Source organism: Meles meles, chromosome 3 (assembly GCF_922984935.1).
Source record: "Meles meles chromosome 3, mMelMel3.1 paternal haplotype, whole genome shotgun sequence".
In the NCBI taxonomy this organism is placed as follows: domain Eukaryota; kingdom Metazoa; phylum Chordata; class Mammalia; order Carnivora; family Mustelidae; genus Meles; species Meles meles.
The window spans coordinates 7,340,721-7,412,809 of NC_060068.1; the positions used below are offsets into that span (position 1 = coordinate 7,340,721).

The window sequence follows — 72,089 nt, forward strand, 5'->3', positions numbered from 1 at the left end:
GGACCAAGCATTGTAGATTACTGACTGGATTGAAATTATTCCAAATTTAAATATGTCTGTTTAGGAAATTAATTATGTAAGAATTGGTCATGTTTGGAAATAGAAGATTTTAACTGGAGTTTGAGTGAGCAGAGCTGCCCTGTTTGTAATAGAAAACAGTTTAGGAGCTAGTTCACAAATGCACTCTCTGGATGGGAAATGAAGGTCTTTGTAAAAGACATGGTTGTGTCATACTTAGTAAGCTTTTGATGGGCTCACGTGAAATTTAATGAAAAAAAAAAACTAGCATGTAGGAGTCCAAATCATTAATAGTGATTGTAGAAAAAAAAAAAAAAAAGCATTTCCTCTTTCCTGAATTTGGGGAGGGGGATATCTTGCCAATGAATGTAAAGTGGTTAAATGTTTTCCAGGATAAATATATTATTGCTTATGCAGTGTTTTTCCTTATATGGATCAGCCACTTCTAATTACATGATTTCTTGCCTAGACTTTATTCAAAACTCTAAGATGGAATTTATAATAAAGGTCAAATAGCAATGACTAAATATATTTCTCTAAGGAGGCTCTATGATATATTCTCAATGTAAATGACACCTTCTAGAAATAATGCAGGCATTCATATGAATGATAGTGTTGTGATTATTTTAACAGAAATTTGTCTAATTGTACTGCTTTATCTCTTTAACTCCAGCATTTCCTTAAAAATTATTTGCATGTAATTAACTTTCCAGTACAATAATAATTATATCTGGGTGCCTGGGTGGCTCAGTTGGTTGAGCAACTACCTTCAGCTCGAGATATGACGCTGGAGTCTCAGGATCAAGTCCCACATCAGGCTCTCTGCTCAGCGGGGGTCTGCTTCTCCCACTGGCATTGCCACACTCATTCTCTCTTGCTCTCATTCTCTCTCTCTCCCTCTCTTAAATAAATAAGTAAATAAAATCTTTAAAAACTAATAATAAAAAAAAAAACTAATAATAATTATTATATTGGTGTTATCAACATAAGATGATTTGTGAAAATCAAATAGTGCATTGAAATAATTTGGGAGCAATGTCACTGAGTAATCTAAGAATGAGAGGTGTGTGGATAAAAATATGATGATAACTATGCTGATCTTAGTAGCAATGACAATGATGAAGATGATAAAAAATATCCCCTTTACTGTACATTGGTCACTCATGCAAATTCAAATTTGACATCCAGTGAAATTATCCCATTCAATCTTGTAATAACTCTTGATTTTTTTTCAGATATATTGAGGTATAATTGACATAAATTCTACATATTTACAGTGCATAAATTCATTTAAGACACTTACACATTAAAATAAGCACTACAAACTAGCATATCCACTAACTCACCATTTGTGTGTGTGTGTGTGTGTGTGTGTGCACGCACGTGTGCGTATGTATGTGTGTGTGTGAGAATAGTACCAACTGGGGAGATCTACTCTAACAGAAAATTTCAAATAAACGATGTTGTTAATTATATATAAATTGCTGTAATATAGACCTGCAGAGACCTGCAGAATTTATTCATCCATCTGACCCATTTATTCCCATTTCTCCCTCATTTACCCACCAACATCCACTATTCTACTCCCTACTTCTAAAGGTTGACTATTTTAGATTGCACACATAATTGTAATTATGAAGTGTTTGTATTTCTGTGTCTGGTTTATTTCACTTAGTTGAATGTCCTCCAGGTTCATCCATGTTGTTGTTCTTGTGTAATGTACATATTACAAATGCCATTTACCATTTATTTGTCAATGTACAAGAAGATTAATTTCCATATTTTAGCTATTATAAATAACACTGAAATAATTACTATAGGAATGTAAGTGTCTCTTCAAATAATTGATTTCATTTCATTTGGGTATATACCCAGAAGTGGGGTTGTTGGATTATATGGTAGTTTCAAGTTTAACTTGCTCATTCCATAACTAGATGCCTGTATCTCTTTTCCCTTACTTCCTTCACTCATTTGCCCAACCCCCACTCACCTCCTGTCTGGCAACCAGTTTGTTTTCTGTATTTATAGTTTTGATTATATATACATTTTGTGTTTTATTGCTAGTTTTCTTGCCAATGGGCGGCACTAAAATTCTCCATTTTTCATCTATTTTTAAAAATTAATGAAATAATTATGTATATGTATTATTTGTTTCAGGGGTACAGGTCTGTGATTCATAAGTCTTACACAAAACAGAGCTCATCACAACACATACCCTCCCCAATGCCCATCATTCAGCCACCCCAGCAGCCCACCCTCTCCCCTCTAGCAACGCTCAGTTTGTTTCCTAAGAATTAGGGTCTCTAACGTTTAACTTTTTGAAGAACTTCTATACTACTTTCCTTAATGAGTGTACTAATTTCTATTCTCATCAATAGGGTTCAATGTGTTTTCTCCACATTCTCTCCAACACTCATTTTTTTTTTTTTTGATAATAGCCATTCCAAAAACTGTGAGGTCATATCCCATGATTTTGGTCTGCTCTACTTATGAGATACAGGCTCAGAGAGTTGAATTTACTAATCCAAGTTTGCATAGTTTAAATTTGTAGTAAGTGACAGAATTAGAATTAGTTCTACTGTTGGCATCAAACAATCTGCAGAGTGCTCTTTAAATAAAGCAAAATAAACATATCTACAATTGAATACAAGCTCAAAGTATGTACTGATAAATCAGATATCTCTTGAAATATCTACCTATTTTCCTATTCCTATTTATTTATCAATGCTGATTCACCTTTGTTGTATTTCATGAAGCTATATATAGAAGTACACAGATATAGGCACATACAAATACTGTAAATTTACACCATGTATACAATAAAATCACTATGGATCACAAGCTCTATAAACTTCTAAACATTGAAAAATAAACATTGCTTAAATATTTAATAAGATTATTATCTCATAAGTCACTGAGGGATTATGAATTATATTACTTTGTCCTTTTTTAGTAGAATCTGCTTTGGAAACTATAAGGCATAGAAAATTTCAAGTAGGACTCCAGAGATACTGAAGAGAATTATGCTTGGCTAGACTGTAGAGAATTCTTCTCTTGGTCCTCTGATCATTCAATAAACACCATTTCACAATGCTGTAAAATCTAGATAACTGGTAGCAATGCAAAATATTTATTATCTATGGTCCTGTAATGTGGATACAAATATAACCAAACATTTCAAAAAACTAAGGTAGACTTTGTAGAGATTAAAGTTTGCCCTTGGGAAAAAATGATCTGATAGGGTTTTTATAGAAGACTTCCCTTATGGGAAAGGTAAGGATGTTCCCTTTTGATGCAGCTCAACACTCAAAACATTATTAGCGTTCTTGAAAAGAGATGAAAGAAGCAACTGAAATTTATACCAAAATTCTGAAGATATTTTAAATTTACATTCTGATATTTTTGAAAGTTAAGTCTGATTTTAAAAAAAATTAGCAAAGCAATGGAAAGCTTTTTTGGTAAAGGCACAGTCTTGCTGCAAATATGAAAAATAACTGGACCAAATCTAATGTGACCAGATTTACTTAGCGATCTGCAAGTTCTTTCTTTGAGATTCACTTGCTTCAGAAGAAAAATTCTACATTGTCTAGGATCTAGAGTATACCTTTCTGATTTCGCCACTGAATCACTATGTAGTTTTAAATAATTATTTTCTTATCACTTGGAATCCACTTCTCATCATTATAAAAATGAATCTATATTTGAAAAATATATTTATTCTGTAAATATGTGAATCAGTAAAGTGAGAAGTTTTTCAAACTTTTATTGGAATTGAATAGGAACATGTGAAACATAGGAAGAATAATAAACACATGAAAACTAATGCTTATTAAATGTTATTAGAATAAAAATGGTAATCTCCAATTTATTTTTAACCTGGGCATTAATTACACAAATTTCCTCATTACAGTGTATGAATGAGCTGAAGGTGTACATTTACAACCTGAATTACGGAGGAGATAATAAAGAGGAAGGTGCTTCTTTGTGACCTAGGAATACTTTGGTATTGGGGCAAGACACAGATTAGAGTTCATTTAGAGGATCTGAGAGTGATGTGTGTATTATCTACACCATTAGGTAAATTTGCATTGTTGCAGGGAACAAGTAAAAAATTTATTAAGACTCCAAATAAAAGGAAACAAGAACTATATTAAAATGAACAAAATACGAACACTAAACCAATTTATTTAGGTATAAAGCAACTTATATACATTCTTGATTCTCACTTATACTGAATTATTAATTAATAGCTTTTATATATTTTCATTTTTTAGTTTTAAGCAGTTAAACATAAAAACTTTTATTCTCTTGTTATTTTATTTTGTATTTTTATTACATTATTTTATATATTTTTATAATATTTATTTTTATTTGTTTATTTACAGCATAACAGTGTTCATTGTTTTGGCATCACACCCAGTGCTCCATGCAGTACGTGCCCTCCCTATTACCGACCACCTGGTTCCTCAACCTCCCACCCCGCCCACCCCCCTGCCGCCCCTTCATAACCCTCTGGTTGTTTTTCAGAGTCCATAGTCTCTCATGGTTCATCTCCCCTTCCAGTTTCCCTCAACTCCCTCTCCTCTCCATCTCCCCATGTCCTCCATGTTATTTGTTATGCTCCACAAATAAGTGAGACCATATGATCCTTGACTCTCTCTGCTTGACTTATTTCGCTCAGCATAATTTCTTCCAGTCCCGTCCATGTTGCTACAAAAGTTGGGTACTTTCTGATGGAGGCATAATACTCCATTGTGTATATGGACCACATCTTCCTTATCCATTCATCCGTTGAAGGGCATCTTGGTTCTTCCCACAGTTTGGCGACCGTAGCCATTGCTGCAATAAACATTGGGGTACAAATGGCCCTTCTTTTCACTACATCTGTATCTTTGGGGTAAATACCCAGCAGTGCAATTGCAGGGTCGTAGGGAAGCTCTATTTTTAATTTCTTCAGGAATCTCCACACTGTTCTCCAAAGTGGCTGCACTAAATTGCATTCCCACCAACAGTGTAAGAGGGTTCCCCTTTCTCCACATCCTCTCCCACACACGTTGTTTCCTGTCTTGCTAATTTTGGCCATTCTAACTGGTGTTAGGTGGTATCTCAATGTGATTTTAATTTGAATCTCCCTGATGGCTAGTGATAATGTACATTTTTTCATGTGTCTGATAGCCATTTGTATGTCTTCATTGGAGAAGTGTCTGTTAATATCTTCTGCCCATTTTTTGATACGATTATCTGTTTTGTGTGTGTTGAGTTTGAGAAGTTCTTTATAGATCCTGGATATCAACCTTTTGTCTGTACTGTCATTTGCAAATATCTTCTCCCATTCCGTGGGTTGCCTCTTTGTTTTGTTGACTGTTTCTTTTGCTGTGCAGAAGCTTTTGATCTTGATGAAGTCCCAAAAGTTCATTTTTGCTTTTGTTTCCTTGGCCTTTGGAGACATATCTTGAAAGAAGTTGCTGTGGCTGATATCGAAGAGGTTACTGCCTATGTTCTCCTCTAGGATTCTGATAGATTCCTGTCTCACATTGAGGTCTTTTATCCATTTCGAGTTTATCTTTGTGTACGGTGTAAGAGAATGGTCGAGTTTCATTCTTCTACATATCACTGTCCAGTTTTCCCAGCACCATTTATTGAAGAGACTGTCTTTTTTCCATTGAATATTTTTTCCTGTTTTGTCGAAGATTATTTGACCATAGAGTTGAGGGTCCATATCTGGGCTCTCCACTCTGTTCCACTGGTCTATGTGTCTGTTTTTATGCCAGTACCACGCTGTCTTGGTGATCACAGCTTTGTAGTAAAGCTTGAAATCGGGGTAACATGATGCCGCCGGTTTTGTTTTTGTTTTTCAACATTTCCTTAGCAGTTCGGGGTCTCTTCTGGCTCCATACAAATTTTAGGATTATTTGCTCCAGCTCTTTGAAAAATACTGGTGGAATTTTGATCGGAATGGCATTAAAAGTATAGATTGCTCTAGGCAGTATAGACATTTTAACAATGTTTATTCTTCCAATCCAAGAGCATGGAACAGTCTTCCATCTTTTTGTGTCTTCTTCAGTTTCTTTCATGAGTGTTCTGTAGTTCCTCGAGTACAGGTCCTTTACTTCTTTGGTTAGGTTTATGCCCAGGTATCTTATGGTTCTTGGTGCTTTAGTAAATGGAATCGATTCTCTAATTTCCCTTTCTGTATTTTCATTGTTGGTGTATAAGAAAGCCACTGATTTCTGTACATTGACTTTGTATCCTGCCACGTTACTGAATTGCTGTATGAGTTCTAGTAGTTTGGGGGTGGAGTCTTTGGGGTTTTCCATATAAAGAATCATGTCATCTGCGAAGAGAGAGAGTTTGACTTCTTCCTTGCCAATTTGGATACCTTTTATTTCTCTTTGTTGTCTGATTGTCATTGCTAGGACTTGTAATACTATGTTGAACAAGAGTGGTGAGAGTGGGCATCCTTGTCGTGTTCCTGATCTCAACGGGAAGGCTGCAAGCTCTTTCCCATTGAAGATGATATTTGCTGTGGGTCTTTCATAGATAGATTTTATGAAGTTCAGGTATGTTCCCTCTATCCCTATACTTTGAAGCGTTTTCATCAGGAACGGATGCTGGATTTTGTCAAATGCTTTTTCTGCATCAATTGAGAGGACCATGTGGTTCTTCTCTCTTCTCTTATTGATCTGTTCTATCACACTGATTGATTTGCGAATGTTGAACCAACCTTGCAACCCAGGGATGAATCCCACCTGGTCATGGTGGATAATGTTTTTAATGTGCTGCTGGATCCTGTTTGCTAGGATCTTGTTGAGAATCTTTGCATCCATATTCATCAGTGATATTGGTCTGAAATTCTCCTTTTTGGTAGGGTCTTTGCCTGGTTTGGGGATCAGGGTAATGCTGGCTTCATAAAGAGTCTGGAAGTTTTCCTTCTGCTTCAATTTTTTGGAACAGCTTCAGGAGAATTGGTGTGATTTCTTCTTTGAAAGTTTGGTAGAATTCCCCAGGGAATCCGTCAGGTCCTGGGCTCTTGTTTTTTGGGAGGTTTTTGATCACTGCTTCAATCTCATTACTAGATATCGGTCTATTCAGGTTGTCAATTTCTTCCTGGTTCAATTTTGGGAGTTTGTAGCTTTCCAGGAATGCATCCATTTCATCTAGGTTGCTTAGCTTATTGGCATATAACTGTTGGTAATAATTTCTGATGATTGTTTCTATTTCCTTGGTGTTAGTTGTGATCTCTCCCTTTTCATTCATAATTTTATTAATTTGGGCTTTCTCTCTTTTCTTTTGGATTCGTGTGGCCAATGGTTTATCGATCTTATTGATTCTTTCAAAAAACCAGCTTCTAATTTCATTGATACGTTCTACTGTATCTCTCGTTTCTACCTCATTGATCTCTGCTCTAATCTTGATTATTTCCCTTCTTGCATGTGGAGTTGGTTTGATTTGTTGTTGATTCTCCAGTTCTTTAAGGTGTAGAGACAGCTGGTGTATTCTGGATTTTTCAATGTTTTTGAGGGAGGCTTGGATGGCTATGTATTCCCCCCTTAGAACCGCCTTTGCTGTATCCCATAGGTTTTGGACCGAGGTGTCTTCATTCTCATTGGTTTCCATGAATTGTTTAAGTTCGTCTTTGATCTCCTGGTTGATCCAAGCATTCTTAAGCAAGGTGGTCTTTAGCTTCCAGGTGTTTGAGTTCCTTCTGAACTTTTCCTTGTGATTGAGCTCCAGTTTCAAAGCATTGTGATCGGAGAATATGCAGGGAATAATGTCAGTCTTTTGGTATCGGTTGAGTCCTGCTTTGTGACCCAGTATGTGGTCTATTCTGGAGAAGGTTCCATGTGTACTTGAGAAGAATGAATATTCTGTTGTTTTAGGGTGGAATGTTCTGTATACGTCGATGAGGTCCATCTGGTCCAATGTTTCATTCAATGCTCTTATTTCTTTATTAATTTTCTGCTTCGATGATCTGTCTATTTCTGAGAGAGGCGTATTAAGATCTCCTACTATTATTGTATTCATATCAATATGACTCTTTATCTTGATTAATAGTTTTCTTATATAATTGGGTGCTCCCATATTGGGGGCATAGATATTCACAATTGTTAGATCGTCTTGGTGGATAGTCCCTTTAAGAATTATGTAGTATCCTTCTGTATCTCTGACTACAGTCTTTAGTTTAAAATCTAATTTATCTGATATGAGAATCGCTACTCCGGCCTTCTTTTGAGGCCCATTGGCATGAAAGATGCCTCTCCATCCCTTCACTTTCTGTCTGGGTGTATCCTTAGGTTCAAAATGGGTCTCTTGTAGACAGCATATGGATGGGTCCTGTCGTGTTATCCAATCTGCAACCCTGTGTCGTTTTATGGGCGCATTTAGGCCATTCACCTTGAGAGTGATTATTGAGAGATAGGTTTTTATTGACATCGTGTTGCCTTTGAAGTCTTTCTGTCAATAAATTGTTTCTGTATTTCTGTTCAATGATATTCTTAGGATTTTTCCTCTCTTATAGGACCCCCCTTAATATTTCCTGCAGTGTCGGCTTGGTGGTTGCATAGTCTTTTAAGCCTTGCCGGTCTTGGAAACTCTTTATCTCTCCATCCATTTTAAATGTCAGTCTTGCTGGATAGAGTATTCTTGGTTGCATGTTCTTCTCATTTAGTACTCTGAATATATTTTGCCAGCCCTTCCTGGCTTTCCAGGTCTCTGTGGAAAGGACTGATGTTATTCTAATGGGCTTTCCTCTGTATGTAAGAAGCTTCTTTGTCCTAGCTGCTTTTAAGAGGGTCTCTCTTGAAACATAATTCCCCATTTAACGATAAGGTGCCATGAGGACTTTTGAGAATCTAAAATCTTGGGAGGAAATCTTTCTGCCTCTAGTACATGAACGTTGTTTCGATTCGTGAGATTGGGAAAATTTTCATAGACAACTTCTTCCACTATATCTTCTAGACTTCTTTCTTTTTCTTCCCCTTCAGGGATTCCAATAATTCTGACGTTGGAACGTTCCATGGCATCGTTTATTTCCCTGATTCTGTTTTCGTGCCTTCTGAGCTGTTTGTTCCGGGCTTCCTCCTGATCCTTTCTCTCTATCTGTTTGTCCTCCAGATCACCAATTCTATCTTCTGTCTCAGTTACCCTAGCTTTTAGAGAATTTTGATTGGATTGGAACTCATTGAGAGCATTTTGAACATCATCCCTGGTGGCTTTCAGTTCTGCCCTAACATTGTGAACATCATCCCTGGTGGCTTTCAGTTCTGCCCTAATCAATTCTGTTTGGTCATCCATGGCTTTCTCCAACCTAGCTATTGCCTGGATAATTGTTAGTCTGAATTCCTTTTCTGACATATTGTCTATGTCGACAGCCATTAGCTCTGTTGCAGAAGGCCCATCCTCTGTATTTTTCTTCTGTTGGGTATTCCTCCTCCTAGTCATTTTGGTAAGAGATGACTAAACAGATGCAGCTGGACTTATCGATTGTGGTGCAGTCAATGTGCACCCTGGAACGCTTCTGTGCAATCAGTATTCCACACCCAAATGAGAGAAAAACGAGAAGAAAAAGAAATAGAGAAGAAGAAAGAAAAAAAAAAAGGGGAAAGAAAAAAGGAAAAAAAAGAGAGAGAGAGAGATAGGAAAAAAAGGGAAGATAAAAGAGAAGGCTCAGCCCAAATGGGCCACAAGGTAAGATTTGTGGAGTATACAAACAAAAACAGACAGACAAAAAGAGTGATAAAAGTATATAACAAGAGGAAAAAAAATGTATATATAAGCAAAAAAAAAAAAAAAAAAAACAACGGAAGAACCTCATCAGAAAGAACCCCAAGTATAAGGTTTATATATTATCAGGACAAATACAAATTCACAGAAACACTGACAGAAGGAAAAATTGGGAGAATGGTTATAGATTCTCAGTGTGGGTGCGGAAGGTTATTTGATTCTTCCTGAAGGTATCTTGATGTTTTTGTTAAGGGACTCAACTTTCCTAAGTTACAGGGGGATTAGAAACTGGTTTGCCTATAGGGGTAGCATTGATTGGGGAAAGGGGATTACCTTGGAGTTTAACTCTATATGTATAGTAGAAAATAAAAATTAAAAAAGAATAAACTAGACTAAACTAAGTTAAAATTAAAAAAGAATTTAAAAAATAGAAAAACAAAAGAAAAACACGGGTGTATGTATCAAAAAGTTCAGGTTAGAAGGTTATTAAAGAATTTGATGTACTGGACATCTCGGTGTGATGGTAAATAGGTTAAAAAATTATCTGTATGTATAAAAAAAAAAGAACCAGAATATTGGTAAAGAGTTTAAAATAAAAGTTGTATTTATGAAGTAGTGGTGATTGTTCTCTTGTAGTCTTTTTTTTTTTTTTCTTCCTTCCTGGTTGGTTTTCTGGGGGAGGGGCCTGCCACGTGGGTTTTCAGACAATGATGTTCCCTGAGTTAGGTCCTCCCGCTCCCCTCAAGGGGGTGAGCTCTTTTTTTTTTTTCAGAAAACTGTTTTTTTCAGCCTTTTGTTCTCTGGGGTTTTTATATTCTTTCATCTGCTTTCTCTCGCCTTGACAGCTTTTGATGGTTTTTGGAGGTTTAGAGGAGAGCAAACAGCACCCCGACCTCCCTCTCAGAGAGAAGCCTCAGACTCTTTTGCAAAAGCTGCTGGCAGAGTCGGTTCTGAGTCACTGTCCCTGGGGATGCAGGAGCTCCTCCTTGTACCCAAAACCAGGGCAGCGGTGGCTGTCTGGGCAGCTCCAGACCACCAGAGAGGTTCGAGCAGAGATCGCACACTGAGATTTTCCTGCTGTCCCGGGCTAGGAATGTCTGGTTTTTCCGGCTGCCAGAGCTCCAGGCTAGCGCCTATGAGCACCTTTCCCAAGGGAGGGTGTGGGACGCGCGCGTTTCAGGATTGCCTTCTGGCCAGGCTCCCAGCCCCTCCCGGGAGCCAGACCCCACTTGTTCTCGGGCGCGCTGGCGTTCAGGTGCACTGGCCGCTCAGGGACAGAGACCTGATTTCTCTGCCGCACTCTCTCTGGCTCCGCACCAGGGGAGGCTGTCCTGGGTCCGTGGACTTAGGTCCCTGACCCTAACTGCCCAGGTTCCCACTATTACCCCCGCGATCCTTTGCTCTTTGTTTTTTGAGTGCTTTCAACCAGACTCCAAGTTAATGCTGGTCCCCAGACGCAGAGCACTCTCGTGTTGGGGTGTTACTTTCTGATCGGTCACCTCTGGTGGCTCCCTCCCCCTTTTGTTTATCTTCCGATATCAGTCGGACGTTCCCAGTCTGCTTTACCTGCCACTGGCGTCTTCTGCTCCTGTAGAGATCCAGACGTGTATAATTCTGATCTCAGGCTGATTTCATGGGTGGTCGGAGTTCTTTGGTAGGTAATCAGCTCACTTTAGGGTACAGGTTGAAATGGTGCCTCCTCCTACTTCCCCGCCATCTTGACTCCCCCGCATTGAACAACTTTTGATGGTTTTTGGAGGTTTAAACATAAAAACTTTTATTCTCTTGTTATTTTATTTTGTATTTTTATTACATTATTTTATATTTTTATTATTTTATTTTATTTTTTAATTATTTTGTTTTATATTTTTATTATTTTAATTTATATTTTCAGTGTTCCAAGATTCATTGATTATACACCACACCCAGTACTCCGTGCAATATGTGCCCTCTTTAACACCCACCACCAGACTCACCTAACCCCCTACCCCCTCCCCTCCAAAACCCTCAGTTTGTTTCTCAGAGTCCACAGTCTCTCATGGTTCATCTCCCCATCCAATTTCCCCCAATTCACTTATCCTTTACTTTTCCTAATGTCTTCCATGATATTCCTAATGCTCCACAAGTAAGAGAAACCATATAATTGACTTTCTCTGCTTCACTTATTTCACTCAGCATAATCTCCTCCAGTCCCAACCATGTTAATACAAAAGTTGGATATTCATCCTTTCTGATGGAGGCACAATACTCCTTTGTATATATGGACAGTATCTTCTTTATTCATTCGTCTGTTGAAGGGAATCTTGGTTCTTTCCACAGTTTGGTGACTGTGGCCATTGCTGCTATGAACATTGGCACAGATGGCCCTTCTTTTCAGTATATCTGTATGTTTGGTGTAAATACCCAGTAGTGCAATTGCACAGTCATAAGATAGCCCTATTTTTAATTTATTAAGGAATTTCCACACTGTTTTCCAAAGTGGTTGCACCAATTTTTATTCCCACCAACAGTTTAAGAGGGTTCCCATTTCTCCATATTCTCTCCAGCACTTGTTGTTCCATGTCTTGTTGATTTGGGCCATTCTAACTGGTGTAATGTGCTACTTCAATGTGGTTTTGACTTGAATCTCCTTGATGGCTACTGATGATGAACATTTTTTCATGTGTTTGTTAGCCATTTGTATGTCTTCATTGGAGAAGTGTCTGTTCATGTCTGCCCATTTTTGACATGATTATCTGTTATGTGTGTGCTGAGTTTTAGGAGTTCTTTATAGATCTTGGATATCAGCCTTTTGTCTACGGTGTCAGTTGCAAATATCTTCTCCCATTCTGTGGGTTGTCTCTTTGTTTTGTTGACTGTTTTCTTTGCTGTGCAGAATCTTTTGGTGTGGAAGAAGTCCCAAAAGTTAATATTCACTTTTGTTTCCTTTGCCTTTGGAGACATAACTTAAGAGAAGTTGCTGTGGCTGATGTTGAAGAGGTTACTGCCTATGTTCTCCTCTATGATTTTGATGGATTCCTGCTTCACGTTTTACCCATTTTGAGTTTATCATTGTGTATCGTGTCTGAGAATGGTTAAGTTTCATTATTCTACACATAGCTATCCAATTTTCCCAGCACCACTTACTGAAGAGACTGTCCTTTTTCCACAAGATATTTTCCCCTGCTTTGTCAAAGATTATTTGACCATCGATTTGCGGGCCCATATCTGGGTTCTCTCCTCTGTTCCACTGGTCTATGTGCCTGTTTTTGTTTGTTTGTTTTGTTTTTGTTTTTCCAATACCATGCTGTCTTGGTTATCAGAGCTTCGTATTAAAGCTTTAAATCAGGCAACATGATGCCCCCAGTCTTATTTTTCTTTTTCAACATTTCCTTAGCAATTTGGAGTCTCTTCTGGTTCCACACAAACTTTAGGATTGTTTGTTTCAGCTCTTTGAAAAATGCCAGTGGAATTTTGATTGAAAGTATAGATTTATTAGGGCAGGATAGACATTTTAACAATGTTTATTCTTCTGATCCATGAGCATGGAATGGTCTTCCATCTGTTTGTGTCTTCTTCAGTTTCCTTCACAAGTGTTCTGTAGTTCCTCAAGTACAGATCTGTTATCTCTTTGATTAAGTTTATTCCTAGGTATCTTATGGTTTTTGGTGCTATAGTAAATGTAATAGAGTCTCTAATTTCCCTTTCTGTATTTTCATTTGTAGTGTATAAGAAAGCAACTGATTTCTGTACATTGATTTTATATCCAGCCACATTACTGAACTGTTGTATGAGTTCTAGTAGTTTGGCGTGGAGTCTTTTTTTTTTTTTAAGATTTTATTTATTTATTTGACAGACAGAGTTCACAAGTAGGCAGAGAGACAGGCAGAGAGAGGTGTAAGGAAGCACGCTCCCTGCGGAGCAGAGATCCCCATGTGGGGTTCGATCCCAGGCCTCTGGGATCATGACCTAAGCCAAAGGCAGAGGCTTTAACCCACTGAGCCACCCAGGCGCCCCTCTTTTGGGTTTTTGTTATGAAGTATCATGCCTGTGAAAAGAGAGAGCTTGATTCCTTCATTGGCAATTTTAATACTTTTATTTATCTTTGTTGTCTGATTGCTGTTGCTAAGACTTCTAGGGCAAGGTTAAACAACACTGGCGAGAATGGGCATCTTGTCGCATTCCTTATCTCAAAGGGAAAGCTGCTAGCTTTTCGCCATTGAGGATGAAATTCACTGTGGGTTCTTCATAGATCGATATTATGAAGTTGAGGAATGTTTCTGATATATTTATGCTTCGAAGCATTTTCATAAGGAACGGATGCTGTATCTTGTCAAATTTTATTTCTACATCAATTGAGGGGACCAGGTGGTTCTTCTCTCTTCTCTTATTGATTTATTCTATCACATTGATTGATTTCTGAATGTTGAACCACCCTTGCAACCCAAGGAAAAATCCTACCTGATTATGGAGGATAATCATTTTAACATCCTTTTGGATCCCATTAGCTAGGATCTTGTTGATAATCTTAGCATCCATGTTCATCAGGGATATTGGTGGGAAATCTCCTATTTGGATCTTTACCTGCTTTGGGAATCAGGGTAACGCTGGCTTCATAAAAAGAGTCTGGAAGTTTTTCTTCTGCTTCAATTTTTTGGAACAGCTTCAGGAGAATAGGTATTATTTCTTCCATGTAAGTTTGATAGGATTCCCCAGGGAATCCATCAGGTCCCAGTCTCTTATTTTCATCAATGCTTCAATCTCGTTACTAGATATTGGTCTACTCAGGTTGTCAATTTCTTCCTGATTCAGTTTTGGAAGCTTACAGGTCTCCAGGATTGCATCCATTTCGTCTAGGTTGCTGAACTTACTGGCATATCACGGCTGATAATAATTTCGGATGATAGTCTCTATTTCCTTTGTGTTAGTTGTGATTTCTCCCTTTTTGTTCATAATTTTATTAATTTGGGCCTTATATTTTTTCTTTTGGATTAGTTTGGCCAATGGTTTATTGATCTTATTCTTTCAAAAACCAGCTTCTAGTTTTGTTTATGTGTTCTACTGTATCTCTAGTTTCTATCTCATTAGTCTCTGCTCTAATCTTGATTATTTCCCTTCTTGTGTCGGGTTGGCTTAATTTGCTGTTGATTCTCCAGTTCTTTACATTGTAAAGAGAGCTGGTGTATTCTGGATTTTTCAATTTTTTTGAGGGAGGCTTGGATGGGCTATGTATTTCCCCCTTAGGACGGACTTTGCTGTATCCCATAGGTTTTGGACTGAAGTGCCTTCAGTGTCATTGGTTTCCATGAATTGTTTAGGTTCTTCTTTGATTTTCTGGTTGATCCAAACATTCTTGAGTAGGTTGTACTTTAGCTTCCAAGTGTTTGAATTCCTTTCAAACTTTTTCTTGTGGTTGAGTTCCCATTTCAAAGCATTGTAATCTGAAAATATGCAGGAAATAATCTCAATCTTTTGGTATCAGTTGAGCCCTGATTTATCACCTAGTATGTGGTCTATCCAGGAGAAAGTTCCATGTGCACTCAAGAAGAATGAGTATTCTGTTGTTTCAGAGGGGAATGTTCTGTATATATCAATAAGGTCCATCTGGTCCACTGTGTAATTCAATGCTCTTCTTTCTTTATTGATTTTCTGCTTGGATGATGTCTATTACCGAAAGTGGTGTGTTAAGATCCCCTACAGTTAATGTATAAATATCAATATTATTCTTTATTTTGTTTAACACTTGGCTTATGTAGTTGGTACTCCCGAACTGGGGGCAAAATATTTACAATTGATCTTTTTGGTGTATAGACCCCTTAAGAATGATGAAATGTCCTTCTCTATCTCTGACTATAGTCTTTTGCTTAAAATCTGATATGAGGATTGCTACCCCATCTTTCCTTTGAGAACCATTCGTATGAAAGATGTTTCCCCTTCTCTTCACTTTCAGTCTGGATGTAATTTTAGGTTCCAAATGTATCTCTTGTAGACAGCACAGGGACAGCTCCTGTCATCTTATCCAAACTGCAACCTTGTGCCTTTTCATGGGAGCATTTAGTCAGTTCATGTTGAGAGTGATTATGGAAACATATGTATTTTCTTTTTGTTTGTTTTTTTTTTAAGATTTTATTTATTTATTTGACAGAGATCACAGGTAGGCAGAGAGGCAGGCAGAGAGAAAGGAAGGGAAGCAGGCTCTCTGCTGAGCAGAGATCCCGATGCAGGGCTTGATCCCAGGACCCTGAGATCATGACCTGAGCCAAAGGCAGAGGCTTGAACCTACTGAGCCACCCAGGTGCCCCGGAAAAATATGTTTTAATTGACATCATTTTTCTTGTGAAGTCCTTGTTTCTATACCTTGTCTCTATAAATTTCTGTTTTATGTCACTCTTGTGTTCTTCCATCTTTTTTAGAAACCCCCCCTCATTTATTTATTTATTTTCAGCATGACAGTTTTCATTGTTTTTGCACAACACCCAGTGCTCCATTCAATATGTGCCCTCTCTATTACCCTCCAACTGGTTCCCCAACCTCCCACCCCCCACCCCTTCAAAGCCTTCAGGCTGTTTTTCAGAGTCCATAGTCTCTCATAGTTCATCACTCCTTCCAATTTCCCTCAACTTCCTTCTCCTCTCCATCTCCCCATGTCCTCCATGTTGTTATGCTCCAGAAATTAGTGAGACCATATGATACTTGACTCTCTCTGCTTGACTTATTTCATTCAGCATAATCTCTTCCAGTCCCATCCATGTTGCTACAAAAGTTGGGTATTCATGATTTCTGATGAATACTCCATCGTGTATATGGACCACATCTTCCTTATCCATTCGTCCATTGAAGGACATCTTGGATACTTCCACAGTTTGGCGACTGTGGCCATTGCTGCTATAAACACTGGAGTACAGATGGCCCTTCTTTTCACTACATCTGTATCTTTGGGGTAAATACCCAGCAGTGCAATTGCAGGGTCATAGGGAAGCTCTATTTTTAATTTCTTCAGGAATCTCCACAGTGTTTTCCAGAGTGGCTGCACCAACTTGCATTCCCACCAACAGTGGAAGAGGGTTCCCCTTTCTCCACAACCTCTCCAACACACGTTGTTTCCTGTCTTGCTAATTTTGGCCATTCTAACTGGTGTCAGGTGGTATCTCAATGTAGTTTTAATTTGAATCTCCCTGATGGCTAGTGATGATGAGCATTTTTTTATGTGTCTGAGAGCCATTTGTATGTCTTCTTTGGAGAAGTGTCTGTTCATATCTTCTGCCCATTTTTTGATATGCTTATCTGTTTTTGTGTTTTAAGTTTGAGAGTTCTTTATAGATCCTGGATATCAACCTATTGTCTGTACTGTCATTTGAAAATATCTTCTGCCATTCCGTAGGATGCCTTTTTGTTTTGTTGACTATTCCTTTGCTGTGCAGAAGCTTTTGATCTTGATGAAGTCCCAAAAGTTCATTTTCGCTTTTGTTTCCTTGGCCTTTGGAGACATACCTTGAAAGAAGTGGCTGTGGCTGATATCAAAGAGGTTACTGCCAATGCTCTCCTCTAGGATTCTGATGGATTCCTGTCTCACATTGAGGTCTTTTATCCATTTCGAGTTTATCTTTGTTGACAGTGTAAGAAAATGGTCTAGTTTCATTCTTCTACAGATAGCTGTCCAGTTTTCCCAGCACCATTTCTTGAAGAGACTGTCCTTTTTTCCATTGTATATTTTTCCTGTTTTGTCGAAGATTATTTGACCATAGAGTTGAGGTTCCATATCTGGGCTCTCCACTCTGTTCCACTGGTCTATGTGTCTATTTTTATGCCAGTACCACGCTGTCTTGGTGATCACAGCTTTATAGTACAGCTTGAAATCAGGTAACGTGATGTCGCCAGTTTTGTTTTTGTTTTTCAACATTTTCTTAGCAATTCGGGGTCTCTTCTGATTCCATACAAATTTTAGGATTATTTGCTCCAGCTCTTTGAAAAATACTGGTGGAATTTTGATCGGAATGGCATTAAAAGTATAGGTTGCTCTAGGCAGTATAGACATTTTAACAATGTTTATTCTTCCGATCCAAAAGCATGGAATGGTCTTCCATCTTTTTGTGTCTTCTTCAATTTCTTTCATGAGTGTTCTGTAGTTCCTCGAGTACAGATCCTTTACCTCTTCAGTGAGGTTTATTCCCAGGTATCTTATGGTTCTTGGTGCTAGAGTAAATGGAATCGATTCTCTCATTTCCCTTTCTGTGTTTTCACTGTTAGTGTATAAGAAAGCCACTGATTTCTGTACATTGATTTTGTATCCTGCCACGTTACTGAATTGTTGTATGAGTTCTAGTAGTTTGGGGGTGGAGTCTTTGGGGTTTTCCATATAAAGAATCATGTCCTCTGTGAAGAGAGAGAGTTTGACTTCTTCCTTGCCAATTTGGATACCTTTTATTTCTCTTTGTTGTCTGATTGTCGTTGCTAGGACTTGTAATACTATGTTGAACAAGAGTGGTGAGAGTGGGCATCCTTGTCGTGTTCCTGATCTCAATGGGAAAGCTGCAAGCTTTTTCACATTGAGGATGAAATTTGCTATGGGTCTTTCATAGATCGATGTTATGAAGTTCAGGAATGTTCCCTCTATCCCTATACTTTGAAGCGTTTTCATCAGGAACGGATGCTTGATTTTGTCAAATGTTTTTTCTGCATCAATTGCGAGGACCATGTAGTTCTTCTTTCTTCTCGTATTGATTTGTTCAATCACACTGATTGATTTGCGAATGTTGAACCATCCTTGCAACCCAGGGATGAATCCCACCTGGTCATGGTGGATAATCTTTTTTTTGTTTTTAATTAATTTATTTATTTTTATTTGTTTATTTACAGCATAACAGTGTTCATTGTTTTGGCATCACACCCAGTGCTCCATGCAGTACGTACCCTCCCTATTACCCACCACCTGGTTCCTCAACCTCCCACCCCCCCCAACCCCCCCGCCGCCCCTTCATAACCCTCTGGTTGTTTTTCAGAGTCCATAGTCTCTCATGGTTCATCTCCCCTTCCAGTTTCCGTCAACTCCCTCTCCTCCTCTCTTCTCTTATTGATTTGTTCTATCACATTGATTAATTTGCGAATTTTGTACCAACCTTGCAACCCAGGGATGAATCCCACCTGGTCATGGTGGATAATCTTTTTAATGTGCTGCTGGATCCTGTTTGCTAGGATCTTGTGGAGAATCTTAGCATCCATATTCATCAGTGATATTGGTCTGAAATTTTCCTTTTTGGTAGGGTCTTTTCCTGGTTTGGGGATCAGGGTAATTCTGGCTTCATAAAAAGATTCTGGAAGTTTTCCTTCTGCCTCAATTTTTTGAAACAGCTTCAGAAGAATTGGTGTTATTTCTTCTTTGAATGTTTGGTAGAATTCCCCAGGGAATCCTTCAGGTCCTGGGCTCTTGTTTTTTGGGAGGAAACACCCCCTCTTAATATTTCTTGTAGTGCTGGCTTGCCGGTCACATATTCTTTTAATCCTTTCTGGTTTTGGAAGCTCTTTTTCTCTCCATCCATTTTGAATGTCCATCTTGATGGATAAAGCATTCCTGTCTGCATGGTCTTCATATTTAGTAAGCTGAATATGTCTTGCCAACCCTTTCCTGATTGCCACATCTTTGTAGACAGGTCTGACATTATTCTGATGGACTTTCCTTTGTAAGTAAAGAATCTTCCCCCTAGCTCTTCTTAGGAATGCTTGTCTAAAGTTATGATTCATGAATTTCACAATCAAATGTCTGGGGGTCTTCCTAGATTCGTTGAACTCGGGACCTTTCTGCCTATAGGACAGGAACATTTTTCCATTCCCCAGATAAGGGAAATTTTCATCCAGAATTTCTTCAACTATATTTTCTAGTCTTCTCTCTTTCTCCTCCCTCTCAGGGATCCCAATAATTCTGACATTGGAACATTTCATGGTATTACTTATTTTGTTTTCATGAATTCTAAGCTGTTTGTCCAGGCCTCCTCCTGATCCTTCTTTTCTTTCAGTTTATCTTCTATATCACTAATTCAATCTTCTGTCTCTCTTAACCTATCTGTTAGAGAATTTAGATTATATTGCATCTCAGGGTCTCCTATATCTCTCCCATCTTATCCCTCCTGTGAGACACAACTATTATTTTATAATTGTTACCTAAATATTAAGAGATAAGATAGGATTAAATTTAAATAATCATTTAATATAAAGCTACCTGCATCAATATATGGAACATCTAAGTTAAGGCAGAAAATTGGAAGAATTCATTTAAATATCTGAATCTTTGTTTATCATCTGTAGACATCTGTAAACATATTGGATGGTTATGGGAACCTCAAGAGCCATTGATCAGGATTAAAGAAAATTTATTCCTGGAACAAATCTTGATACATGTCAGGTTCCATCCACTGGAGATGGTCAATGAAAATGTATAGTTCTATCTTCTCTTCCATGTATGGACCTTGTTTGTGTTCGAGACTTAGTTCTCCAACTCACTAAGAAAACATCTTCTTTCCCTTTTTCTCAACCAAATATAGTCAGTAATGCTGATGCCAAACCCAAAAGTTCTGGTGAAGTTTAAAAGACTGAGTCAGTACAAGTCCTTTGCAAATAGTGTAAATTGATTAGTTTCATTATATCATTGGGTAAAATAAAAATATAAGGGGAATTAATCTATTTTACATAAAAATATAGAGCTTGATAGTAGTTATTAAGGAGGGCATGTATTGCATGGAGCACTGGATGTGGTGCATGAACAATGAATCTTGGAACACTGAAAAAATAAAATTAAAAAAAAATTTAAAAATTAAAACATAAATAAATAATAAAAGTCATTCTCCCACTACTCATTCCTCTTGATGACCAAGGGAAATATTTCAAATTATTCTACATTTTTTTCCATACTTCCTCACCATTTTAAATAATATGCTTATGTTGTAATGCTTGATTCCTATATCCCAAATCCATATCATTTGTAACTTGGGCCACTCTGGATGACATGTCACTCCCTCCCTACATTATTGAACTGCTCCTCTTCCCTGTCTTCCATCCTCTCAACATAGTTACATTCCACTTTATGTTTGAGGACATGCAATGATGACATTCTACCATCTTCTAGATTTTATAGTTTGCATATAAAAGATATAACAATATTGTGAAACATGATGCTATTTGATATGGGTCACCTCATATATTTTTTCTCATATTACCATAATTTCTCTTAAGAATATTTTAGCATATTTATCTAGCTGATATTGGAGTTATCAAAAAAATTTTAAGAATATATTTAGTATTTTCAAGAAAATATTATTTAATAAACTATTTCTCAGTTATTTTTCTGTTTCCCTTGCATCCTCTTTGAACATTGCAACTAATATAATGGTTCTGAAAAAAAAGGTTTTAATAATAATATTCACCTCACAATAAATAAATATATTTGCCAAAAATAAATCAATGCCATATGGATTTATAAGAATGCCTATAATTCTGTGATGGGTCATTTTACATTATTCCTCTCACTCTCCTAAATGTAAACTTCTATGTTTGGATGCTACTTTTTGTAGCTTTTCATCAATTTATCTTTTAAAACTTTCATTAAATTCATTATATTAATTACTATTCTTTATTTCCCATTAGTGTTTTTTTTTTTAATTTGGTGCTTCATTTTGTATAATACATGACATTTTTGCTTCAGATTTAAAAACTTCTCATATTTGTCTGAAGACATCAGCTTTTTTGTAAAGGTTTCTTACTTTTATCCCAGTCATTTTTAACTCAATGTGTGTGTATTCGTGTGTGTGTGTGTGTGTGTGTGTGTGTGTGTGTGTGTTGTGTGTATATCTATCTTTCCTATAAAGATTTCTTTAACAGTCTGATGGCTTTGGTCCTAGAAAAGTATGAGAGACTAAAGCACTACAATTTTTTCTAGGCATAACATGCTGGGCTTTACTCACTAATGGTATGTCTTCTGGAGAAGGTTCTCCCCACTCATTATCACCTAGACATTCTCAAAATGTAGTTTCTTCCCCTTTTAAATGTCAATCCTTAAAATTTCTTCACCCAAAATGTTCTTAACATTTTTATCTCTAATCCTCTCTCTGTTCCCATTCCCACTTTATTTAAAATCATACAGGTTTACTTCTTTATTATTAGTTGAATTTTATAACAGGGGGTAATACGTCTTTGGGTTAAAATCTCACACTTATCTAGAAATGGAAAGAGTTTTAAAATAAAAAACGGGAGGGAAAAAGGAATGAGTAAAGAAAAGTGACAGTGCAATGCATGATTTTATATAGCTAATGAGAAGCAGATAGAACACATCTTTTTAGAAAATTTGAACTGTCATGGAAGCTCAAAAAATTGGAAAACAGTTTCGCAATGAAAGAGTTTCTTTAAATTAGATAATTTAAATTTTGAAAGATGGAGAAGAAGAAATCAGGTTTACATAAATTATACTTGACAATAGTTATTCATTGTAGATTTCTGGGAAAATAGATGGACATAATTATGGTTAAGATCTAAAAAACCTGATTTGACAAGTTTTTTGGGGGGAATTACAAAAAAAGAGTATATTCTGCAGCATGACTTTACAAGCTACTAGACTTTTGGAAATATTGGGGCTTAATCATAAAAAATCATTGCCTCAGGATCATAAAATGTATTCAAGTATGGGTCTGTAATATACACATTTACATTGATTTACAATGCATACATAAAAAGAGTAAGTTCTGGAGATATAAATTAACAGAAAAATAAAAATATATGCATCTTAATAAAGTCATTACAGAAATATATTACTATTACAAATTTACAATTTCTGTGACATATTTTGTAGACAAATGTATGCCTCATCAAAATTTTATCTATGAGGCAAAAAACTGACTAATTTGTTTTCTCAATGTATGTGTTATTTTTTTTAACATCTGTAAGTTTTCCTGAATAAATCATGGTAGAACTAAAATAACGAGTTAATAAGAGATTATCTTTCTGTACTTAATATGTGTCTCTCTTTAGGGAAAACTAAAGTAATGTCCTTTGGAAAATATTAACCAAACATCAACTGATTTCTTCTTTTTGGGGTTATTCCCACCATCAAGAATTGGCCTGTTTTTCTTCATTCTCAGTTTTCTCATTTTCCTAATGGCTCTGTTTGGAAACCTGTCCATGATCATCCTCATCCTCCTGGACACCCATCTTCACACACCCATGTATTTTCTACTTAGTCAGCTCTCCCTGATGGACCTGAGCTTCATCTCCACCATTGTCCCCAAGATGGCTTCTGATTATCTCTCTGGAAAGAAATCTATTTCTTTCATTGGGTGTGGAATTCAGAGTTTCTTCTTCATTACTTTAGCTAGTGCAGAAGGATTAATATTGGCCTCTATGGCCTATGATCGTTACATGGCAATTTGTTTTCCTCTCCATTATCCCATTCGTATGAGCAAAAGAGTATGTGTGTTGATGATAACAGGATCTTGGATCATGGGCTCAATCAACTCCTGTGCCCACACTGTGTATGCGCTCCATATACCCTACTGTCGATCCAGAACCATCAATCATTTCTTCTGTGATGTCCCTGCCATGTTGACGCTGGCCTGCATGGACACCTGGGTCTATGAATACACAGTGTTTGTGAGCACCACCCTCTTCCTTGCATTTCCTTTCATTGGCATTGCATGTTCCTATGGCCGAGTTCTCCTTGCCATCTGCCGTATGCAGTCAACAGAAGGGAGAAAGAAGGCCTATTCGACCTGCAGTACCCACCTCACTGTGGTGACTTTTTACTATGCACCCTTTGTTTACACTTATCTACGCCCAAGATCCTTTCAATCTCCCAGAGAGGACATGGCCCTGGCCGTCTTCTATACCATCCTGACCCCAATGCTCAACCCCATAATCTACAGCCTGAGAAAAAAGGAGGTGATGGGGGCCCTGAAAAGAGTGATTCTGAGGTTCTGCTATGTAGAAATATAACAAAGTTCCCACTAGTTCTGTTACTTAGAAGTATATTAATTTCACCTTGTATACTCCTTAAGAGCAATGCCATTCCAGGATTGAATACAGGGATCGTATTAACCTAGAAAACTAAAATAATTGATATTTACCAAAATAATGACATATCCCAAACACTCCTTTTGTTTTCTATCTGGTAACTTGTTAATAAATGTAAAGAGCATACATTTTCCCTTAACTTGTGTGTAAAAAGGTTTTATTAGTACATTGAAATGACATTGGAAGTAGTACAACTTGATGGTATTCTTAATTATAATAGTTCTAATATACTTAGGATACCTTCCTGAGTGGCTAAAATAAAGAGAATGGAACAAGAAATATTATAATATATATAAATATGTAAGTTTAATTTCAAATAAAGTTTACACTTGACTAGTCAATATTGATTCTCTTCTTTCCTGATTTTCAGGGGAAATGATACAACAATTAGCCAAAGTCCTCTGCATGGAATTAGATATCTTTATAAGTTTATCTATTTTATGAGCAGGACGCTGGAAGTACCTAGAAGAAATCTAAGAAAGCAATTTACCAGGGATCTACATTGTTAGGATAAATAATTATGATTGTGAAGATGTAAATGGACTATGGAAAATTGAAAGCCATTTTCTAAAAGTATTGATAGGATTTATGTACTATTTTGTGAAGATTAATCAATCAGATCCACTCCCCAGTGATAGTTGAAAACCCTCATATTTACAGCCCAAAAAGTTATTATTAACATTTCAAAAGACAATTCCTTTTATGAGCATTCCATTATATATTTTGTGCTCTTATTTTTTTTAAAGATTTTATTTATTTGACAGAGAGAGACACAGAATGAGTGGGAACACAAGCAGGGGGGAGTGGGAGAGGGAGAAGTAGGCTCCCCACTGAGCAGGGAGCCCAATGCAGGGCTGGATCCTAGGACCTTGAGATCATGACCTGAACAGAAGACAGACGTTTAATGACTCAGCCACCCAGGTGCCCCCATTTCGTGTTTTTATAATTCCACTGAACCACATTTGTGGGTTGGTTTGGTGTGACACTCTCTGCACCACTATTTCTAATAGATATGCCTCTTTAGGTACTAGTTTACAAATGTCCTACTACTACATGTAGCTTATCTCTACAACTGGATACTATGGACAAATTACCATCACTGTTTGGGGGATAATTCTACTCTACCCTTTATGTTATGAGGTCAGTTGTGAACATGGAAGCTAGAATAAACAGGCAAGAAGTCCTGTATTACCCAAAGCATCATGGATGACTGATATTAGAATTGAAAATAAGTATTATTTCCTCAAAATAAAAGATCCACATGTAAGAAGATATATTATGAATGTGTGTATTTTTATAGTAAAACTAAGTAAGTCTTTATAGATTTCTTGACTCTTAACTGATTAAAAGCTTGATTTTCAGATGGCATAAATATGACTTATCACCTAATATATGATGGAAATTTTTCTCTTCGAAAAAAGCTGTATGATAATATAATAATGTTTTCAAAAAGGAAGTGCTTAAATTGCAAGATTAGCCTTTTACTACATAGTTCACTTTCAAAATTGGGAACAAATAACATATTCATTGCTTAATATCAATGACCAAACATTCATCAAACATTTACTCTTTATTAAAAGTGTTTTCTGGTTGATTAAATTGGGATTTGAAATGTTATTATCTAAGGTTCTTAACTGAAATGAATTCATTTCTAAACAGAAATCAATTAAGATCAACTTAAGGGGGGCACCTGGGTGGCTCAGTGGGGAGCCTTCGGCTCAGGTCATGATCTCAGGGTCCTGGGATCGAGCCCCACATCGGGCTCTCTGCTCAGCAGGGAGCCTGCTTCCTCCTCTCTCTCTCTCTCTGCCTGCCTCTCTGCCTACTCATGATCTCTATCTGTCAAATAAATAAATAAAGTCTTAAAAAAAAAGATCAACTTAAGGGGCAAATATATTTTTTAAAAGTGACTTTCAGACTCTTCAGAAATGCTGACCCAATGATGTATTCATATTTCACAACCAGAATAAATTTCCAACATATGCCTGAGAATGACTCACAACTCGCACAATTCAGAGCTCAAAATCATATGATGGGCTCCTCTGAAAACTTGGTGAATTGTAGTATATGCTACTCATTCTTCTTCTGCTGTTTATTTAGTGAAGTGTATATCTCTTTCTTTTTAGAGATACCCACTCCAAAGTTGAATTTTGAGATTAAATAATCTAATGGAAAATATGAACATATGCATTTTCCATAACTAAGAGTCAGACAAGGAAGTGACAGGTACTAGCAGAGATAGCAGAAGTTTTGCTTTCTAAGACATGTCAAGAGAGAGGTCAGACACAAGAAGAATGGTCAATGTTCTTTGAACTTTCTGTTGAAACAAGGGTCCATGGTTTCTATTATTTTTTTACAGCTCTATTCTGTAGGTTGAATATTCAAGAAATTTGCATTTCAAATTATACAAATGTGATTATCTATTTAAAAACCTGTATTTTGTGTTTCAAATACACCCAAATGTTTATAGCAGCATTACCAACAATAGCCAAATTATGGAAAGAACCCATATGCCCATAAACTGATGAATGTATAAAGAAGATATGGTATATATAAACACACAATGTAATAATACTCATTCATCAAAAAGAAATGAAATCCTGCCATTTATAATGACATGGATGGAGCTAGAGTGTACTATACTATGTGAAACAGGTTAGTCAGAAAAAGGCAAATACCATATGATTTCTCTCATGGGTAGAATTTAAGAAACAGACCAGATGAACATAAGGGAGGAAAAATTAGAGGAGGCAAACCAAAAGATATTCTTAGCTTTAGAGAGCAAACTGAAGGTTGATGGAGGGGGAGGGTGTGGGGAAGTGTTAAATGGGTGGTGGGTATTAAATAGGGCTCTTGTGATGGGCACTGGGTGCTGTATATGAGTGATGAATCACTAAATTCCTCTCCTGAAACCAATATTACTCCCTATGTCAACTAAGTAAAATTTAAATAAAAACTTGAAAAAATAAAATCCTGTATTATTTAATAAAATAATTAATTTGATAGAAAATAGAATTTTAAACAAATATATTGAAATCTTATTGTTATTTAGGTTTCTTATGCTTAAATGATTTCAAATATATATGCAACTACATGCAATTCATGTAAGTAGGAGTCTATTTTCTTCTAAACATTATTAAGAAAAAAAGAATTTCAATGCAATTTAAATAATGTCATTATTTCTATTTTTTTAAGATTTATTTACTTATAAGAAAGAGAGAGAATGCATTAATGGGAGGGAGAAAGAATTTGAGGAGACACTGAGCTGAGTACAGAGCCTGACTTAGGACTTGATTTCACAACCATGAAATCACAACGTGATCAAAACCAAGAGTTGTTGGCTCAACCAACTGTGCAACCCAGGCACCACATCATCCTTTCTATTTTAAATTGACTGGATACTTTTAACAGATACTATGTTCCTTTACACTAGTGATCTGAATTTGAATATTTGATTTTTATTCTCCCTGATTTCTTCATGTTTTTCTACAGATTTTTGTCCTCATTTTACTCAGTCCCCACCCCCTGACCTTGAGAAACATCAATGTATCTTATATATCAATAAACTTGTTTTTTTCTATTGCTTTGTCTTGTCTTCCACATATGAGATCATTTGGCATTTGTCTTTCCCTGCCCAACCTTCCTCACCTAGCATAATATCTTCAAGGTCGATCCATGTTGTCATAGATGACAAAATTTCATTCTTTATATAAATGTATTTAAATATACTCTATATATTTTATGTATTTATACATATTTTCCTTATTTATTCATCCATCAATGGATATATAGGTTGGTTTCATATCTTGGATGGTATGATTGTCCCATTTCTAATTTTATGAGGAAACTCCATACTTTTTAAAATATATATAGTGAATAGACCAGCTTATATCCCCAAAAACAGTGTACAAAGATTCCTATTTATCAACATTTTCACCGACATTTCCATTTCCCTCTTTTTGATAATAGCTATTCTAAATGTGGAAGGTTATATCTCATTTCAGTTTTATTTACAATTTTCAGACCAATTATGACATTGATCATCTTTTTCTATAATTTTTTGTACATTTGCCATTGGTATGTCTTCTTTGCTAACCAATCTCTATTCATGTCTCCGCCAATTTTATAATAAAATTTTTGCTTGAATTATATGTGTTATTTTTATATCTTGTCTTCTACTCCTTATTACACATATGGTTTGCAAGTGTCTTCTCATATTCATTGGTTTGCATTTTAATTTTGTTGATAATATTTTTTGTTTTGCCGATTTTTAGTTTGATATACTCTTACTTGTTTACTTCAACTTTTGTCCTTATTGACTTTAGTGTAAGACACAAAAACTTATATAAACCTGTAAAGAAGCTAATCTCTTTTTTCTTTAGGAATTTTAATGGTGGCTTTGTCTTTAATCCATTGTAAATCAATTTTATGTATGGTTTAACATAATGGTCCAGTTTCACTATTTTGCATCTGGCTCTTCAGTTTTCTCAACTGAAAAATACATAGATTATTCATTTACTGCATTGATTGTCCTTTCTCCAAAGTCTATTCTTGAATTCTTTGTTGTAAGTAAATTGCCAGTATATTCGTGAGTTTATTTCTGGTCTTGGGTTCCTTACTCTTTCTCATCCTTTAGAATGCACTGAATACTGTGGGGCTTCGCCATGCTCACAGTTTTGTATCTTCTGGAAATGTATGCATCTACTCCACACTGTTCAGGAAGCATAGAGGGTATTTTAGGATCCTTGTTTATTTTTATTTATTTTTTTAGTAATTTTATTTTTTTCGGTGCTCCAAGATTCATTGTTTATGCACCATATCCAGTGCTCTATGCAATATGTGCCCTCCTTAATACTCACCACCAGGCTCACCTATCCACCCAAACACTCCTCTCCAAATAGTCAGTTTGTTTCTCAGAGTCCACAGTCTTTCATGGATCATCTTCCCCTCTGATTTCCCCCAACTCACTTCTCTTCTCCTTCTCTCAATGTCCTCTGTGTTATTCCTCATTCTCCACAAGTAAGTGAAACTTTATGACAATTGACTCTCTCTCTGCTTGACTTACCTCATTCAGCATAATCTCTTCAAATACTTTCCATTTGGATACAAATGTTGGGTACTCATCCTCATTGATAGAGGCATAAAACTCCATTGTATATATGGACCACATCTTCTTTATCCATTCGTCTGTTGAAGGACATCTTGGTTCTTTCCACAGTTTGGTGATTGTGGCCATTGTTGCTATGAACATTGGGGTATATATGGCCCCTCCTTTCACTGCATCTGTATCTTTGGGGTAAATAGCCAATAGTGTAATTGCAGGGTCATAGTGTAGCTCTATTTTTAATTTCTTAAGGAATCTCCACATTGTTTACAAAAGTGGATGTGCCAAAATGCATTCCCACCAACAGTGTAAGAGTGATACCCTTTCTCCTCATGTTCTCCAACACTTTTTCTTTCCTGTATTATTAATTTTGGCCCTTCTAAGTGGTGTAAGGGAGTATCTCAATGTCATTTTGATTTGAATCTTCCTGATGGCTAATGATGATGAACATGTTTTCATGTGTCTGTTAGCCATCTGGATGTCTTCTTTGGAGAAGTGTCTTCTTCCCATATTTTGGTATGCTTATCTGTTTTTTAGGTGTTGAGATAAGGAGTTCTTTATAGATCTTGGATATCAGCCCTTTGTCTATGGTGCAATTTTCAAATATCTTCTCCCATTCCGTGGGTTGTCTCTTAGTTTTGTTCACTGTTTCCTTTGCTGTGCAGAAGCTTTTGAACTTGACGAAGACCCAAAAGTTCATTTTTGCTTTTATTTCCTTTGCCTTTGGAGACATATCTTGAAAGAAGTTGCTGTGGCCTATGTCAAAGAAGTTACTGGCTATGTTCTCCTCTAAGATTTTAATGGATTCCTGCCTCACGTTGAGGTATTTTGTCCATTTCGAGTTTATCTTTGTGTATGGTAAAAGGGAATGGTAGAGTTTCATTCTTCTACACATAGCTGTCCAATTTTCCCACCACCATTTATTGAAGAGACTCTCTTTTTTCCACTGTATATTTTTCCCTGCTTTGTCAAAGATTATTTGACGATATAGTTGAGGGTCCATATCTGGGCTCTCTACTTCATTCCACTGGTCAATGTGTCTGGTTTTGTGTCAGTACCCTGCTGTCCTGGTGATCACAGTTTTGTAGTAAAGCTTGAAATCAGGCAACATAATGCCCCAGTTTTCTTTTTCTTTTTCAACATTTCCTTAGCAATTCATGGTCTCTTCTGGTGCCATACAAATTAGGATTGTTTGCTATAGTTCTTTGAAAAATGCCAGTGGAATTTTAATCCAAATGGCATTGAAAGTCTAGATTGCTCTAGGCAGTATAGACATTTTAACAATGTTTATTCTTCCAATCCATGGGCATGGAATGGTCTTCTATTGTTTTGTGTATTCTTCAGTTTCTTTCATGAGGTTTCTGTAGTTCCTTGAGTACAGATCCTTAACCTCTTTGGTTAGGATCCCAAGTATCTTATGGTTCTTGGTGCTACAGTAAATGGAAACAATTCTTTAATTTCACTTTCTGCATTTTCATTGTTGTGTATAAGAGAGCAACTGATTTTTGTACATTGATTTTGTTTCCTGCCACATTACTGAATTGCTCTATGAGTTCTAGTCATTTGGGGGAGTAGTCCTTTGGGTTTTCCATATAAAGTATCAATGTCTTCTGCGAAGAGAGAGATTTGGACTTCTTCCCTGCCAATCTGAATACCTTTTATTTATTTTTGTTGCCTGATTGCTGTTGCTAGGACTTCTAGCACTATATCAAACAAAAGTCGTTACTGGGCATTCTTGTCCTGTTTCTGATCTGAAAGGGAAGGAAAGGGAAGGCTGCCAGCTTTTTCCCATTGAAGATGATATTCACTGAGGGTTTTTCATAAAAAGATTTTATGAAGTTGATGAATGTTCCCTCTATCCCTGTACTTTGAAGGTTTTAAATCATGAATGGATTCTGTATCTTGCCAAATACTTTTTCTGCATAAATTGAGAGGACCATGTGGTTCTTCTCTCTTCTCTTATTGATTTGTTCTATCACATTGTTTGATTTCCAAATGTTGAACCACACTTGAAACCCAGGGATAAATCCCACCTGGTCATGGAGGATAATATTTTAAATGTACTGCTGGATCCTATTAGCTAGGATCTTGTTGAGAATCTTAGCATCTATGTTCATCAGGGATGTTGGTCTGAAATGCTCCTTTTTGGCGGGTTCTTGTCCTGGTTTTGTAATCATGTAATGCTGGCATCATAAAAAGGGTCTGGAAGTTTTCCATCTGTATCAAATTCTGGAACAGCTTCCAGGGAATAGGTATTATTTCTTCCCAGGTAATCCATCAGGTCCTGGGATCTTGGTTTTTTTGGAGGTTCTTGATCAGTTCTTTAATCTACTTAATACTTATTGGTCTTTTCAAATTTTCAATTTCATCCCAATTGTGTTTTAGAAGTTTGTAAGTTTCCAGGAATGCATCCATAATCTCTACATTGCTTAACTTATTGGCATATAGCTGTTGGTAATAATTTCTGATGATTGTTTCTATTTCCTTGGTGTTATCTGTGATCTCTCTGTTTTCACTCATAATTTATTAATTTGGATCCTTTCTCATTTATTTTAGATTAGTTAGGCCATGGTTTATTGATCTTATTAATTCTTTTGAAGAACCAACTTCCAGTTTCTTTGATGTGTTTTACTGAATCTCTAGTTTCTATCTCATTGATCATTCCTCTAATCTTGATTATTTCCCATCTTTTGAGTGGGGTTAGTTTAATTTGTTATTGATTCTCCAGTTCTTTAAGGTGTAGAGAGAGCTGGTATATTATAGATTTTTCAATTTTTTGATGAAGGCTTGGATGGCTATATATTTTCCCCTTAAGACCGACTTTGCTATAAGTTTTAGACTGAAGTATCTTCATTCTTATTGATTTCTGTGAAATGTTTAAGTTCTTCTTTGATTTCCTGGTTGATCCAAGCATTCTTAAGCAAAGTGGTCTTTAGCTTCCAGGTATTGGAATTTCTTCCAAACTTTTCCTTGTGGTTGAGCTCCTGTTTCAAAGCATTGTGATCTGAGAATATGCAGGGAATAATCTCAATCTTTTGGTATCAGTTGAGCCCAGATTTGTGACCCAGTATGTGGTCTATCCTGGAGAAAGTTCCATGTGCACTCGAGAAGAATGAGTAGTCTGTTGTTTTAGGAAGGAGTGTTCTGTATCTATCTGTGAGGTCCATCTGGTCCAATATGTCATTCAATACTCTCATTTATTTACTGATTTTCTGCTTGGATCATGTGTCTATAGCTGAGAATTGTGGGTTAATATCCCCTACTATTAATGCATTCATATCTACATGACCCTAACTTGATTAACAGTTGTCTTAGGTAGTTGGCTGCTCCCATATTGGGGGCATAAATATTTACAATTTTTACATCTTATTATTGAATAGACCCTCAAAGAATGATGTAGTGTCATTCTGTACCTCTAACTACAGTATTTAGTTTAAAATCTAATTTATCTGATATGACAATTTCTATCCCAGCCTTCTTTTGTGGCCCATTGGCATGAAAGATCATTCTCCATCCCTCACTTTCAGTCTGGATATATCCTTAGGTTCAAAATGGGTCTCTTGTAGACAACATATGGATGGGGAGATATGTCTTTATTAACATCATGTTTCTTGTGAAGTCCTTGTTTCTATAGGTTGTCTCCATAAATTTCTGTTCAATGACATTCTTGGGTTTTTCCCCCTCTTTTCTAGAGCCCCCTTAATATTTCTTGTAGTGCTGGCTTAGTGGTCACATACTCTTAAACCTTGCTGGTCTTGGAAGCTCTTTATCTCTACACCCATTTTGAATGTCAGTCTTGCTGTATAAAATATTCTTGGCTGCATGTTCTTTTCATTTAGTGGCCTGAATACATCTTTCCAGACCTTTCTGGATTGCCAGTTTTCTGTGCACAGGTCTGACATCATTCTGATGGCCATTCCTCTGTACATAAGGAATCTTTCCCCCTAGCTGCTTTCAAGAGCTCCCATCTAAAATTATGATTCATAATTTTCACCATCAGGTGTCTTGAGACCTTTCTAGATTTTATGATCTTGGGGGGACATGTTTCTGCCTCTAGGACATGGACCTGGCTCCATTCCCCAGATTGTGAACATTTTCATGGATAATTTGGTTAACTATATCCTCTAATCTTCTTTCTCCTTCCCCTCAGGGATACAAGTAATTCTGATGTTGGAACATGTCATGGAATCATTTATTTCCCTAATTCTGGTTTTGGGTTTTTTTTTGAAGATTTTATTTATTTCTTTATTTAACAGACAGTGATCACAAGATGGCAGAGAGGCAGGCAGAGTGGCTTTCACTTCTGCCTTATGCAATTCCATTTTTTCATTAATGGTTTTCTGCAACCTAGCCATCGTCTGGATAATTGTTAGCCTGAATTCCCTTTCTGACATACTGTTTATGTCCATATCTAATAGATCTGATGGAAAAGGCACAGTCTCTGAATTGTTCCTCTGTTGGGCATTCCACTGCCTAGTCATCTTGGTGAAAGATGGCTGAGGGAATGTCTAGCCTAATGTATTAACGGTGATCCAGGCAGGGTGCACCCTGGAATGATTTTGAGCAATCAGGTGTCCCCACCAAAAAAGAGAGCAAAAATTTTAAAAAGAGAGAGAGAGAGAAAGAGAGATACTGGGGGGGGGAATGGATAGAAGACCCACACTGAATGGGCCCTAAAGTTAAGATTTATAAAGTATACACACAAAAACACCAAAAAACAACAAAAGTAAATGACAAGAAAAAAATGAACCCAGCCAAAATGAACCCCAAGTATAAGATTTATGTACTACCAGAACAAAAACACACAGAACCACTGGCAGAAGAAAAAGATGGGAGGGTGGTTATAAATTCTCAGTGTGGGTGGGGAAGTTTATTTTAATTCCTCCTGGGTGTGTCTTGATGTCTTTGTTAAAGGACTCACCTTTCCTGAGATCAAGGGGGATTTAAACTGGTTTATATATAGGGGTAGTATTTATTGGGAAAAGCTTACCTTTATATGACTATTAAAAATAGTAATGGAAAGAAAAAAAAGAAACAGGTATATGTATCAAAAACATTCATGTTAAAAGTTATATTGGAATTTGTTATAAGGAACCTCTCATTCTGATGGTAAATAGGTTAAAATTACTTTTACAAATTAAAAAGAAGGAGAATAGGGGCGCCCAGATGGCTCAGTAGTTTAAGCCTGTGCCTTCGGCTCAGGTCATGATCTCAGGGTCCTGGGATCGAGCCCCACATCGGGCTCTCTGCTCAGTGGGGAGCCTGTTTCTCCCTCTCTCTCTGCATGCCTCTCTCCCTATTTATGACCTCTCTCTCTGTCAAATAAAAAAAAAGGAGAACAGTGGGAATCAATTAAAAATAAAAGTAGCATCTATGAAGTATACAGGTCTTACAGCAATACTGGGAGCTTAATAATCCCACCCTCTTATATTGGGGCTTACAATTTTATGGAGATCCTGTGGTGTTTGCCCTCTTTTTTTGTTCTTTTTTTGTTTTTGCTTTTGTTTGTTTGTTTTGCCTTTTTTTTTCCCCCTGGCTTTCTGGGGGAAGGTACTGCCCCTTGATTTGTTAGGCAGACTTCCTTGAGTTGAGTCCTTCTATCCCCTATCAAAGGGCTAGGCTCTGATAAAATTTGTTTTTCAGGCTTTTGTTCTCTGGAGGGTTTTGTTGTTTGTTTGTTTATTTTTTTCTCCCCTTGGAGCCTTTTGGTGGTTCTTTGGAGGTTTAGAGGAAAGCAAACTGGGCCCAGACATCTGGCGCCCAGAGAATGCCTCATTCTATTCCCCTCTGTGTGCTCCAGAGCACATAAACTCCCTGTCTGCCATCTCCCACCAGCAGATCACATCCCTAGCCTCAGTCTCAGGGGTCACAGGAGCTACTGCTTATACCCTGGTGCTACTAAACCCACCAGCAATATGAGTCCAGAGAGCTGGTTTCTGGTGGCTGTCTTTGCCCCAGCTGTCTGGGCAGGTCCAGACTGCAGGAGAGATCCCAACCAGAGATAGCATGCTGAGATTTTCCTCTAGACAGAGGCTGGGAGTGTTCAGATGATCACTGGTCCTAGAGAGCGCTGGCTAGTGCTTACCCAGGCCTCCCTCAGGGGAGGGTGTGGAGCGCAACTCAGACCCTGTTCTTTCAGTGTGTGTGCAGAGTGCAAAAGACTGTGGTTTCAGAGAGCGCTGGCTTGGTCCCCACTAGATTCTCTCATGCATGTCCCCATCCAGACGCTCTCACTTGTGTTGGTGACTCAGGCAACCAGGCCTGGATGCTTCACCTCACTCTCTCTGGCAGGGCGCTGGTGGTGGCTGTCCTGGGTCTGTGGGCTTAAATCCATGCCCCTAACCTCTTGATTGCACCAATTTCTTTTGTTAAGATCTTTTGTTCTTTTTCAGTGTTTTTAACCAAATTCCAAGTTAATGCTGGTTCCCAAACACAGGGCATTCTTGTATTGAGGTATTACTTTCCAATGGGTCACTGATTATGGCTCCCTCTCCCTTTTGTTTATCTTCCAATATCTGTCTGACATTCCCATTCCACTTTACCTGTCCACTGGCATCTTCTGTCCCCATAGAGATCCAGAAGTATATAATCCTACATCTCAGACTGTTTATATGTATGTTCAGAGTGATCTGGTAAATAACCAGCTCACTTTAGGGGACCAGTTGACACAGCATCTCCTACTTCTCCACCATCTTGCCCCTCTCAAGGCTTTTCTAGTTTTTTGAGAAAGACTTGTTTGGCTATATTCTTTCCTCTTAGAACTTCCTTTGCTGCATCCCAAAAGTTTTGAACAGTTGTGTGTTCATTTTTGTTTGTTTCCATGCATTTTTAAAATTCTTCTTTAATTCCCTGGATGACCCATTTGTTCTTTAGTAGGATGCTCTTTAGTCTCCAATTAATTGAGTTCTTTCCATATTTCCTCTTGTGATTGTGTTCAATTCTCACAGCATTGTGTTCTGAAAATATGCAGGGAAAAATTGCAATCTTTTTGTTTTGGTTGACAAGTGATTTGTGATGCCATATAAGATCTAATCTGGAGAATGATTCATGTACACTGGAGAGGAAGTTGTATTCTGCTGCTCAAGGATAGAATGTTCTGTATATATCTGTGAAGTCCATCTGGTCCAGTATGTTCATTAAAAACCATTGTTTCCGGGTTGATCTTCTCCTTAGATGATCTCTCTATTCTGTGTGTGGTGTTGAAGTCCCTTACTATTATTGTAATATAATTAATGTGTTTATTTATTTAATCTTGTTATCAATTGGTTGATGTAATTGACTGCTTTCAATTCACAAACGTAAATATTTATAGCTGTTAGATCTTCTTGTTGAACAGACCCCTAATGTATGATATAGTGTCCCCCTTCATCCTTTACTACCGTCTTTGGTTTAAAAATCAAATTTTTCTGATACAAGTACTCTTATCCTCAGCTTGCTTTTATGTCTATAATGTAGTAATTTGTTCTCAAACCCTCAGTTTCAATATGGAGGTGTGTTAGGTCTAAAACTAGTCTCTTATAGACAACATCTTGATGGTTATGCTCTTTTATCCAATGCTATACTCTGTGTCTTTTAATTGGAGCATTTATTCCATTTAAGATCAGAGTAATTATTAAAAGTTATGAATTTAGTACCACTGTATTACCTGCAAAGTCCCTGTTTCTGTATGTTTTCTTTCTTTCTTGCCTCTCTTACTTTTGGGCTCTCTTTTCAACTACTGGATCCCTATTAATATTTCTTGATCAGTGAGTTTAGTAATCACACAATTTTTTAGTTTCTGTTTGCCCTGGAAGCACTTCTTCTCTTCTTCCAATCTGAACAACAGCCTTGTTGGATAAAGTATTCTTGGCTTTTTCCCATTTATTACTCTGAATGTATCATACTGGCCCTTTCTAACCTGCCATGTCTCTGTGGATCGGTGTGCTGCCAGTCTAATGTTTCTATACTAGAATGTTAAGGACATTTTGCCTTGTGCTTCTTTCAGGATTTTTTCTTTATTTGTGAGATTTACAAGCTTCTCTATTATATGTCAGAGTGTTGATCTATTTTTATTGATTTTGAAGGTTGTTCTCTATGTCTCCTGGACTTGAATGCTTGTTTCCTTCCCCAGATTAGGAAAATTATCAGGTAGAGTTTGCTCAAATACACCTTCTGGTTCAATCTGTATCTCTCTTTCCTCGTCCTCTGGAACCCCAATAATGTTAATATTGTTTTGTTTTATTGTTTCAGTAATTTCTCAAAATGTCCTCTATTATCCACTAGATTTTTTTCTCTTTCCCTCACCTTCCTTATTTTCAATTATTTTGTTCTTTATGTCACTAAATCTTCCTTCTGCTTCTTTTTCCTAGCTGTTAGTGTCTATCTTAGACTGCATTTCACTTAATGCATTTTTCAAAAGATTTTGTTTACTTACTAGGCAGAGAAAGAGAGATTACAAGTATTCAGAGAGGCCAGAAGAGAGAGAAGAGGAATCAGGCTCCCTGCTGAGCAGAGAGCCTGATGTGGGTCTCAATCCCAGGACCCTGAGATCATGACCTGAGCTGAAGGCAGAGGCTTAACTCTCTGAGCCATCCAGGAACCCCATCAGCTAATGCATTTTTAATTTCAGCCTGATTAGATTTAGTTCTTTTGTTTCTACACTAAGGAAATCTCTAGGGTCTTTTATGTTTGTTTTGTTTGTTTGTTTGTTTTTATTTTCCCAAGCTCAATGACTGTTTTTATAATCATTTTTTTGAATTCAGGTCTGGAATTGTCCTTATATCCTTATCAATAAAATCTACAACAAAGAATATTACTCTGGTTCTTTCTTTCATTGTGAATTTCTCCTTCTAGTAATTTTGTCCAGAGAACAACTGATGAACAAGAGAACAAAATTAAAAATATCAAACATGGCCCCAGAAAATACACACTGACAATTCCAAACAGATTGAAATAATAAAAAAAGGAAAAGAGATAGAATATAATTTCAAATATGGACAAAATAGGGTGATAGACTTGACCCTGGGTGTATTTTGGTGTGTTTGTTAGGAGACACTTAACCCCAAATTTGTAAATTTGAATAAATTTATAAATTTGTAAAATTGAATAAATTTATAGGAAGCCAAAAATAAGGAACATATCTATAAAATATAAATATAAGAATGAAAAAAAAAAAACCTAGATCGAGGAGACAAGATGGCAGGGGGAGGAGGAGGAGGTGCTGTTTCAACCTGTACCCTAAAGTGAGCTGATTATCTACCAAAGAACTCCAATCACCCATGAAATCAGCCTGAGATCAGAATTATACACATCTGGATGTCTAAAGGGGCAGAAGATGCCAGTGGGCAGCTAAAGCAGAGTGGGAACATCGGACTGATATCGGAAAATAAACAAAAGATGGAGGGAGCCATCAGAAGCGACCAATTGGAAAATAATACCCCAATATGAGAGTGCCCTGCATCTGGGGACCAGCATTAACTTGGAGTCTGGTTGAAAGCACTCAAAAAGAACAAAGGATCATGCGGGGAAATTGTGGAAATCGTGGTGGCTAGGTACAGGGGCTTAAGTCCCTGGATCTAGGACAGCCTCCCCTGGCACTGAGCCAGAGAGAGTGCGGCAGAGAAACCAGGTCTTTGTCCCTGAGCCACCAGCACACTCAAGAACATGTGGGGTCTGGCTCCCATGAGGGGCTGGGAGCCTTGCCAGAGGAGAGAACGCAGGGCCCTACTATCAGGGCCTGAGATGCCCACGCTCCACACCCTCCCCTGGGAGAGGTGTGCACAGGTGCCAGCTGGGACCTCTCAGATGAGGAAAGACCAAGCACTCCCATCCTGGGCCAGTGGGAAAATCTCAGTGTGGAATCGCTGCTTGGAATCTCTCTGGCAGTCTGGAGCTGCCCAGATAGCTGCTGGTGCTGTGGTTTTGAATACAAGCAGATCATGCGTCCCCAGGGACCGTGACTCAAAGCGACACAGAACCTGCTCTGCCTGCAGCCTAAGGGGAATTTATGTGCTCTCCAGCACCCACAGGGAGCAGACTGAGGTTTCTCTCTGAGAGGCAGGTCCGGGTGCAGTTTGCTTTCCTCTTAACCTCCAAAAACAATCAAAAGCTGTCAAGGCGAGAGAAAACAGATGAACAAACATAAAAACCTCCAGAGAACAAAAGCCTGAAAAAACCGGTTTCCTCAGAGCCCACCTCCTTGAGGGGGGTGGGAGGATTACCTCAGGGAACATCACTGACTGAAAACCCACCTGGCAGCCCCCTCCCCCAGGAAACCAACCAGGAAAGGAAAAAAAAAAAAAAAGATGACAAGAGAACGACCACCGCTACTTCATAGATACAACTTTCATTTTTAACTCGTTACCACTATTCTGGTTCATTTTTTAAAATATAGATAATTTTGAACCTATTTACCATCACAGTGAGATGTCCAGTACATCAAATTCCATAATAACTTTCTAACCTGAACTTTTGATGCATACACCCATGTTTTTCTTTTGCTTTTCTATTTTTTAATATTTAAAAAAAATTTAGTTTGGTTTAGTCTTGTTTAATTTTATTTTTATTTTCTAAAATTCATATAGAGTAAAACCTCAAGGTAATCCCCTTTCCCCAATCAATGCTACCCCTATAGGTAAGCTAATTTTTAATCCCCTTTATCTTAGGAAAGTTAAGTCCTTTAACAAAGATATCAAGATACATCCAGGAAGAATCAAAATAACCTTCCTCGCCCACACTGAGAATTTATAAGCACTCTCCCATCTTTTTCTTCTGCCAGTGTTTCTGTATATTTGTGTTTATCCTGATAGTATATAAATCTTCTTCTAGGGGTACTTTTTTTTTAATTAATTTATTTATTTTTATTTGCTTATTTACAGCATAACAGTGTTCATTGTTCTGGCATCACACCCAGTGCTCCATGCAGTACGTGCCCTCCCTATTACCCACCACCTGGTTCCTCAACCTCCCACCACACCCCACCCCCTCCCGCCGCCCCTTCATAACCCTCTGGTTGTTTTTCAGAGTCCACAGTCTCTCATGGTTCATCTCTAGGGGTACTTTTTGACGAAGTTCTTCCTTTTTTTGCTTTTATATATATACGTATATATTATTTTCTCCTGTCATACTTTTATCAGTGTTTTTGTTTGTATACTTCATTAATCTTACCTTGGGGCACATTTGGGCTGAGACTTCACTTTTATCTTCCCCTTTTTCCTCTTTATCTCTCTCTACCTCTCTCTTTTCTATTTCTTTTCTTTTTTCATTCATTTGGTTGGGGAATCCTGATTGCTCAGAAGTGTTCCAGAGTGCACCTTGTCTGCACCACAGTCAATACATCCAGCTACATCTGATCAGCCATCTCTCACCAAAATGACTAGGAGGAGGAATGCTCAACAGAAGAAAAATACAGAGGATGGGCCTAATGGCTATGACATAGAGCTAATGGCTATTGACATAGACAATATGTTGGAAAGGGTATTCAGGCTAACAATTATCCAGGCAAAAGCTAGGTTGGAGAAAGCCATGGATGACCAAACAGAATTGATTAGGGCAGCACTGAAAGCCACCAGGGATGATGTTCAAAATGCTCTCAATGAGTTTCAATCTAATCTAAATTCTCTAAAAGCTAGGGTAACTGAGACAAAAGATAGAATTAGTGATCTGGAGGACAAACAGAGAGAAAGGATCAGGAGGAAGCCTGGAACAAACATCTTAGAAGCCACAAAAACAAAATCAGGAAAATAAATGATGCCATGAAAAGTTCCAACGTCAGAAGTATTGGAATCCCTGAAGGGGAGGAGAAAGAAAGAAGTCTAGAAGATATAGTGGAACAAATTGTCTATGACAATTTTCCCAGTCTCACGAAGGGAACCAGCATTCATGCATTAGAGGCAGAAGGGTTTCCCCCCAAGATTATTGATTCTCGAAAATCCTTGAGATACCTGATAGTAAGAATGAAGACTTATAACTGTAGGAAGACCCTCTTGAAAGCAGCTAGGAAAAAGAAGCTCCCTACATACAGAGGATAGCCTATTAGAATAATGTCAGACCTGTCCACAGAGACCTGGCAAAACAGAAAGGGCTGGCAAGATATATGCAGGACACTGAGAAGAACATGTAGCCAACAATACTTTCTCCAGCAAGGCTGATATTCACAATGGATGGAGAGATAAAGAATTTCCAAAACGAACAAGGCTTAAAAGAGTATGCAACCACCAAGTCGAAACTGCAGAAAATATTAAGGGGGGTTCTATAAAACAGGAAAAATCCTAAGAATATCATTGAACATAAATATAGAGACAATCTGCAGAAAGAAAGACTTCAAAGGCAACACAATGTCAATAAAAATGTATCTATCAATAATTACTCTCAATGTGAATGGCCTAAATGTGCCCATAAAATGACACAGAGTTGCAGATTGGATAAAATGAAAGGACCCATCCATATGCTGTCTACAATAGACCCATTTTGAACCCAAAGATACACCCAGACTGAAAGTGAAGGGATGGAGAAGCATCTTTCATGCCAATGGGCCTCAAAAGAAGGCTGGGGTAGCAATTCTCATATCAGATAAATTAGATTTTAAACTAAAGACTGTAGTTCAGAGATAGAGAAGGACAATACATAATTCTTAAAGGGACTATCCACCAAGATGATCTAACAATTGTAAATATCTATGCCCCCAATAGGGGAGCACCCAATTACATAAGAAAACTATTAATCAAGGTAAAGAGTCATATTGATATGAATACAATAATAGTAGGAGATCTTAATACGCCTCTCTCAGAAATAGGTCATTGAAGCAGAAAATTAATAAAGAAATAAGAGCATTGAATGAAACATTGGACCAGATGGACCTCATCGACGTATACAGAACATTCCACCCTAAAACAACAGAATACTCATTCTTGTCAAGTGCACATGGAACCTTCTCCAGAATAGACCACATACTGGGTCACAAAGCAGGACTGAACCGATACCAAAAGACTGACATTATTCCCTGCATATTCTCAGATCACAATGCTTTGAAACTGGAACTCAATCACAAGGAAAAGTTCAGAAGGAACTCAAACACCTGGAAGCTAAAGACCACCTTGCTTAAGAATGCTTGGATCAACCAGGAGATCAAAGATGAACTTAAACAATTCATGGAAACCAATGAGAATGAAGACACTTCGGTCCAAAACCTATGGGATACAGCAAAGGCGGTTCTAAGGGGGAAATACATAGCCATCCAAGCCTCCCTCAAAAACATTGAAAAATCCAGAATACACCAGCTGTCTCTACACTGTAAAGAACTGGAGAATCAACAACAAATCAAGCCAACTCCACATGCAAGAAGGGAAATAATCAAGATTAGAGCAGAGATCAATGAGGTAGAAACCGGAGATACAGTAGAACGTATCAATGAAACTAGAAGCTGTTTTTTTGAAAGAATCAATAAGATCGATAAACCATTGGTCACACTAATCCAAAAGAAAAGAGAAAGCCCAAATTAATAAAATTATAAATGAAAAGGGAGAGATCACAACAAACACCAAGGAAATAGAAACAATCATCAGAAATTGTTACCAACAGTTATATGCCAATAAGCTAAGCAACCTAGATGAAATGGATGTATTCTTGGAAAACTATAAACTCCCAAAATTGAACCAGGAACAAACTGACAAAATGAGTAGACCTATATCTAGTAAAGAGATTGAAGCAGTGATCAAAACAAGAGCCCAAGACCTGAAGGATTCCCCAAGGAATTCTACCCAAATTTCAAAGAAGAAATCACACCAATTCTCCTGAAGCTGTTTCAAAAAACTGAAGCAGAAGGAAAACATCCAGACTGTTTTTATGAAGACAGCATTACCCTAATCCCCAAAGCAGGCAAAGACCCTACCAAAAAGGAGAATTTCAGACCAGTATCCCTGATGAATATGGTTGCTAAGATTCTCCACAGGATCCTAGCAAAGAGGATCTAGCAGCACATTAAAAAGATTATCCACCATGACCAGGTGGGATTCATCCGTGGGTTACAAGGATGGTTCAACATTCGCAAATCAATCAATGTGATTGAACAAATCAATATGAGAAGAGAGAAGAACCACGTGGCCCTCTCAATTGATGCAGAAAAAGCATTTGACAAAATCCAGCATCCATTCCTGATGAAAACGCTTCAAAGTATAGGGATAGAGGAAACATTCCTGAACTTCATAAAATCAATCTATGAAAGACCCACAGCAAATATCATCCTCAATGGGAAAAAGCTTCCAGCCTTCCTGTTGAGATCAGGAACACGACAAGGATGCCCAATCTCAGTACTCTTGTTCAACATAGTATTAGAAGTCCTAGCAACAGCAATCAGACAACAAAGAGAAATAAAAGGTATCCAAATTGGCAAGGAAGAAGTCAAACTCTCTTTGCAGAGGACATGATTCTTTATATGGAAAACCCCAAAGACTCCACCCCCAAACTACTAGAACTCATACAGCAATTCAGTAGTGTGGCAGATTACAAAATCAATGTACAGAAATCAGTGGCTTTCTTATACACTAACAATGAAAATACAGAAAGGGAAATTAGAGAATCAATTCCATTTACTATAGCACCAAGAACCATAAGATATGTGGGAATAAACCTAACCAAAGAGGTAAAGGATCTGTACTCGAGGAACTACAGAACACTCATGAAAGAAATTGAAGAAGACATAAAAAGATGGAAGACCATTCCATGCTCTTGGATTGGAAGAATAAACATTGTTAAAATGTCTATACTGCCTAGAGCAATCTATACTTTTTAATGCCATTCCGATCAAAATTCCACCAGTATTTTTCAAAGAGCTGGAGCAAATAATCCTAAAATTTGTATGGAATCAATAGAGACCCCGAATTGCTAAGGAAATGTTGAAAAACAAAAACAAAACTGGCGGCATCACATTACCCGATTTCAAGCTTTACTACAAAGCTGTGATCACCAAGACAGCGTGGTACTGGCATAAAAACAGACACATAGACCAGTGGAATAGAGTGGAGAGCCCAGATATGGACCCTCAACTCTACGGTGAAATAATCTTCGACAAAACAGGAAAAAATATTCAATGGAAAAAAGACAGTCTCTTCAATAAATTGTGCTGGGAAAACTGGACAGCAATATGTAGAAGAATGAAACTTGACCATTCTCTTACACCATACACAAAGATAAACTCGAAATGGATAAAAGACCTCAACGTGAGACAGGAATCTATCAGAAGCCTTGACAGCTTTTGATGGTTTTTGGAGGTTTAGAGGAGAGCAAGCTGCACCCCGACCTTCCTCTCAGAGAGAAGCCTCAGAATGCTCTGCAGAGCTGCTGGCAGTGTAGGTTCTGAGTCATGGTCTCTGGGGATGCAGGATCTCCTCCTTGTACCCAATACCAGGGCAGTGGTGGCTGTCTGGGCAGCTCTAGACCGCCAGAGATGTTCCAAGCAGAGACCGCACACTGAGATTTTCCCACTGTTCCGGACTGGGAATGTCTGGTATTTCCAGATGCCAGAGCTCCAGGCTAGCACCTGTGAGCACCTTTCCCAGAGGAGGTTGTGGGAAGCCCGCATTTCAGGATTGCAGTCTGGCCAGGCTCCCAGCCCCTCAGGGGATTCGGACCCCACTCGTTCTCAGGCACGCTGGCGGCTCAGGTGCGCTGGCTGCTCAGGGACCAAGAATTGATTTCTCTGCCACATTCTCTCTGGTTCTGGGCCAGGGGAAGCTGTCCTGGGTCCAGGGACTTAGGTCCCTGTCCCTAACCACCCCGATTCCCACTATTTCCCCCCGTGATTGTTTGCTCTTTTTTTTGAGTGCTTTCTACCAGACTCCAAGTTAATGCTGGTCCCCAGACGCAGAGCACTCTCGTATTGGGGTATTACTTTCCAATTGGTCACCTCTGGTGGCTCCCTCCCCCTTTTGTTTATCTTCCGATATCAGTCCGATGTTCCCACTCTGCTTTACCTGCCACTGGCGTCTTCTGCTCCTGTAGAGATCCAGACGTGTATAATTCTGATCTCATGCTGATTTCATGGGTGATAGGAGTTCTTTGGTAGGTAATCAGCTCACTTTAGGGTACAGGTTGAAACGGCGCCGCCTCCTACTTCCCCACCATCTTCTCTACTCCTTATTTATTTGTTTATTGAGAAAGGGTTCTTGGGGGTGGGGAGGAGCAGACTGCCCGCTGAACAGAGAGCCCGATACGGGGCTCGATCCCACAACCCTAGATTATGACCTGAGCCGAAATCGAGAGGTGGTTGTCCTACTGAATGAGAGCAACCAATATACCAAAGCTTTAAATGTGTCCATTCTCCCCCCAATTTCACTTGCAGGACTCCACTCCAGAGATCCACTCATATGTCAGAACAAAGACCCACATAGAAAGGTTTACAGGTGACTCACATCACAAAACTCTGTGGCGCATGCGGAGCGGTCAGAACCTCCCTATATGGCAGATGGGGATGTAAAATCATACGACCAATATGCAAAAATATCGGGAATGTTTTACAAAACTATATGTGATTTTGATCTAGGACTGAGAAATTCCACTCCTGGATCTTCAATCAAGGAAAAATATAATGTACATCCACAAAAGATCTGTCCAACCATCCATATTTACTCATAATATCCAAAACCTGGAAACGGGGTGTCTGGCGAAAGGAAAATGGGTTACCCAACTACAGTACGCCCACGTGATAGAATGCTGAGCAACAAAACAGAGCTGCTGATTCATGCAAAATCACAGTAAATCCCCAAGTGATGATCCTGAGTGAGAAAAGACAACACAAAACAGTATGTACTTTACAATTCCAGTAGGCAAAAATCATCTTAAAGAGTGGGAAAACAGTCAAAACACTTATGTGGGGAAGGAAGGAGGGGGAGGCATTGGCTTGCAAGGGGCATGAGGGAACTTTATGGGGGGTGGTGGGAATGTCATATGAGTAGAAAAAGATTCTGGTTACACAACTATATGCATTTGCCAAGACTCAGCAAACGTTTGTGTATACATTTTACTTGGAAAGAAGGAAAGCCATAAACACATCTTGAATTCTAGTTGATGATCACTGCTGATGTCCCAGATTTACCTTCGTGTATATCAAAAGCAGTAAGAACTGACAGATGGACAGAAGCATGACAGGTGGGCAGATGAGCGATCATGACAGCATAATAAAATGTTAATCGTGAAGCTTACAGATTTATGGTAAATCACGAAAAGCAATAGTGTATGCGATATGGGAATCCCAAAAGGGAAGAAAGGGAATAAGAAAGGGACAGAAAATACATTTAAAGCAATAATGGCTGAAAACTTCCCAAATAAGCCAGGGACATCCAGATTCATGAGGCTCAAAGGACCCCAAATAATCTGAATCTGAAAAGAATTACAGAGAGATACATTAGAATTAAATTGCCAAAAGTCAAAGACAAGGAGGGCGCCTGGCTGGCTCAGTCGGAAGACCCGTGAGACTCTTGACCTTGGGGTCATGAGTTTGAGCCCCACATCGGGTATAGCCATTACTAAAAAAATGAATAAACTTAAAAAAGTCAAAGTCAAAGAGAAAATTTTCAAACAAGAGAAAAACAAGTCATCACATATAAGGTAAATCCTCTCTTAAGACTATGGGAAGATTTCTCAACAAAACGTTGCAGGCCAGGGGAGAGTGAGAGGATGTATTCAGTATACTGGGGCACCTGGGTGGCTTAGTCGGTTGGGTGTCTGACTCTTGAATTCAACTCAGGTCGTGATCTCAGGGTTGTAGGATCAAGCCCTTCATCAGGAGCCTGCTTAAGATTCTCTCCCTCTGCCCCACCTTTCCACTCCTATGCTCTCTCCTTCTTCAAAAAAACAAAAACAAAAGTAAAAGTATTGAAAGAACCCTACCCCAGCAAAGCCGCTTTTCAGAAAAAGAGATAAAACCTTTCCCAAACAAAAGCTGGGGGTCCGTCAGCCCCGGACATGCCTTACAAGAAATGTCCCAGGGCATCCCACTCTTCCAGCAGAAAGAAACGGGTTCCATGACCTCCTGTGAGTGCACTGATGCATGTAGACGACTCGCTGGTTACAGTGAGCTTCAGTCAAAGTCAGACGCACGAGTGTCACGGCAGTGCGTACAGCACTTGCAGCCCTACCTCGAAAGTTAAAAAACAAACATAAAAACAAATCATAACCACAATAATTTGTTCATGAAAACACAATATTTAAACATGCACAAATTGGAGCATCAATCACGGAACATCGAGGGAGAGAGGATGAAAAAGAGACCTTATGGAGGCTATTGAAGTCAGGTCGTTATCAGCTGGTTATTGGGAGAAGATATTTTATGTAACCCGACAACCGCAGCAGCAACGCCGGTCACAGACCCACAAAAGATTATGATAAAGGCGTCAAAGCTAAAGAGAGGTGAGCAACAAAGGTCCACAAGGAGAAAACACTGAGCAAACCGGAGAAAGTAAGTCCTTCCCTCTCAATAATTAAAGGTTTTTAAATGTAAGAGGATTCCGCAATTGAGAGACACTGCATGGTGAAAGGATACATCATTTTTTCCAAAAGATTCAATGATATTCTGGGAGTCTCTCTGGGAGAGACTCACTCTAGCTTTAGAGACACAGAGCAAGAGCAAAGAAAAAGTGAAAGGTATTTCAAGCAAACAGTGGCCCCAAAACAGGGGGATAGCTATACTGACATCAACGTGGGATTTGAACTAAAAATGATCAAACAAGACAAAGAATAATATATGACGATAAGCGCTCCATCCCTGAAGAAGAAATGACAACTGTAAACACTTATGCACCCATAAGTGTGCCATCGGCACACCCAAACCCATAAAGCAAATACTCACAAAACTCAAAAAGAAATAAGCAGCAATACCATATTGATTGGGGACTTCAGTAACCCCACTCCCAAGCACGGGACAGAAGATTAAAGCCATATCTCGAAGCGACGACATCTCTCCCACGTGCGCTGCAGTGTTGTTTACAAGAGCCAAGACACTGAAATGACTGAAGCGTCCATCAGCAGCTGACTGGACACACAAGGTGTGAGACATGCGTCACTCCGTCACGAAAAAGAAAGCAGCCCTGCCATTTGTAGAACACACTTGAAACCTGAGGCCACTAGGCTCTATGGCGTGGGTCAGACAGAGACAGAGGAACATGGTATGATCTCACCCGCACGTGGAACCTAAGACAACCTGACCCATGGCAACAGAAAACAGACGAGCAGCTAACCAGAGGCAGGATGGCAGGACTGGGATGTGGTGGAGGGGCTGCATGGTAGCATCTTCCAGACGGAAGACGGTAAGTTCTGGAAACGAGACATACAGTGGCGACGGCAGCTAACGTGCTGTACCCACGCCCGTCAAATCACTGTGTCGTTCCCTCTACACGTACACGAAGTGACCTGTCCGTTATATGCCAGTAACACTAGGGAGAATGAGGGAGAGAGAGGAAAGAACATCGGGGGGGATGTCGGTGGCCGACATGCACACGTTCCCGGGACACTTCCGCAACTTGGCCGCATGGTTAGAATTCTCGTGCCGCGGTGTTGTTTGTCACAGTGCTGCGTGGGCCTCTGTGCTGCGTGGGCCTCTGTGAAGCAGCCCGAGCCGGGCAGAGCACCCGGGCAGGAGAGCAGGCTGCCCACCAAAGGAACAAGGACGGTCCGCCGGCGTCAGAGGGCAAAGCCGCCTGAGCGGCGGCACGTGAAGGTGAAGATATGCTTCGTGAGACACGAGCCGGTTTGCAGAGCAAACCAGTCACCCCTGAAGCCCTGCAGGGCTCGGATCCAGCTCGGCCCCCTGGTAAACCCGCTGCGGCCAACTAGGACACGAAGCCTCGGGTGGCATGTCTGGGACAGGGTCAGAGCGACAGAGCAGCTGCTGAGGGACTGGGGTGCTCGGCTCCCAGCCCGGTGGCTGGCCCCTGTGGGTGGTCAGTGGAGGCTGCCCGACCCTCAAAGGCCCACGTCCTGAGCTCTGGGGCAGGTGACTCTCAGGTGTGGGGCCACTAATTCCAGCAGGGATGTGCCTAGCGGCCCCTGCAAATCCCACTGAGTTCACCTGCATCCCAAGCCACCCCTGACTCCCCGCACCCCAAGAGCACCTCAACCTGGAAAAGAGCGACACCTGGTGACATGCGCCCCTGGCCCCACAGGAGGGCTTCCTGGGTTCCCCGGGGCACGCGCCCCTCTTCAGCACAGCTGCCCAGACCTTACTTACTTTTTGACAGCAACCATGGTCAGCGCGATGGTGGTGTTTCTGAACTGTACGTCTAGCACGGTAGAGTCAAAGGCCCAGTCCCAGACAATGGGAGAAAACCAGGGGGTCATGACCAGCACGTCCGCCCTCCTGGGGGAAGAGAGCCACATGGGTTAGAGCTGAGCGTGGACACGTGCGCGGCAGAAGGGAAGGGTTTGTCCAGAGCTTCACCGTGTGGGAGCAGCAGAGTGAGAAGCAACAGGACCCCAACCTGCAGCCCTGAGCCGTGATACTCCCGCCCCTCGCTGCCCTCACTTGGAGTGTTTCCTGTGTACCGGTAGGGGCCAGGTCCCATGCGACACTCCTGCTGGGAGGCCTCCAGCCCCATTTCTGGGGAGGAGCGCCGTCTCAGTGAGGCGAGAACTAAGCCCCTTTCCCAGAAGATGGCAGAGTTTACATTCTGGAGGAGGTTTTAAATCTGGGGGTGCGGAGTGCTTCAAACCCAGTGTGTTTTCCCAACAACAGCCCATCTTTCTCCAAAGCGGTCACTTGTCAAGTACTCGTGGCCTCATGGGGCTGGTGGTTCCAGAGAGTCCAGGAGAGGTGGGTGCCACTTCCAGAAGGGCAGCGTGCATCTCCAGCTCTCCCGGCGGGGAGGAACAGCAGCCTGGGCTGGATCACGACCTTCCCTTCCCCAGCTGCAGGGCCTCGGGCACGTACCTTCACCTCTCTGAGCCTCAGTTTCCCTGCTTGTATGGTGAGGGTTGACCAGGGAGGCCTCTGCGTGACCTTCCTGTCTGAGGCCCCAGTGACAGGCTGCTGTGCTGACTTGGGCAGAACAAGCAGGGGGCGTGGGCGCTGGTTCCAGAGGCTGGCTGTGGGGACCGGTCTGGAACTGTGGTCCCTATGACACCGGCAGCCTCGGAAAGACCTCAGGGCCCAGCCCGCCCAGAACCCCTGCCCCCTGTCCCCATGAAGAAATAAGAGGACACGCATGGTGCCTGGGACCAAGGATGAGAGGTGCCTTCCCTGGCCCCAGATCGAGGATCAATGAACCCAGCCCCCGTGCGACGGTGCGAGGAGAGGAAAGAAAGGCAAGGAGAGGCTGCAGCCCTGGAGAGGAGCCAGGGGAAGGCAAGCCCAAGGCGTCGGTGACAGGGAACCAAGGGACAGGCCACGGCAGGGACTCACTCACTCACTTGGGATTGAGGACTTGGGCCTTGGGGCAAGCTAGTCTGCAGAGGAGATGTGCGTCAGGGACAAGTGACGGGCACACCTAGACACTGCGCAGAGCCTGTTAGTCTGTGCGCACAGCTGCAAGGTGCTGTCCTCCCTGTCCAGCTGGCAAGCTCTGCCGGGAGCCAGCATCAAGCCACAGGCCCTCACCTGCCTCCTGCAGTCCTGCCTCCCTCCTTCCCTCCCCCCTTTATGCCTCCCTTCCTACCCCCTTCCTTCCAATCTTCCCTTCTTCCTCCTACCCCCTTCCTCCTCCCTTCTTCCCTCTCTCCCTCTTCCCTTCCTTCCCTCCTCCATCTGCCCTTGTTCACACCCACACCTCCATGGCACCTGCCCACCCAGTCATAAGGATGCTGCAGGCTTCCCAGTGATACACTGATGATGCTAAAGCCCCAGCAAAGGAAGGGGTCACCCCTCGTGGTCTGTGAGGACTGCTGAGGTTCTAGATGCCCACATCTCCTCCTTCTCTCCCTGTGCGCTCTAAGTTCTCACATGGGCCCACCTCATTGTGACTGAAGTCCCGGGTCCTGCTCTTATCTGCGGGCTGGGAGGATGAGGGCTGGCCCACTCCCACCCCATCCACCCCTACACTGTGCTGGCATCTACCTCACCGCCTTACCCCCACCCACCCACCGGAACCCTCCTTTATCCCCCAGACCACGATGACCACACCGTCCAGTTTTCCCCTGAGCTGAGTCCCCCACAGATGTCATACCTGAGCTGGGATGGCCACAAAGCCTGAAGTCAAGAAGAGACTTCTGTGACTCCCACCATCGAATGTCTTCCCCTGTTTTTCTTTGACCCTCATTCTCCTCCTATCCCAGGGTCCCTTGTCCTTCCTTCCCTGTGAACCAGCCTTGGGAGGGGCAGAGGGATGAGGAAGGGGAGGAGAGAGGCACCTGCTCCCTTGCTTGGGAAGAGGCATAGAAACAGCTGAAAGAAGTGTCCCCCGTACCTGGGTACCTGGGTACCTCAGGGACTCTGCAGGTGTCCCAGTGGCAGTCACTTTTGCTGAGGGAAGAAAACAGTGTTCAGAGTCCAGGGCCAGGTCCTGGGAGAAATGCTGCTGAGCCATACAGGCAGGACTCCTCCAGGGGTCCCCACGCGTGGCCCCTGCGGAGAAAAGCTCCCCATGTAAGGCAAAGCTTTGGCCGTGTGGCCAGGCGAGTAGAGCAGGAGTCTGCCACAGGACAGAGGGAACCTGGACACGCTGGCTATGTGTGGGAGCTGGGGCACAGCTCCACCCAAGGGGCCTTCCCACCAGAGGGGGACAGCAGCCTGGGGAGAGCCCCTCCCTGCAGGGAGGAGGTACAGAGACCAGAGGGCAGAAGCTGGGGTGCCCTGGGGTGCCCTGGAATACCCAGAAACCGGCAACATCCCCCAGGCCCTCCCAAACCTGGAATCCCAGCTCCCCGCCCCTCACCTGGACTGCTTTGCCTCAAACTTCTGCTGTGGGACCATTGGCTGAAGAGAGGAAAGGTGCCCTCTGAGTCACTTACTTCATGAATAGTAGCGACCACTAACACAGTTCCTCAAGGGGAGGCGCCCCAGGTGAAGGGGAGGAGTATGTCCCTGCCCCCATCCCTGCTGACCCCAGCCAGGCCCTGTGAAGGGCGGCAGGGAGGCAGGATCCCGGAGAAGGTGTGGGGAAGCCGTCCTCCATCTGGAAGGTCAAGGAAGGCCCATCTCAGTGAGTGGAGAGGAGGGACAGAAAGCTATCATCACCTCAGCGGCGGGCTCTCCCTTGGCCCTGCAGTTGGGGGACCTCGCCTCTGCTGCAGAGAGCAGTCATGGCAGCTCGGCCCCAAGAGCCACCTGTCCATCCAACCAGTAGGACAGAGGGAGGAGAGCTGGGGTCGGGACTTGGCTCTCGGGCCCAGCCCTGCCGGCTCACTCGCGGTGCTGGCTGGGGGCGCTCGCCTAACCTGCTGGCAGCCAGCCAGAAGAAATTAGCTCTGAGAGGACAGCAGGGCCTTGCCTGTGCCCTTGTGGGGTCAGAGGGTTCCCCATCCCCAGTTGGCCCCACTGAAGCAGCTGAAGGGAGGCCGGAACCAGCGCGCGTGCCATCCCTCCGGGATCCTCGTGCAGCCCGCTGGGCCGCGTGTTAACTCTTTGACCACATCCACTCCAACAGAGGTCAGAGCTCTGCCTTGTCCTTTGTCAAGGTTCGAGAAAACACAAGAGGGAGGAGCTCGGAGTCACCCTGGGAACCGAGGATCTCTTTGGCTATAATTACCTGGAGTTGGATACATACATGTATTTCTACTTCGGTTCTAGATCTTTCTAGAAGGAACCACCCTGACTCCAAAGACTCTGCCATTACCTTTGAGATGCTCTTCTTTGCCCCCATCCAGGAATCAGGCTGAAAACATTGCTGGGGGACAAACAAGAACAAGAAGTTGAGTCTTCGCTGTGCTGGGGCACAGACAGGCTGAGACGTGGACACACATACTCTGAGCCTTTCGGCCTCTGGCTCCTGAAGGAATAGACGTGGGGCCCAGGCAGAGCCCTGCTGACCCCCACCCCACCTCTACCAGGCAACCGGGCCATTGTAACCCCATCTTATCACCATAGTAACCAATAGCAAGGACGGGGATCCTGGCATCAGATTCACCTCGGTGCGACTCCAGACCCCGGCACAGCCCTGAGCAGTGAGGAGGGGTGTGAGTAGAAACCTCTCTTTCGAACAAGCCCCCTTGGTGGTCTGCAGGCACTGTGAACTCGAGAGCCCCGCCTCCTCTGTTTTCTAACAACGCTGTCACATAGAGAGCAGAAGCCGAAGGGCAGGTCACCAGCTCCGTGGCTTGCCAGCTGAGTGACAGAGCAGGGAGGAAACCTGGGGACACAGCGGGGATGTGCCATGTAGTGCTCGGACCCCAGTCTTGACGTGACTCGCTCTCCTGTCCTCCCCTCCCCTGCCATGGCTTCCCCCCATCCACGCACAGCTGGTTCCTCCTCCAAGAAGCTTCTGTGTGTCCCTGTGAAGTGGCCTCTCCCTGCACTGTGGGTGGGATTTGGGTTAGGGTACGAGGGCCTAACCTCAGCCCCTCCACATGGCCGCCTGGGGAGCAAGGACAGGTCCTGAATCGCCTTGGGGCAGGTATCTGGGCTGGAGCCCCACAGGTCTGGAGCGAGAGAACATATGAGCAACACAGGGGTGACTGCACGGAGGCGGCTGAGCTGATGATGGCAGCAGGCGACGACCCACGGGGAGAACATGGGGTCTATATCCCCCGCGACCTTGCCCACCTCGTGACCTCATCACCTCTCGGACAGCAGCACCCACCGGTGCGGATATATCTCACATCCTCTCTGTCCACGCAGACCGCTCGCTGGAGGTCCGCAGTCTCCTCGAACTCAAAGCGGGCAAAACAGAATTCCCGTCACGCCCCCTCCCTGACCGGACCCCCTGTCTGAACTACATCTCCTGGTGACACCGCTCTCCAGCACGCACTGCAGAGGAAGGTGGGGCTCCGATGGGCACAGATCAGACGGAAGAGGTCACGGCCACCCCAGGAGTCTGGAGGCAGACCCCTGGGGAGTTAGAAAGGAGACCTGGCTCCCTCTGAGGCTCCGTCAGTGTGGGACTTTCTTCCTGTCGCCAAATTAGATGGTAATTTTCCCATTGAAGAATTCTGTCCGAGGATTTATCCTGGTTTCTGAGAATTAAAAAAAAAAAAAAAAAAGGCATTGAAATATTTTTAAATCACTCTTTTCATATTGAGGTCATCTTTTAAACTGTAAGTCTTCATCTGAAGAAAGAGCTCTTATTGTGAGCTCTTGAAAAGTGCCCAAAAGTATGGGCTTATTCACATCAGGATGGGATTTTTCAGTTACACTCAAACAAAATGTAAAAATTCTACAACCACAGTAAACTTATGAAAGGAGCACATGAAGAGGCAAAGTCCAAGGGGAAAAAAATCTGCTCTAAAAGAAAATTTATATCAAAAAGAAAATAATCAGGTGAATCTTTCAGGTTCTAAACCTTTACCAGTCTAAAAAATCTAACAAGGCAATCCAGGGTATGTCAAAATGAGGGGAAAAGAAGACAAAATGAGATGTAAACACGGAACAATGCAGAGGAAGAGGGAGCTGGAGGACTACGTCAAATGAACCCCGGCATCTAGGTCAAGAATAGAGGCCAGACTCCTGATTCCTGAACCCTGACCCCCAACACCAGACACCTAACACCCAACTCTTGATCCCAGACCCCGACCCCAGGGTCCCAACCCCCGATTCCTGACCCCAGACACCAACATGAGATGCCAGAACCCCAACGTGAGACCTCTGGCCCCCGGCCCCAGGCTCCAGACCCAGAACCATTGGGCCAACGCTCTGGGCAGCTGGCTGTCACGTTCATTGTGAACAGCAGCAAGGCCAGAGGGGGTGAAGTGTTCAGAGCTTGGTCACAGAGAGAAGCTGCAGGGCATGGGGACATGGGGCTCCAAATTCTTGAATGCAAGACCTGGGCACAGGTCTCTCGGCGCTCCCTGGGGTCCTTATGTTATAGGAAGAACGGGCTCGTGCAGTGTGAGGACACGCTCCGATTCAGACTGTGGGACAGGCTGCTTTCCGAGAGCGCGCTTCTCCTGCTACACAAAGCTCCGGGTGCGGGGGCGGGGCGGCTCACCTTCGGAACAAGCTGTGGAGCCAACTAAGCCCCATGACCCCAGCACCACACAGGCAAGCCCTGAGTCGGGGCCAGACACCCCGGGAGGACAGCACAGCAGCTCAGGAGGTCCACCTGCGGCTCGGCAGCCCCCACGTAGTGGGCAGAGACCACCTGGAATGTCAAGAGCCCCATCTCTGTTTCACATGTAGTGGCTGCCCATGTGGCTTAAGCCAGACTCGCTCTTGGAAGCCCCAGTAAGTCTCCAGCTCTGGCAAGTCAAAGAGTGTCTCCCTACCCCAGGAGATCACTCACATGACAGCCTATCTGTCCACTCACCCTGCCAGACCTGACACTGTTCAGCACTGGGAGCTATCCCACTGACTGTGACATGCTGCTGCCCACCCGCCAGAGCACCAGGCCCAGTAAACACCTGCCCAAGTGAATGTGTTGATTTTGCCACAGCTCAGGAGCACTGTTCCCAAATCACGCCCTGGCTGAACCATCAGCCCTGAGAAGAGATGTGAGCGCAGACCGGCTCTCCCTCCAGGGCCAGGGAAGTGGGTGTGGAGGGGTCCACATCTGGGCCTGACCACTTCCCACCTTGGAACCTGGGTGTCACCGGAACCTCTGGGGCCTTGGTTTCTCGGAAGTAAAATGGGGACAATGATACATATCATCTTCTAGGTTGCCAGAAAAGTCATGAGAGCATCCATCAGCATTTTCGTCAGTGCCTCGCACAGAATGAAGGTCTGGTAAATGGAAGCCCACTGGAACAGATTCCTTTTCTTTTCTTTTTTTGGAGAGAGTGTGAGTGTTGTAGGGTGGGGCAGAGGGATAGGGACAGACTGTCAAGCAGGCTCCCCCACTGATCGCGGATCCCGACATGAGGCTCGATCTCATGATCCTGAGGTCACAAACTAAGCCAAAACCAAGAGTCGGACCCTTAACCATTCAAGCCGCCCAGGGATCCCAGTAACCAATTTCTTTATGGAAGTCATCAGTGACGATGTGTAGAGCTCTCAAGCTGAACCCCGAAACGCAAGCGCCTGCTTGCGGTCTGAACTCCACATGCCAATGTTCAGCATCCACCGCAAAGGCAAGGACGGGGACAGTGTCACCCTGGGGGTAAGGACAGTGAACAGGAGAAGGATACACCAGATCCTATTTTTTAAGGGGATGCAAGTTACTAAGTTTTTTTAAAACAAAAAATATACTTATTCTTTTAAACTAATAAAATGCAGTTTTAAGAAAAAAGGTCTTCTCTGTCGTCCACAGATGTACTTCAAGCGTGATGGGAGTTTCCTGTGCAGATGTAACTGATGTTCCTAACAGGATCTCCAGCTCGGAAACTGAAGCCCACCACAACTCTGGCTCCTATAAGTGCCCATAAGTCATCGGGGAGCCGAGCAGGTGCTGGCTGCAAGCCCACGACCCGGGGAGTGGAGGGACCTGAGGCTGGGACCCAACCACACCCCCTCAGATTCCTTCGCTGAAAGAAATGAGAGACGGTGCTGGTCACGCCTTCTATGGGGCTATTGCTGAAGGCCGACCGCAGCTGGTTTCATGAACTACAGTCAAATATGCTGTTTACTGTCTTTGCACAAGACATTCCATCCTGCCTTGACGGAGCCGATACCCTCTGTGGACTGAGGTCCAAAACAAGGACCAGAGAGGCCTGGGGGTATCCACGACCTCCATCAGCCGGGGAGGGACCGGGCGGCCACCATGCCCCAGCTCCCCCTGTGCTTCTGCCTGGAGTCCTGCCCTGGCATCCTCGGAAGGAGGAACCCCCAGCACCGTGAGTGTGGGCCGCACTTCCCACACCGGGCTCTGCACCATGGCCCCCTCTGCCGCCCTCCCTGCATCGCCTATGCCGACAACAAGGACGAAGATGTGGACGGGCCGGCGTGGGAGGACCCCCGCACCCACGGCGGATGGGGGCGCCGAGGATGGGCTCACATCAGCTGTGCTCCCGGGAGCCAGGAGCCCGAGGGCACAAGGCCTTCCACTGCACAAGAAACGATCTCCCGTGGGGGCCATTGGTCCCCCGGGCTCCGAGCAGGAACCTGAGCTGCCCACATGCATCCTGCCAAGGAAGGACCAGCCCAGGCTCGCGGGCCCCATGGGCACAAGGCTCCTCCTGCCCGCCGGTCCTCCGTGTGGGCTGGCTCACCTTCCCCTCAGCAGGGATGGCCAGGCCCTTGCCTAGCTCGGTCCCCTCCCCCAAAGCACCCCACACACACCCTGGCCACTGCCGGGTCCGGAACCCCGTTCCTATCTGGCCCCGTGCACGCCCGCACACAGGCAGGGACACACCCACGCACACGCAGCCCACAACGAGTCCCTCAACCAGTCGTGGGAAGAGATGCTCGCTGACGGTCTCGAGGTTCCTGAAAAACCCCGTCGCTCCTGCCCAGGAACTGCCTCCTGCAACGGCATCCCCGTGAGACCCCTCCTGGCACAGACCACGTGGCTGAAACGCACACGCTGAGCACACCCCGGGTCGGACAGGGCGTGGACCCACGGGAACACACACGCAGCTGTGAATGAGAACCTGGGAGTCTCCTCGGGAGGATCTCCCGAGCCGGACCCATGCTGACTCCCTGACCGCCCCCCACCCCATTGCACACGCGGGTGCATGCCCAACCCCGAAGGGCCCCTGCATGCGGGCAGGGCTCAGCGCGGTGGCCTGCTGCTGTCAGCACCACCGAAACAAGTCCGATGTGTGGGGGCCACTGTCTGGATGCGGCATGGGGTGAGGGGTGAGCACGGAGAGGCTGGGGGAGGGTCCCTCGGGGGCTCCGGTGTGAGGAGGAAGTCGGGGCAGGGGTCCCCAGGAAGCGGTGACCTCACTTCCCTGACCACAGAGCCCAACAGAATTGGAACCCACGTCACCAGGCACCCACATTCCAGGGACGCCCCCATGCGCAGCTCGTTGCTTTGGATATCGTCCAACCGACACCATGTTCGCATGCTACCTCCCAAACTCGGGACGGTGGAGACGGAGGACAGCGCGCCCGCCTACCACTTCCCCGTGCTCAGGAGGTCCTTTCAGGGCTGCCCGACGCCTCTGGCCTTTCGGCCGAAAGGAGACTAAGGTGACACCGTGAGGCCAATGCCGGCCGCCCAGCCCCACATGCTCGCATCGACGGGCGCAGCCACGGGTCCCCTCAACCGCTGGATTTGTGTGTGTGTGTGTATGTGTGTTTGTGTGTGTGTGTGTGTGTGTATGTGTGTGTCTGTGTCTGTGTGTGTGTGTGTCTGTGAGCGTGCCTGTGCATGCATGTGTCTGGAAGGTGGGCTCACATGCGGTGGGGCCTTCCTGAGCAGGAGCAGGTGGATGAGGGGTCAGATGCCCGGCGGGCAGGTTGCGGTCAAGGTCAAGGCTGGCTGGGTGGGACAGGTGTGGGTGATGTGAGCTCCTGGCCAGGGTCGATCCCCAGAGCCCTGCAGCTGTGGGTCCCGGGACCGGGGGTAGGGCTGGGCAGGCACAGGTCTGGGGCCCATGTGGGTGCAGCAGGGGGAACGGGCAAGAGGACAGTGGGGTCGGCCGGGCGGGGCTGGGATGGCTCCGGGCCAGCGACCCGTCCCTGTCTTTGCAGAAGGCCATGGAGGAAGAGAAGAGGCACTCCTCTCTGACCCAGGAGTCCGCAGGCCCAGGAAAGGCTTCCGAGCCTGCCAGGCCACCTGCGGAAGCCGAGCCCCAGGGTGAGAAGGCGGGGCGGGGCTGGGTGCCTGGGTGTGTGCGGGGACGGGTCGGTGCTGGGCCCACAGGGACAAGCCCCACAGGCTGGTGCGGGGCCAGGAGCAAGGACTGGGCTCAGAGCACCCAGCGGGGACACTGCCCTCGGGGAGCCATCCCGCTGAGGGTTCCTTCCCTGGCTGCGGCCTCTCCGCGACGCCCCGCCTGGGTCCTGGGGGCGCCAAGGCACATGCAGAGGCAGGCAAGCGCGGGACCTTCTCTCCTCTCACAGCTGCTCCTGGCAAGGAGCTCGGGCCCCTCCTGACATCAGCAGGAGCTGGGGATTGGGAGACGGTGCCTGCCGCCTCCTCAGCCGGGGACCCGCCGCCAGCAGGTGACCAGGAACCGGGCCCCGCGGAGCCTGACGCTGCCCAGGAAGAGCTGCGGCCTGCTCCTGCCCCAGGCCGTGCTCCTGCTCCTGCTCCTCTCAGGATCCTGCGCCTTCCCCCGTCCCCGCCCGGGCCCCTCATCCTGCCACAGGCCCAGGTCCTGCCCTGCATCCTGCACCAGCCAGCACCACCGCACCTGACCCAGCTGCAAACCCTGCCGCTGCCCCTGCCCCGTCCCCTGCCCCGGCCTTGGCCACGGCCCCTTCCCCGGCCTGCGCCCCTCTTACTGCCCCACACCCAGCCCCTGCCCCAGCCCCTGCAAGGACTGATTCTCCTTGCCTGGCCCCTGCCCCTTCGCCTGCCACGGAGACAGCTGCTGCCCCTTCCCCTGCCCGTGCCTCTGCCCTTCTTCTTGCCCCACACCCAGCTCGTGTATCTGATCCTGCCCCTTCGCCTGCCCCGACCCAGGCCACGGACACCTCCCCTGTCCCCGCCTGTACCCCTGATCCTGACCCAGTCCCGGCTCGGGCCCTGGATCCTGCGCCAGCCATCGCCGGGACACCTCTCCCAGCTCCAGCCCCTTCCACGGCCCCTTCCCTTGCCCCTGCCAGGATCCCTGCCCCTGCCTCTGCGCCTGCCAGGACCCCTACCCCTTAGCCTGCCTGTGCCCCTGCTCCTTCCCCAGACCCAGCTCCTGCCCCTTCTCCAAACCCCACCAGGACCACTGGCCACTCCCCTGCCCCTGCCTCTGCCCTCCTTCCTGCCCCAGGCCCAGTTCCTACCTGGATCCTGCCCCTGCCCCTGCCCCTGCCCGTGCCATTGCCTCTGCCCCGATTCCTGCCCCACACGGATGCCCTGCACCTGTTCCTGCCCCTGCCCCTTACCCTGCCTGGACGACTGCCCCTTCCCGTGTTCCTCCCTGGGTCCCTGTTCTTGCTCCAGACCCCACCCGTCCTCCTGCTCCTGCCCCTGCCCCTGCTGCTTGCCCACCCCCTTCCCCTGCCCCTCCAAGGACCACTGGCCCTTCCCTTGCCCCTCTCAGGGCCCCTCTGTCTTCGCCTCTCCCTGCCTGGGCCCCTGCTCCTGCCCCTTCTCCTGCTCCTGCCTGGGTCCCTCTTGCTGCTCCACACCCAGGCCCTGCCGCTTCCCCGGCCTCTGCCAGGACTGCTGCCCCTCCCTTTGCCCCTTGCAGGGCCACTCTCTCTTCCCCTGCCTCGCCATGTTCCCACAGGACACCTGTGCCACCCCCACACCCAGATCCTGCCCCTTGCTCCTGCCCTTTCCCCTGGCCCTGCCTGCACTCCTCTTCCTGGCCCTGACCCAGCTCCAGCCCTGCATGCTGCACCGGCCGCTCCTGCTGACCCTGTCTCTCCCCTTGCTCCTGCTCCTGCCCCAGTCCCAGCTCTTGCACCAGGCCCAGCTCCTGTGCCGGCCCCTGTCCCAACCCTTGCCCCTACACCTGCTCCTGCGGGGCTCCCAGAGCCCCCATCCAGAGCCCCCTGCTCTGCGGGGAGAGCTCCCTGCACAGGTACCCTCCGTTGCATGCCCCGACCCCCATGGCCCGCCGCCACGGTTCATCCCCTCCGCCTGGGTTCTTTCTCTCTGCTTTGGTCTCACAGTCATCCTAGCTTTGCCTGCCCTCAACGCTCTCACCTATCTCTTTTAAATAAAATGCATCGATTTTCCGTGGAACCCGTGCTCAACCCTAAGTCCGTCCCCGGCGCCGCCGCCCCCCCCCGCCCCCCCCACCGCCCCCAACAGCCCAGAACATCGCTGTGGAACAACTCCTTCCCCGAAGGGAACCCTGAGCCCAAACCCTCCCTGCCCATTGCTCCCCTAGTCCGGCCCCTCGCCACGCCTCAGCTGCTTTCTCTCTCCCTTCCTTTTCCTGTTCTGGACGTTTCTGGGAGGGGGATCACTCTGGAGGTGCCCGGGTGTCTGCCCACCTCTTTTCAAAGGGGACTGGGTTTTGTCCTGGGCGTCTTGGACATGGAACTTGCCCCCTGCCATACCGAAAACCCCGAAGGGTTCTAGAGGAGATGGGATCACGGAGGCCCCTTGAGTGCAGAGGGGTCCAAGGTCGGGGCCGTGACCCCTGTTCCCGCCGGGACACCACAGCCTGACCCCAGATGCGACCCGGCAGCTTCCTCCCGGGGCCTGCACACACACCAGGGCGAGGCACACAGCTGGAAGACACACCCCACACGGCATACCCATCGCTCACAACCCAAGGCCAGAGAAAGCTCTCCCCGGCCTCTGGTGCCCCCCAGGCTCCAAGGCACCGGGTCCCACAATGACACAGACCGAAAGCATGCCAGGTGCATGGGGGGGAGGGTGCGGGGGGCGGCGGCGGACAGGCCACGCAGGGAGCCCCTGTCAGCAATGCGGGAGCTCCCCAGGAAGGCCTCTGGCCAAGGAAACCCTACGGAGGCAGCACGCGTCCCCCTCAGACCGGCCGGTGTCTGGCCTGAGGAGCAGCAGCCCTGGGGAGAACGTGCCAACACGGAGGTCCAGTGCACGTCCCCCGGAGAGAAGGGGGACGGGCACCCCTGTCTGGGACCACAGCGGGCAGCACCCATCCCAGCCCGCAGGGGCACCCATCACCTAGCAGTGCTCGTCCGGGGACTCAGCCCGCCACCTCTGGCACAGTGTTTCACGCCAGAAGGGAGAGAGCAGGGTGAGACAGTCGGGGAGCACTCATGCCCAGGGACGTGGACGTCGTCCTCGGTCCCAGTGCTCAGGTGACAACGTCTTGGAGCTAACCGTCCCAGTCTCCTCCGGGGCACCGGATCCGGGAAGCCCCTCCTGAGAGCCCTCCTGCCACCCCTGCTCCTGGGAACATTCACAATTGGTGGACGAGGAGGTGGACAGGGTCCAGGATGGCAGAAGGCCATCCAGGATGGCCCAGGAGGAGGAAGGGCAGGACGGCGAGGACAGATGCACCTGCCCTGAGCCACCATCCAGGGTCTGGCCTGGGACACCCTCGCACCTCCCTCCACCCAAGGACTCCAGATGCATGGGCCGCATTCCTGTGCTTTCATGGCCTCCCTCCCTCATGACTTCAGTCCCTCAGTCCTTCCTTCCTTCCCTCCCCCTCTAGGCCTTCCTCTTCTTTCCCTCCCTCCTTTCCTTCCTCTCCCCCAGCTTGACTCCCTCCATTCCTCCCTCACCCAGGAGAGGCTCTGGGGTCCGAGCAGGGAACTGAGCCCTGGGGCTTCATCCGAGGGTAGCAGCCCCAACCACATGGTCCCTGTCCCCAGGGCACTCACGGTCACTGTGGGCGCTGACGGGGCACGGTCCTCAGGTTGAGCAGCGGGATGGCCACCTGGAATCCGCTGCGGAACACAGGGGCCAGCTGCACAGAGGGCGGAAGAGAAAGAGGCTTAGCACTGCCTCCAGAAACATCGAGTCCCGAAAAGGGACGCCAAGTCAGGATATCCTCCACGTGACGCCCTGGGCGTCCTCATGGCCCACCAGCCCTGATCCCCCGAAGCCCCAAAGACTGCATTGGGCCGTGTTGACTGGGGCGTTGTGGCACCACTCTTGGGCCCCAGGGACAGCATTGCAGCCAACATCCCCAGGGCCTCCGAGTTTTCCTAAGGACCTCGCAGGTCCTCTGAGCCTGATATCGTCCTCCTTGAGAAGCAATGTCCTGTCGACCTCCGTGTCTCCTGCCTCTTCTGGGATCCCTCAGGGGCCTCACCCACAACGGCCACCATGACCAGGACACACCCCGTGCCCCGTGGCGGGACGCCCGCCACCAGCGCTGGGCCCCTCACAAGCCCGGTGCGCTGGGCCAGGCCTGGGCGCTCGCTCGGGGGTCCCTGGACATCTCCAGTGCAGTGCCCTGAGCCTGCCTGCGCTGGGTAGCCTCGGACCAGCCCGGGATGCCAGCCGAGGGGCCCCTAGGCCAGGCAGGGAAGCGCCAGGCCAGAAAGTCCTGACAAGCCGCTCCCGGGCCCAGTGTGGGGAGCCCGGGCCGAGGCTGCTCCCCCAAGGGAGGAGGAGCTGGGCCCAGGGAGCTGAGTGGGGACAGGGCACAATGAGCCCAAAGCAGGGCAGGGAGCGCCGGGGGGGTGTCCTTGACCTCAAGCCCACTGGGAGACCACGTCCCCCCCGCACGGCTCGGTCCCCCGGCAGGGGGTCGTGGTCGTTGGGATGTCCAGGCTCCCGGGCTGCATAGCTGGCAACCGCTGGCTGGCGTGGGAGGAGGCACGGCTGGCGCAGGAGAGAGCCCTCGGCAGAGAGGTGGGGGCAGGTGCTCCCGCGGCGGCAGGTGCCCCAGGGCGGGCAGCGCGCGCGGGCCTCCACAAGAAGGCAGCGCCGTGCCAGCCCGGGTGCCCCAAGGCCAAGGCCGAGACCCTCTCCAGCATTGGCCACTGTACACTCTTGTCTCCACCAACCCCACTGTTCCGGGTCTCGGCCGCTTGCTGTCTTTGCACTGGACTTGCCATCCTGCCTTGACCGAGCGGCTACCCTCTGTGGACTGAGGTCCAAAACAAGGACCAGAGGAGCCTGGGGGTATCCACGACCTCGCTCAGCCGGTGAGGGACCGGGCGGCCACCATGCCCCAGCTCCCCCTCTGCTTCTGCCTGGAGTCCTGCCCCGGCTTCCTCGGAAGGAGGAACCCCCAGCACCGTGAGTGTGGGCCCCACTTCCCACGCCGGGCTCTGAACCCACGGCCCCTCTGCCGCCCTCCCTGCATCGCCTATGCCGACAACAAGGACGAAGATGTGGACGGGCCGGCGTGGGAGGACCCCCGCACCCACGGCGGATGGCGGCTCCGAGGATGGGCTCATCCTCAGCTGTGCTCCCGGGAGCCCGGAACCCGAGGGCACAAGGCCTTCCGCTGCACAAGAAACGATCTCCCGTGGGGGCCGTGGGTCCCCTGGGCTCTGAGCCGGAACTGGAGCTGCCCACATGCATCCTGCCAAGGAAGGACCAGCCCGGGCTCGCCGGTCCCGTGGGCACAAGGCTCCTCCTGCCCGCCGGTCCTCCGTGTGGGCTGGCTCACCTTCCCCTCAGCAGGGATGGCCAGGCCCTGGCCTAGCTCGGTTCCCTCCCCCGAAGTACCCCACACACACTCTGGCCGCTGCCGGGTCCGGAACCCCGTTCCCATTGGGCCCCGTGCACGCCTGCACGCACGCAGGGACACACCCACGCACGCGCAGCCCATGACGAGTCCTTCGACCCGTCGTGGGAAGAGATGCTAGCTGACAGTCTCGAGGTTCCTGAAAAACCCCGTCGCTCCTGCCCAGGAACTGCCTCCTGCAACGGCAGCCCCGTGAGACCCCTCCTGGCACAGACCACGTGACTGAAACGCACACGCTGAGCACACCCTGGGTCGGACAGGGCGTGGACCCACGGGAACACACACGCAGCTGTGAGTGGGAACCTGGGAGTCTCCTCGGGAGGATCTCCCGACCCCGACCTACGCTGACTCCCTGACCGCCCCCCACCCCATTGCACACGCGGGTGCATGCCCAACCCCGAAGGGCCCCTGCATGCAGGCAGGGCTCAGCGCGGTGGCCTACTGCTGTCAGCACCACCGAAACATGTCCGATGTGTGGGGGCCACTGTCTGGACGCGGCATGGGGTGAGGGGTGAGCACGGAGAGGCTGGGGGAGGGTCCCTCGGGGGCTCCGGTGTGAGGAGGAAGTCGGGGCAGGGGTCCCCAGGAAGCGGTGACCTCACTTCCCTGACCACAGAGCCCAACAGAATTGGAACCCACGTCACCAGGCACCCACATTCCAGGGACGCCCCCCTGTGCAGCTCGTTGCTTTGGACATCGTCCAACCGACACCATGTTCGCATGCTGCCCCCCAAACTCGGTTCGGTGGAGACGGAGGACAGCGCGCCCAGCTACCTCTTCCCCGTGCTCAGGAGGTCCTTTCAGGGCTGCCCAATGCCTCTGGCCTTTTGGCTGAAAGGAGTCTAAGGTGACACCTGCCCCAGCTCCAGCCCCTTCCACTGCCCCTGTCCCTGCCTCTTCCCCTGCTCCATCTCCTCCCCTTCCGTGTAGTTCGCATGGGTCCCCCACAGACCGGTAGGTCTGTCCTGGCATCCAGCCGTCCTGGGCAGAACCTGTGGACACGAAAGTCCAGTGCAGTTCCCCCGGAGGGTAGGGTGTTGGGCCCCCCTGTCTGGGACAACAGTCGGCAGCTCCTATCCGAGTCCGCCGTTGCAATCTTCACCTAGCAGTACTCGTCCTGGTATTCACCCCAGAAATACTGGCGCAGTTTTTAAAGATGTATTGTCAGGGTTGCCCAGCCCAGAGGTGCTAGAGAGAGCATTGAGTGGAAGAGCGCTAATGCCCAAGTGATGGATGCGATCGACTGCAACCTCCTGAACACAGCTGCCCCCCACCACCCCTTGCACTTCCTTTCCATCTTCGAGCCCTTAAGGACAGCCTCTGGCCAAAAGTTCCTCCATCTACCCTGGCGATAGGTGGTATCACATACCTGTCCTCCCATATCCTCCTCCCGGGACTGAGAACAGGTGTCCCCAGACAGGGGCTTGTGGAGATGAACTGTGTCTGTTGGTCCCCAAGACGTCCTTCTGTCCTTAGGTCTCTGGTTAAAAAAAAAAGAAACAAAAAAAGAAAACAAAAAAACACTACTTAACAATGGGACTTGTCTCCTTTCGTCAATATCTTGGCTACTTCAGCCTTTGGCGGTAACTGTGCATGCCGCCCCTTCTGGGAAGAGGGTGGAGATGCCTCAGGCACTGGTGCGGGCTTTGGGTCCCCTCTGCCAGTGGGTGTTTACCAGCCCTGGGCCAGCGGCCCGTTCTGCAACTTGACACGGTGCCGAAGCAGGAGAGAAGGTCACCAGGCTGACCGCCTATCCCTGTGCCTTCTGGAAGGAAACAGCCCACAGCCTTCTGGAGCGGCGCCAAGCCAACTCCAGAACTGGTTCTGCTCTTGGGCTCTGAACCGGGTCCTGGTGGCGGACTGGCTGGGAGAACGGGTGTGCACCTGGCTTTCCTTGGGAATGAATGCTGGCGCTACTCTGCCCTCCGGGGAGTTCCGTGGGAGGGAGCCAGAGTGGCTCTAGACTGTGGGGTCCCCAGCTTAACCTCTTGGGCTGCTTCCACAGCTAGCTGGAGTCCCATGCTGGGTCAAGTTCTAGGTGTACAGGGTACTAGATCTCGGCTGCTGGCAGAATTTGCGGACCCTTTTCCTTGGGGTCAGCCTGAGCTGGTCACAAGCCTTCACGCTTGACATCCTCACGGGGAGGTCGGGGACCCAGTCCCAAGACACTGGACGACAGACACTATCACCACATAGGCACAATCTCACGAACCATTTTTACTCCCATGCATTTCTTATCATGTGGAGGAATGCAACTAAAACTCTGGAATTTGGATTCCTCTTTAAAATCAAGACTGGTGCGGCACCTGGGGGGGGCCCAGTCCGTGAAGCCTCTGCCTTCACCTCGGGGCCTGAACTCAAAGTCCTGGGATCCAGTCTGGCATTGGGCTCCCTGCACAGCGGGGAATTGTCTTCTCTCTCTGCCCCATCTCCCAGGTCATTCCCACCCTCTAAATTCAACAAAGAACATCTGTTAAGGAAAATAAATAAATAAATAAAGAAAGAAAGAAAGAAAGAAAGAAAGAGAGAAAGAAAGAAGAAAAGAAAAGAAAGAAGGAAAGAAAGGAAGGAAGGAAGGAAGAAAGAGGAAGGGAGGAAGGGAAGAAGGTGAAAAATAACATAATATAAAGAAAGTGTGGCCATGGGGAGCCGGCCCTCCCAGGCTGCACCGCTGCCGGGAGCTGAGTAAACTAGTCTGCTCGTGCCTCAGAGTCTCTACTTGGCCTTCAGGCCTCCTTCTCAGGACACATTGTGCGCCTTGGAATTCAGGAACCCTGCTCAGAGAGGATTCTCTGAGCCTGAGCCCGGCCCCACAGGAAAGGCGCCCTTGGCAGGCGGTGATTCTGGACTGAAGGTGTTCTGTGCCCCTGACTATGTGTGGACTCCTGGGAGGCCCTCTGTCCCACTCGAAAAGGGTCTGCCTGTAGCATGGCTCTGGGTCCTTGTGTGGTCCCTGTCCCACGCGGGGGTGGGGGGGGGAGACAAGGAATGCAGGGGCTGGGGAATGGCCATGCCCTTGCCCAGGGGGGCTCAGGTGATCTGGACCCAGCAGTGCCATAGGCTCCCCCAGGGGCACGGGGCAAAGGACAGGTTGCTTCAGGTTCTGTGGACCACGCACGGGAACTCCGACATGCCCGAAGCCGTCAGGAACCCGGACTGAACCCAGCTCTCTGTCCTCCAAGAGAGGACAATGGTTGCACCCAGGCCTCGCAGCCACTGTGGGTGAACAGTGTGGGTGTCACTGTGTGGAAGGGGCAAGAGGTGAAGGGTGAGGATTGAGAAGCTGGGGGAGGGGACCCCTGGGGGCATGGTGTAAGGAGGAAGTCCTGTAAGGGGTCCCCAGGGAGTGGTGACCTCACATCCCTGACCACGAAGCCCAACGGAATTAGAACATGCATAACCAGGCACCCACATTCCAGGGACAGCCCCCTACCCAGCTCATTTCTTAGGAGATCCTCAAAGATGTTCACCTGTTGCATCCCCAAATCGGGAGGCTGCAGACGGAGGGCAGCGCGCCAGACAAACACTTGCCTGCGCTCAGGTCTTCTCAGGGCTGCCGGAAGCCTCTGGCCATTTGGGAGGAGGGAGAGACAGGTGACACCAGAAGGCCAGATCCGCCCACCCAGCTCCACACCCTCTGATCGACCTGTGCAGCACCGGGTCCCCTCCCCACGTGTGTGGCATGTGCGTGTGCATGTGTGCGACTGTGTGTGTGTGTTCCTGTGGGTGTGAGCGTGCGTGTGCATGCATATGTGTGGAAAGAGGGCTCATGTGCGGGTGGGGCCTTCCTGAGCAGGAGCAGGTTGAGGAGGGGTCAAATGCCCAGTGGGCAGGTCATGATCAAGGTCAAGGCGGGCTGGGTGGGACCCGGTGCAGGGGCCGTGAGTTTCTGCCCAGGGCTGATCCCCAGATCCCTGCAGGTGTGGGTCCCAGTCCTGGGAGCAGGGGTGTGCACATACAGATCTGGGTCTGATGATGGAGCAGCAGGGGACTGCCAGGACAGTGGGGTCATCCGGGCAGGGCTGTGATGCCTCCGGGCCCATCGCTGTCTTTGAAGAAGGCCACAGATGAGGAGAGGAGACTGGAGAACATGACCTCCTCCCTGACGCAGGAGTCCCCAGCCCCAGGAAACACTTCAAAACCTCCCAGGCCACCTGAGGAAGCAGACCCAGATGGTGAAAAGCCCAGAGCAGGGTGCCTGGGGGGGGGGTGTGGGAATGGGTCGGGGCTCGGCCCCATGGGGAGGAGGTCCACAGGCTGCTGTGGGGCCAGGAGCAAGGACTGGGTTCAGAGCACCCGGCGAGTGGACTACGGTCGGGGAGACGTCCCACTGAAGGTTCTTTCTTGGCTGTGGCTTCTCTGGGAGGCGCCATGTTGGGTCCTGTCTACGCAAAGGCACACGGAGAGGCACATACCCATGTGACCTTCTCTCCTCTCACAGCCGCTCCCAGGAGCTCAGGCTGGCCCCAACATCATCAGGAGCCACCAAGTGGGGGACAGCCCACAGTGGGGTGGGTGCCTGCCACCACCTCAGCAGGAGACCAGCAGCCAGCAGGTAACCAGGAACCAGGCCACGGAGAGCCTGACGCTGCCCAGGAAGAGCTGGGGCCTGCTCCTGCCCCAGCCCCTGCTCCAGCCCCAACAACTCTTGTGATCCTGTCCCTTACCCTGCCCCTACCTGTATCCCTTCCTGCCACAGACGCAGCTCCTGCCCTGGATCCTGCACCAGCCAGTGCCAGGACCGAGTCCCCTTCCCCCACTGCTGCAAGGGCCGAGGGCCACTGCCCCTTCCCCTGCCTGTGCCTGTGCCCCTGGTACTGTCCCAGACGCAGCTCCTGTCCCTGATTCTGCCCCTTCACCTGCCCCAACCGAGGCCACTGCCCCTTGCCCTGTCCCTGCCTGTGACCTGGACCCTGCCACAGTCCCAGCTCCTGCCCTGGATCCTGCACCAGCCATCACCAGGACACCTGACCCAGCTCCAGACCCTTCTTCTTCCCCCATCCCTGACTCTGCCCCTGATCCTGCCACAGTCCCAGCTCCTGCCCTGGATCCTCCACCAGCCAGCACCAGGGCACTTGTCCCACCTCCAGCCCCTTCCTCTTCCCCTTCCCCAGCGCCTGCCAGGACCCATTCCCCTGCCCCTGCTGCTGCCTATGACACTGTCCCTTTCCCAGACCCTGTCCTCGCCTCTGCTCCTAACCCTTGCCTTCCCCCTGTCCTGTCCAGAACCGCTGCACCTTCCCCTGACCCTGCCAGGGCTCTTGCCCCTTGCCCTGCCCCAGACTCAGTCTCTGCCCCTGCCCCTGCTCCTGCCCTTCCCATGCCCCTGCCTGTGCCCCTACCCATACCCCTATCCCTTCCCCTGCCTGTGCCCCTGTTCCTGCCCTTGACCCAGCTCCCGCCCTTTCCCCAATCCCTGCCAGGACTGCTGCCCCTGCCCGACTGTGCTCTTGTTCTGCCGCAGACCCAGTTCCTACACTGGATCCTGCTCCTGCCCCTTCCTCTGACATAGCCTCTGCCCCTCTTCCTGCTCCACACCCATGTCCAGCCCCTGTTCCTACCCCTGCCCCTTCTGCCAGAACCACTGCACCTTCCCATGTTCCTTCCTGTGTCCCTGTCCCTGCTCAAGACCCAGCCCCTCGCCCTGCTCCTGCCCTTCCTCCTGACCCTCCAAGGGCCCCTGGCTCTTCCCTCGCCCATACCAGGGCCACTGAGTCTTCGCCTGTTCCTTCCTGTGTCCTTGTTCCTGCCCCACACCCAGCTCCTGCCCCTTGCTCCTGCCCTTTCCCCTACCACTGCCTGCACTTCTGTTCCTGTTCCTGACCCAGCTCCAGCTCTGCATCCTGGGCTGGGCACTCCTGCTGACCCTGTCCTTCCCCTTGCTCCTGCTCCTGGCCCTGTCCCAGGTCTTGCATCTGGCCATGCTCCTGACCTAGTCCCTGTCCCAACCCCTGCCACTACACCTGCTCCTGCGGGGCTCCCAGAGCCCTATCCAGAGCCCCCTGCTCTGCGGGGAGACCTCTCTGTACAATTAGCCTCAGTTCCATCCTCTGACCCCGCCGCCCTGACAGAACATTTCATCCCCTCCCCCTGTGTTCTTTCTCTCTGGTACATAGTCACTTTGATACCAGCTGCCCATGTCCTGTATGCTCTCTACCACCTATTTTAAATAAAATTCATTCTTTTCAGTTGAACTTGTGCTGAGCACTAAGTCCATCCCTGGCACCCTCTCCCCATAGCACAGAACATCACTAGGGAACATCTTCCCCAAAGGAGACCCTGAGCCCAAGCCCTCCCTGCCCATTTCTCCCCCAGGCCGGCCCGTCCCAACCCCTTAGCTGCTTTCTTTCTCTGTTCCTTCACCTGTTCTGGAGGTTTCTGTAAGTGGGATCACCCAGGAGGTGCCTTGGTTTCTGCCCACCAATTCAAGGGGGACTGTTTTGTTTTGTTTTATTTTTCCCTCTGTGTTTCTGTGACATAGAATTTTCCTTATGCCACACTGAAACCCCCAATGGATTACAGATGAGATGGAATCATAGAGGACCCTTTAGTGGATATGCAACCAATCTTAGGGCTGAGACCCCTGTTCCTGCTGGGATACCACAGCCTGACCCCAGTCAGGACACAGCTGCTTCCTCCTCGGTCCCACACCAAGGGAGTGTAGAAAGCTGGAGGGCACACCACATAGGGCATTTGCATCGCTCACAACACAAGGTCAGACAATCTTTCCCCTGCCTCTGGTCCAAAACAGACTCTAAGTCACTGGGTCCCACAAGGACACAGACTGAAAGCATGCAAGGTGGGGTAGGGGTGGGGAGAGGCACTCAGGGAGTATGTGTCAGCAATGTGGAAGCTCCCAGGGAAGGACTCTGGCAAAGGAAACCCCTGCCCTGAGCTATGGGCAGCTGTGCTGTTCCAGGTGTGGGCTGGAGGTTTCCCGTCCACAGCTGTTTGTCGAGCTCCAACTGTGGGCCTGCACTGTCTAGAGAGGGGGCAAGAGAAGCCTGTGACCTCACAGCACTGATACCCAGGGCAGTGCAGAGACCACCCAGGATCCTGGGGGAAACTAGCAGAGACCCTGAAGTGTAACTGCTGTATTGTGAGGTTATTCTCTGCTCAGTCTTGGAAGTATTGCCATGATTTCTCCCCCAACGGCTGCACCCCAGCAGCTGCACCTGCACTTACAATGTGTGGCTGACAGGGTAAGCTGGTGGGCTGAATTTGGGGTAGAAGGAAAGGAAGGTGGAAAGATAGCCCTGCACTTTCATTGGGTTTTGGTGCCCTGATATGGGAATAGTGCCCCATGGGGGGCAGGGTTGATGGGGACCTACAGGCTTGTGTGGCCATGAAAGGGCTGAGGTCCCTTCTGTGGGGAGGGCCTGTGAGTGCTTAGGTCTCCAAGTCCAAGGTCCACAGACAGGTGGAGGCTGGATAACAGCGGGAGGGGGACAGCAGACCAGACAGGACTGTTACTGTTCTGTTGTATGGCAGGGACAGAAGAAAGGCTGGGACCAAGCCTGGAGCTCCCAACAGCTGTGCTCCCATGGAGGAGGAGCAGAGGTGGCCTGCCAGGTGTGGCCAGTGGGCACACTAAGGGAGCAGAGTCCAATGGCATGGATGAGTCAAGTTGGCTGAGGGCAGAGGGGGGAGTGCGGGGATAGGACTGCAGGTTTCCCTGAACCAGCCAGAGATAGAGGAGTCCCAGTGGGTGGCTGCCATGACAGACTGGTTAGGGAGGGTGACAAGAGACTGGGAGGAGGGATAGAGGGCCTGGGGTTGACGTTGCAAGCTGCGCTCTCTGTGGAGAGAGAGAACGAGCCTGGGGAGGGAAGATCAGGAGAGAATCATGAATGCTGCTTAGATATGGAGCTCTGCCGCATCCCTCTCATTCGTGCCCTGCTCTAATCATGGCTGGGTCTCCTAGCTCATTTGCTAGCACATGCTTTACCTGGGCTGGCCGGCCGGTGCCCTGTGCACACCTGACGGGGGACATCTGGCCCCTTGGGACAATCTCTGTGGTGTTACTCTC

General features: G+C 45.8%; 1 protein-coding gene across 1 annotated transcript; it reads left to right on the forward strand.

Moving 5' to 3' along the window:
• Positions 1–22,752: 22,752 nt before the first annotated feature.
• LOC123938391 (olfactory receptor 2L8-like) lies at positions 22,753–23,691 on the forward strand (the record flags this gene model as incomplete). Its single annotated transcript, XM_045999725.1, has 1 exon — positions 22,753–23,691. A coding segment is annotated over one exon (939 nt), but the record flags the coding sequence as incomplete, so codon positions are not given.
• Between the last annotated feature and the right edge of the window lie 48,398 nt (positions 23,692–72,089).